This window comes from Diceros bicornis, chromosome 23 (genome assembly GCF_020826845.1).
Source record: "Diceros bicornis minor isolate mBicDic1 chromosome 23, mDicBic1.mat.cur, whole genome shotgun sequence".
Classification (NCBI taxonomy): Eukaryota; Metazoa; Chordata; class Mammalia; order Perissodactyla; family Rhinocerotidae; genus Diceros; species Diceros bicornis.
Window position 1 is genome coordinate 47,151,719 of NC_080762.1, and position 72,089 is coordinate 47,223,807.

At 41.7% G+C, this 72,089-nt stretch overlaps 1 protein-coding gene across 2 annotated transcripts; it reads left to right on the top strand.

Annotated features, from left to right (window-relative positions):
* The first annotated feature begins 19,500 nt into the window (after positions 1-19,500).
* TBX18 (T-box transcription factor 18) lies at positions 19,501-48,670 on the top strand. 2 transcript variants are annotated; one of them, XM_058566686.1, is made up of 8 exons: positions 19,501-20,171; positions 21,373-21,577; positions 23,705-23,806; positions 26,891-27,062; positions 34,576-34,743; positions 38,178-38,242; positions 44,036-44,130; positions 45,689-48,670. In XM_058566686.1, exons 1-8 carry the CDS (start codon positions 19,865-19,867, stop codon positions 46,411-46,413), a joined length of 1,839 nt encoding a protein of 612 aa, XP_058422669.1. In that variant the 5' UTR covers positions 19,501-19,864; the 3' UTR covers positions 46,414-48,670. The 2 variants fall into 2 exon arrangements, with proteins under 2 accessions (XP_058422669.1, XP_058422670.1); XM_058566687.1 differs by lacking the exon at positions 34,576-34,743.
* The last annotated feature ends 23,419 nt before the right edge of the window (positions 48,671-72,089 follow it).

A 72,089-nucleotide genomic window follows, 5' to 3' on the forward strand; every position in this document is an offset into this window, starting at 1 on the left:
TGAGTTCTGCAGGCCATTTCACCCCCAGCATTTGCCTCCACTCCTATCTTATCTTCAACACCATTCTATGACCCTAACTCTCACCCAGCTTTGAAAATCTCCATTGCCTAAATGCCACCATTCCAGTGCTCCCTCTCCTTCAACACACACACACACACACACACACACACGCACACGGGGAAAGCAGTTTAGGCCCAACTCACTTTCATTTGAATCAGTGGTCACCCTTTACTGGTCTGACCAAGTTACTGAATGACAAATTCACTGAGTTTTTATTGAATTTTTTCAAAAGTATAGTTTCAGTGATTGTTCACTACTGGTGATTGTTCACACCAGCAGTTTTCACAGATGATTTGATAGGGCAGCTCAGTTACCAATTTCCCATGTAATTCACATTTCAGATGCTGAAGCAATTCTCCAGGACCCAACATTTAAGATGTGAATGGATGAACTTTCCTTTAAACACACTTTATAGCCTCTTCTACTTCTGCAGGTCTCTGCTCTGCCCCTGCCACTACCTCTGCTGGTGAGAAGGCTCTTACAAACTCTCCTCCACCTGGTGAAAGATAAGTGCCTGATGGTTTCCAGCAATTGGAAAGTTGGCTAACTGATTTTCAGAGAACTGATCTAGAGACACCACCAAGTGCCACATCCTACTGTAGTTAAATTATGTTTCTATTCACATAGTAAATGGTTTTAGCAGCTGGAAGTAAACTTTTAGTGGGGGGGGATGATCTCCACCAAAATTACTCTTTTTACATATACTTATGGTGCCAAATAGCATACCAAAAAATAATCACCTCCGCTCAAAAGTGTTGTTTCCTGTTGGATTCTTTCCTTGTGCTGCAATGAAGAGCCATAGCAGTTCCTGCACGGATGTGGGGTGGGGAGCAGATAGAGAAAGCAGAGAGAAGCGAGTGCAAAATCAAGGCCTCTCTTTGCCTTCACCATTATGTTATGTAGCACTTTACCATTTTAAAGCATTTTCAAATATACTGTCTCATCTGATCCACACAATCAGTTAATGTATTTACCAGGGTCTGCATTACTCTATTTTTCAGTTAAGGAAATGGAGGCTCATAAAAGTTAAAGAACTTCCTCCAAAGTCATACAGGCAGTAAGTGAAAGGATCTGCACCAGAGACAACCTCTCAGCTCTGACTCCCTCGCTTGGCTCTGACTCCTACTTGGACATTTTTTGACATCTCTGCCTAAAAGAATATCAGCCAAATATTTTTAACTATGTTTCCTTTAGGTATTATCATTGGTTTGTCTCTGACCATGCTTTCCCTGCCCTGTTAATACACTTAATTTATTTTTGATTTTTCACACAGTTCATTTGGCTATAAACTCTTGAAGGTGTAGGCCGGGTCTTCTCCGTGGTCGGCATAGTTCACAAGATATGTCTCCTGGCACTTGATGGATCCTCACTTAGTTCCCCTCTTTGGCTAGGGCTCTCCTTGGATGCTCAGAATACGGCCAGAGAACATTAACCAATCAAACAGTTTCTAAGGTTCTGGCAGGACTTCTACTCCCACACAAGTTCAGAAATGAGAATAATATGTCAGGCGATTTTAAACAATAAATTCAACTGTTCTAAGAACAGACAACACAAAGGTTTTTCTAGACTCTTTGAAGTCTAGATACACAGGTCAACGTGCAGAGTCCATCACCTCTCCTAGAAACTGAAGATTTCAAGTTTTCTTCTCTTATCTATACTTCTCATCTGGAAAATTTGAGCGCACTGGTGTTGAACCAACTATCCTGAATGGTATTACAATACACTATCCGTGAGCAGGTAAAATGCAAGAGCATGCTGGGAAAGGAACTTAACAAGAAGGCTGCAACCACTTTAGAAGTGTAAAACTCCTTCCACAGGGGAGCTGGGACACTAAAACTTCCATCAAAGCACATCAAAATGACATCAGGGATCTGTTATCCCCTCATAAATGAACCAGACCTGGGCAAAGATGTTCAAGCAACGTCACCCCTTGTCAAACCCATAACGAAGTTTGAGATCTGTTAAATCATTAAAGACACAAATGAAATGCTAACCAAGACCGAGAAGGAGGGGACAGTGCTGATAGCATGTATCAGAACTGAAAGTAGAAGGCCAGGAAAGACGTGATTAATTCCTGGATTTTGAAATATCACTATAGCTTGTTGGCTAAACCTTCCCAAGTTCCAAGTCACTGGAAACTACTCTGATAATAAAAACACTATGGAAATCGGTAATAGATGGATTTAGGGCTTTTTTTTTTTTTTTGTGAGGAAGATCAGCCCTGAGCTAACATCCGTGCTAATCCTCCTCTTTTTGCTGAGGAAGACCGGCTCTGAGCTAACATCTATTGCCAATCCTCCTCCATTTTTTCCCCAAAGCCCCAGTAGATAGTTGTATGTCATAGTTGCACATCCTTCTAGTTGCTGGATGTGGGACGTGGCCTCAGCATGGCCGGAGAAGCGGTGCGTCGGTGCGCGCCCGGGATCCAAACCCAGGCCGCCAGCAGCGGAGCGCACGCACTTAACCGCTAAGCCCGGATTTAGGGCTTTTAACACTTGCACGGCTGCTTCCACACTAAGTGGACACCCTTTGGCTCTTCACATCCTCATCTTCCCCCGGACACCTCGTTTCAATTCTACGGAATGTAATTCTCCATGAGCTCAAAGAGAACTCTGTCCTTGAACCAGCTCTGTAAGAGCCAAGACTCAATATTGGCCTACAGTACTCACGTTAGTTTTCATATCCAATTAAACGGTGGATTCTATTTTCTCTGTCCTTTGGGTCTGGGGCATACTAGCTTTAGAAGTTCCCTGGTACAGAAAAGAGGAGTTTCTCTTCAAAACTTGTGACAGAAAAAGCTAGGTAATCATCAAATTGTTTTATTTCTACTTTCCTGGGAAAAAAAGGAAATATTACATTTCCCAGATTCCTCTGCAGCTACATGGGGCTTTGGGATTGATTTCTGGTCAACAGAATGTGAGCATCACTTCCAGGCTGAGGTAATTAAGAACGGGTGCACTCTCCCCGTATGTTCTCTCTTCCCTTTCCACAGCAAATGGGGAAGTCAAGTTCCAAATGGCATAGCTGCAAGAAGGGGTCCACCTGGGTGCCCGCATAGCCAACTGGAGGAAAGATGCCACCTGACCCACATGGGGCTCTTAAGTAAGTGAGAAGTAAACTAGTACTGGGTTCCACTGTTGCTCAGGGATTGTTTCATACTGCAGTTAGCGTTAATTTCCACGACTAATGAACAACTTTTGGAATGTTGTAATTTTCTGAAATAAATAAGCCAGAGATTTATGTGATAAATGCACCATAAATGGATGGGGATTAATATGCATCCAATTGAGCTCAAGGAAATCTAACTGGCCTGAAGGGGCACAGAGACCAGCCTTCCTATGTAGGTACACGGGGACTTCCTGCAGCTCTGAGAAGAGGTGGAAAGGAAGTACCACTCCACACCACTGGGCCTGCCAGTCAAGGAGGGGACCTTCAGAAGGGACGGCCAGAGTACATTAGTTACTAAAAGGGACTTCCTGTGCTGTGTGGCGGTGGGGCTGGGGAAGGGAGAAGCAGGAGAACGCACAGCAGGAGGAAGAGGCAAGTAATCTGGACCACCCCAGCCCAACTCCACACAGGCAAGAAGGCAGCACTTCAGCAGGGCCTCCAACGGGCAAGACCCAAGAGAGTATGCAAGTCCGGCCATGGGAAGTGGGGGTGACCATGGAGATAGTATCAGTAACCAAGGCAAGAGGCAAGTTCAGCAACTTGGTGGCAGCAAGTAATAGCAGCTCCAGAAGCATGGGAAATTCCAGAAGCACCAGTCTTCCCGAGAAGGAGTGCAAGAGTGCCACGCCAGCTGGCCCCAGCTGAGGCTCTGGGGGGTCCCAGCACAAAGGGCTGCTTGGAGGAGTTCCAGCTTAAGGTGAGCAGAGAGAATTGAGGGAGGGACAGGGCTGCAGGCCCAATGACCCAACTGGTAGAGGAAGCAAGGAAATGCCTTTTGGTGAGAATTTACCGTGTCTTTCTCCCACAGGGCTATTCTAGGGAACAGTCTACTGGTTCTGCCTGCAGCCTTACTCTGGAACCCATTAAAGCCAGGGGAGGAATTCACATCCTACACTTTAATGGAGTATAGCTGTCTTCTCACTCTTTCTTTCCACCTCCCTTTCCCTGCGAGAGCTCCAGGGAGTTGGCAAACGTGGCCAAGACAACCATGCCACAGGAATAGGCAGGCCTCCGTGAAACCCCTTCCCAGGACCGGGTGGACCCCATTGCTCGCTGCAGCATAGCACACTTCTTGACACCCACTATCTACCCTCATTAGGTGGGGAAAATTCCATCACAAAAAGCCATCATAAAGCCTGCTTCTCTTCTGCCATATTCTGTGCATTTGCTAAGGAAAGGAGCTGGATATTTGTTCTGGATCGTTCGGCCTGTACCCTACAAATAAGAAGCACAAGTGTGTCTGTGTGTGCCCTGGCTGACATGGAGACACAGCAGGACTTGACAGAGAAGGAGGCCTACGTGCACCAGTCCCCCGAAAGTTTAGTGGTCTCTGCCACACAATAGCAGTGTGTTAGCCTCCCTTCTTTTTACACCTAATTAGTGGATGTTATGAATAAAGGGTCAGATTTTATTCACTCAAAAGTATTTGAGCACTGTGTTGCAAAACTCTGGGCTAGCTCTTTTGGGAACACTGTTAGAGATATCGTTCCTGCACTCTTGGGGCTTATGATCTAATAGAGAAGATAAGAAATAGTTTCCAACAATTTTAATGTAAGGTAGGATGTGTTACATGCCTACAAGAGGGAGAAATAAAATGCCACGGGGGCTCATTCAGAGCAGGATGAGATTATTCTCAGCTGGAAAGTGGATTCAGGACCATAAAATGTTGGTGCTACGTGGCATAAATGGGATCATCTCATATAAATCCTTCAGGTAGAAGCTAAAGATGTTAGGTGACTATGCAAGCTCATGGAGCCAGTGAGAGAGCCAACAAAGCCTTGAGCCCCTCTCCCCTGACTCCAAGTCTTTGCCCACCCTGCTTTGTCATGCTGTCTCTTGGCCACTTAGGCATGGGGCTGCCTCAACCTGAAACACATTATCTGCTGTTCTAAATTCAGGCAGTCGATGCATAAACATCACGAAGTTTATGACATTGGGAAGCTTACAATCTAGTAGAACAGGTTAAACATGTACATACACACCTCCATACTTTTCTAAGATACAACTAACCTTGGAAAATATAATATAGAGACTTAGATACACTAGACTGATATTTAACCCATTCTCAACCTGCAAGGTTTAGCAGGAGGAAAAGGGTGAGAGTTTAGTGGGTACTGAGCAGGTGAAAAGAGAAGAAGGAAGAGGGACACAAAGAGAAGATCTCTCGGAGGCCAAGTGCCCGACAGCCTTAGGTGGTGGATCCAGGACAGAGAACTTGTCTCCACAAAACTTAGAGTCACTGCTGGGTTCTCAGCAAGTACTCAGTTTAAATGCTCTGCACAGTAAGAGGCAGGGTGAGGGAGGATGACGGACAGGGGAGTGTCACCTTGTATTTAGCTCCTGCCCCAAACCCAAAATACTTAGGAGAATACCGACTTTCTGTAGTGACCCACAAAACTGTAGTGCTCCTGTCCCCAGCCAGCCACAGGCAAAAGAATGAAGGTACACCATTATCTTACACCATACACAAAATTAATTCAAAATGGATTAAAGACTTGAATCTAAGACCTGAAACCATTGAAATCCTAGAAGAAAATATAGGAGTACACTCTTTGATATCAGTCATAGTAGCATCTTTTCAAACACCATGTCTACTCAGGCAAGGGAAACAAAAGAAAAAATTAACAAATGGGACTACATCAGACTAAAAAGCTTCTGCAAGGCAAAAGAAACCATGAACAAAATGAAAAGACAACCCACCAACTGGGAGAAAATATTTGCAAATCATATATCTGATGAGGGGTTAATGTCCAAAATATATAAAGAACTCATACAACTCAACAACGAAAAAACAAACAACAGGATCAAAAAATGGGCAGAGGATATGAACAGACATTTTTCCAAAGAAGATATACAGATAGCCAACAGGCACATGAAAAGATGTTCAACATCACTAATCATTAGGGAAATGCAAATCAAAACTACAATGAGAAATCACCTTACGCCTGTTAGAATGGCTATAATCACCAAGACAAAAACAAACAAATGTCGGAGAGAATGTGGAGAAAAGGGAACCCTCATACACTGCTGGTAGGAATGCAAACTGGTGCAGCCACTCTGGAAAACAGTATGGATTCCTCAAAAAAATTAAAAATAGAAATACTATATGACCCAGCTATCCCACTACTGGGTATTTATCCAAAGAACATAAAATCAACAATTCAAAGAGACTTATGCACCCCTATGTTCATTGCAGCATTATTCACAATAGCCAAGACATGGAAGCAACCCAAGTGCCCATCAACTGACAAATGGATAAAGAAGATGTGGTATATATATACAACGGAATACTACTCAGCCATAAAAAAGACAAAATCAGAGCCTGCCCTGTGGTGTAGTGGTTAAGTTCACGTGCTCTGCTTTGGCAGGTTCAGATCCTGGGTGCAGACCTACACACTGCTTATCAAGCCATGCTGTGGCGGTGTCCCATATACAAAATAGAGGAAGATGGGCACGGATGCTAGCTCAGGGCTAATCTTCTTCAGCAAAAAGAGGAAGATTGGCAACAGATGTTAACTCACGGCTGAGCTTCCCCACCAAAAAAAAAAAAAAGACAAAATCATCCCATTTGCAACAACATGGATGGATCTTGAGGGTATTATGTTAAGCAATATAAGCCAGAGAAAGAAAGATAAACACTGCATGATTTCACTCATATGTAGAAGATAAACACATGGACAGAGAGAACAGATTAGTGGTTACCAGAGAGGAAGGGGGTTGGGAGGTGGGCATAAGGGATAAAGGGGCACATATACATGGTGACTGACAAATAATAATGTACACTTGAAATTTCACAATGTTGTAAACTATTATGACCTCAATAAAACAAAAAAAAAACTGTAGTGCTCCTGTCCCCTCCAAAATAACACTCAGAGATATATCCACCTCCTCTTGGAACTCATTCATGCTGGACTCATCCCATATCAAAGTGATCCAGACAGCCACCACTCCCACAGGTGACTAGGAGTGGGCTGCTGTACAGAACCCACCTGTGGACCTGCAGCCTCAGGGACTGACCCACTCTTAACCTCGCTGCTTCAAGGCAAGGCCCATCTTACCAATACTCTCTTCTCTCTCCAGAAATTTAACCACTACAGGCAAGTCAGGAGGGTAAGGGAGCTCAGAGACCTCGCTCATCTAACTGTACTGACCGGTCTTCAAGTCAGAACTTTGACCTTCTCATTTGCTCTGAGGCCCAGAAGTGCCCTTGAATGCTGTGTAGCTGCAGAAAAGGAGAAAGGAAACTAATATTTGTGCCATGTTAATGACAAAAAAACCAGCAATAAGAGCCTAACACATAAAAAAGTTGCTTAGTGTCATGGTCTGGAATATCCTCTCTGTAAGCCTATGGCATAGATTGTCTCCATTTTATAAAGAAAACTGGGTCTGAGAGAGAAAGAAAAAGTGCCTTGCCAAGGGTTACAGCAGAATCCTAAGTGCAGAAGCCAGCACTGAATTCAGATCTCTCTGATTCCAAAGTTCTATCCAGACCAAACTGCCTCAATGTAGAGAAGCAGCTTTACTCTAATTGTAACAAAGAAAAATAGCCCAAGAAGAGTATCTGGGTGTGGTCGGGCTTGGGGGAGGGGGGCAGTTGGTTTCCCAAATGGATCAGCATGTAAAACATACCATTGCTGCTGCTGCTGCTAATATCATCATCACCATCAGCATCATCATCACTTTAGGAAATGTGTTACTTACTATAAAGAACTGATCAATTTCTCCTTGTGCTTCATGAGGATCATGTTTTGGTTTTTACCCTTGCTGCTAGGAAGCTCAGAGACAAATTTAAAGCTCCTCTTTAATTACTGTCTAGTACTCTACATGCATATCAGAATTCTTATTTTCTTCTCATCTTGACCCTGGATTGTGATTTCTATTTTACCTGGTTCTAATCTTTTACTCACCATTTACATATTTATTTATTATACGTATTCTCATTAGACTTCTCAAAACTTCAGTGGACTAAGGTATGGTATGCATGACATTAATTAAAAAAATAATTTACCTGCATAGAGCTTTCATCTGTAGCATCACACAGATTTTTTTAGTCTTTTGGATTCTATTGGTAAAAAATCTGAAGAAAAAATCAAGACGCCATCTGGCTGCTTTTGGAAAGAGAGAGGTAATCAAGTCTTTGATCTGCTCTGCACATGGACTGGGAGAGGGAGAAAGAACAAAATCTCCCTGACACAGACCATCATTTGCTTTATTAAACAAGTGTCTTGTATTACACACAGAGAGTAGTGCATTATGTGGACGCACAAGAAAAAAATATGATGAAAAGTAGATACTGGGCATACTGAGTACTTCGAGTTTTGAAACGTTAACATCCCAGCTGTTTCTAATAATTTTTCTCTAACTGCAAGCTTATTTCCACAACATGTACTAATGTAACTATAACTGCCCCAAAATGTTTTTCATTTTTTTAAATGAAGTCTTCTTAGAAATAACTATGCAACTGAGAGGCCACAACCATCTTAGAGCACTGCCCCATATACAGGTTATTTTATATTCTTTTTTTTCTCTGCTATGATTCAAGATGGGGATAGTTTGCAACAGTTGACCAACTTACAAACTTGTGAAATGTGCCTTTCTAAACAACAACAAAACAAAACAAACACCACCACCACAAACCAAAGAAAACCTCACTAATGAGAAAAGTCGAGAAAGTTAATTGGTGAAGTGCCTTGGGATTTTAAATGGAAATGGCAACGGGGGAGAAGCCCATTCCTCGCCCACTATCTGGGGCGATGATAATGGTAACAGGGTGTGGGAAATTGACGGGGATATATCCACTAGTAGGCCCGCGGCTTGGGGAAATTTAAGTCTTTATTTGAGGGTTGGCTGGTTTATACCATTAAAAAACTCTGAGGTTAACCTGTACTCAAGTGCAAAGAAAACGTATATTAACATTCCTTTCAGGTTCCTCCTTCTAATTACCTTTTATTTTCAATTGTTTCCCTCCATCCGTGTGGACGCTTCCGTTCCTAGATGGTTTTACATTATAGTAAAGAGTTGAGAAACTTCCTTTAGAGACCCTCTCTGTGGAGGTTTGACAGTCAGAGACCAGTGCCTTCCCTGGGGCTGGTTCTCCAGCGCTGCTCTCCATCGCGTCCGCACATCAGGACAACCTACAGGGCTTTCCTTTCAGCCTGGGTCCTGTCGGCGCTCAGTCCTGCTCCGGCCGGGGTTCCAGAGTCTCCCGCGGCTGCTGCCCGCCGCAAGGTGGAGAGGTCGACGTGGAGCCAGGGACAGGGCTCCGGGCTGCGCCTGAGCCTGCGGGACGCGCGTGGCGAGGCTGCTCCGCCCCAGGCCCCGCTCCCGGCCGCGCGGCCGACGGTCGGCAAGAGCGCCACGTGCCCCCGCCCGGCGCCCCGGCCGCGCCCACCCGCCGGAAGCGGGGCCGGCTCCGGGGAACCTAAAGGACCATGAGCCCCCTTCTTCCGGCAGGTCGCAGGCCGGAGCCTAAACTAACCCAACCGCCACCCCCAAATCTGGGCGGGCTGCGAACAGCTACGCTGCGGGATGGTTGACGGTCTCTCCGCCGCCCCCCGACTCCCCCACCGGAATATATTATCCCACTGCACGGCCGGCGAGCCCGGCGGCATTATCATCCCCGTGGTAACGCCGAGAGGTTAAGGCCGGGACATGTTTTGGGTCAGGACACAAACAACGCGCGGAACCGCGTGGCGAGCGGAGCTCAGTCCGCCTCCCCGGCCTCCGATTCCTCCGGAGCGGGGCGGGCTGCGGGCCAGGGCGGATTCGCGTTGACGCCCTCAGGGGAGGAAGCGGGGGTCGGCGCGGCGGCCAAGGTCAGGGAGGGCGGGCGACCGCCGAGCCGAGCTGGAGGGGCCTGCGCCGTGGAGCCCCGGAGCCACAGCAGCCCAGGCTCCCGCGGGACGCGGCCGCCCGACCTCTGCAGCGGACGCGGTGGGCGCCCAACTCCCCGGCGCTGCCCGCAGAAAAGCGGGGCCTGCGCCGCCCGGGAACTAGAGCTCCCCGCGGCCCGGGGAGCGGGCGGTTCTCTCACTGGGCTCTTGAACCCATTGTTAAAAGGAAATTCTTAATTCAAGACCATAATAGACTCCTCTCCCCTGCTCCGCGCCCTGCCGCATCTCCAGCGGTAACGGAGATAGGCAGCCTGAGGCGAATCCATGCACGCACGCACACGTGCCGCGCACTCTGTCTGGGGTCAGGGTCGCCTGCAAGGCTTGCCCGCCAGAGTGGTGCGGTCTGATGGGTCTGGGGATGTTTCTGAGGGTCCTGGCGCTCCTTGGTATTAGTTCCGCTCGGAGGAGCCAGGCGCCGCGCCCGGGGAGTGGCGCGCGGTGTCCGGGGCCGCGCGCCCTCCTCGGCCGGCGGGGGAGGCGCAGGCGCGGCGCGGGCGCCCGCACTAATCAATAACGCTCACCCTGCTCCAAACGGCAGGGGGCTGAGAGGCCTTTTCAAGACAGACGCTCGGGGAGATGATGTATTTATTCTTCGCACTTACTGGGCACTTAGCACCGAGAGGGCTGTTCTTTGCACTTATCAACAGAAACCCGCGGCCCCGACACCCTGTGGCCTCTGAGTGCGAGTCCGCCAGTTGCCGCGCGCAGCCCCCGCCGGCGCGGGTTCTCTGGCTTCACCGTTCCAACAGGTGGCGAGTCGCCCTCCGTCCTGCTTGACCCACAAGTCCCGGGGGTGTCGTGCGGCCACCTCGCTCCTAGGGTTGCGGTGCGGACTCGGCGGGAGCCGGGGTTCCGGAATGGGGCGTGTGCACTGGGAAGTGAATATGCAGGCGGGCTCCGGACTCCAAGCGGCTACTGCGCCGCCGCAGAGAGCTTCTCAAGGCGCCTGCCTTGATTTCCCGTAAAAAGGGCTTAATTGTTAATAGCTGAGACGAATCTCCCTCTCAAGTGACTTAAGCAATCAGAGAAACTCCTCTGGGATCCAGAGAGAGTCAGGGGTTGCTACTCCCTGCTCAATTCCACCCCCACGCCCGCCAAATGTGCCTCCCTAGTCCTCTTTCATTTCACTCACACACACCCCACTGGAGAATTCTCAATGATGAATGAGGCGGTCGCTTAGGGGCGGCCATGCCTTTCTCTCCCAACATGCCCCCTTTTCGGATAACTTTGAACCCGGGACGGAGTCCAATCCCCGCTGGGATCTCCGTGGCCAAGCCTCAATCTCTTGGGCCAGGCGAGCCCCGCTGGAGCGGCTGCAGCGGGCGCGCGGCTCCGAGCGCGCAGCTTCCTGAAGCTGCCGCGACCCTGATTTATGCTCCAGCCGCTCGCGAGAGCCCCAACGCTTTTGCTGGGTTAATTTTTGTCAATTGTTCCTCATCACTCTGAGATAGTTTGTAGCTTGGGGCGGGTTTTATTTATCACCCTGCACATTTGAAATACAGTCAAACATAAAAATAACTGACTCTGGGGCTCTGGCGCAATGTTAGAGCCGTCGGGGAATAATTTGGCTAACTGACTTGGAAGTTTCACCTTCTAAACAGAAATGCAACTCTCAGTCAAACTGTAAATCAGATTGTCTTCGGCAATGAAAAAAAAAGGCACCAAACCCAAAAGGGAACGGAAACGAAAGAAAACGCAGATATTGACCAAAGCAAAAAGAGCTTCAGACACCCAAACTGGATTTTAATTTTAGGCGCTGAACCTCATCGAGAATGTGAATTCTTCGATGTTTTACCAGCCAGATCCGCCCCTACGGATTCTACGTTGCCCCCGGAAACTGGACTGATTTTTTATTTCTTTTTACTGTTATTGCTGTTTTTGTTATTAAATAATAATGAATAATAAATGCTATTTTAGGGGTCCCCTTGAAGAGCTCTAATTGTAAATGTTAACGAGGGGGCGCAGAATGGCCTGGGCAGGACAGGGTGGGAGCTCGCGAAGCGACCTGAAACTTGGAAAAGAAGGAAATCCGAAATTTCCCTAGCACTTTTCCTCGTTCCCGAATTTCTGTGAATAGATAGAAAAGAACCCGAGAGTCTGTTCTGCGCCTCAGGGATTCCTCTCCCCTACCTATCTGGAAGCCCCCAATAATGAAAGGTCAACTTCTTACCTGTCCGCGTAGACCGAGTGTCAAAAGCCTGGCCAGAACTAGCCTTCAGTAAGGCAGGAACTAGAAAAGAAGAGAAAGCCCATACAGGCAACCACTCGACAAATGATCACAAAGGGAAACTCAAAACACAACTAAATAAAACTTCTGCCCTGTAAGGGCGCGTCTGCTATTATTGTGCATTACTTGTCCCCTCAAGTAAATTTCATTCTAGCACAACAAAGAGGGGATCAGCCTTGCGCGTTTCCCGACACTTCCACAACGGAGATCTGAGGACGGTTTTCTTGACGTGAACCCACAGCGACCTTACCTGTAAGCACCTGCCCCATTCTTGGGGTATTTAAGCAAGTATATATTTCTTTAAACTTCTTTTGGAACAAGACCATTCACATAACTTGCTTCTACCATTTCTCCAAATAAACTGGAACAAGAGAGCTGTGACTTAAAATCCACAAATTAAATTTAAAGATACCACAGGGGACTTCAGGTAGAAAATTGGGAGGATTACTTTAAAATAACTTTGAAGGTTTAAGGAAAGATACTTAGGTCGTTGATAGTACTTGGTAACCATTGGTAATACTGAATATATAACATTAAACTGTGATTGCAGTAAAAACTTATGGTTTCAAAGGCATTAAATGAAATAAAATTAAATCCAATATTTGGTAGAAAAAAAGGTCACCAAGTAGTTGGAAATTTTTTCAAGAGCAAATCGAATTGATGTTGTTTTGACATTTGCACGATCCAGTTCTTAATCTGGTGGTTTTTATATTGGCCCCAAGCTGGCTTTGCTCAGGTCGACATCTCTGATTCTTCTGAGGGGGAACTCAATAAATGCAGCATGTTCTGCTGACAGGCAACTCCTGTGTTGTGAGGCATCCTTTGCCAATAGATGGTCCGATGTCCTTTTCAGTATAACCAGCTGGGAAATTAAAAGAAAATGTTTGCCTTTTCTACATATTTATTGGTATTTGTTGTTGTTGTTGTTATTTATTTCTAACACATCAAGGGGAGTTTTTTCTCTTAGAATCCCAAACCACAAATATCTCCAAAAAGCGTATATTTCAAAAATTAAATCTACAGATGTAATACATACTGTGAACCCTATAAAATGCGTTTACAATGCTGACTTAAAGAAAGAAATTTATAACTTTCATATGTACCTTCCTTGTGCAATAGGCAACTGCCATATGTTTCCGACTTCCATAATTCAGTTTTTCCTGGACATCTGTAGCAGGTAGTGAGTGCTTCTTAAAGTACATTTTATGTAATTTGAGAAGGAACCCGCACCAAAGACTAAAGGTTAACATAAAAAAGCACAAGGCTTTCTAGAAATGCTAGTTATTCTAAATTTACATCACCTATTATGCATGGCCTGAGATAGCTTTTTTTTCCTCCCCCTTTATTCATGAGACTGAATTTGGAAATGCAGTAATTCAGAAATGCAGTATTGCATATGCTGAGTATTCTCTACTGGCAACATTTCCAAAATATCTAAATGTTTTCGTAGTGTTCATCTTTATTATTTTTTAGCCTTTTGCTTGAAGATTCCCATTTGGCTCTTTCTGAAAATCCAGATCGGAAGTATATTATAGTAAGATTATTTTATCTGAGATGAAGTTTAATATTTTTGAATATTGAAAATATTGAAAAGGGGGAAAAAACCTAAGTTCTATTTTTCATTTAAATTATTCATGATACACTTCTTAAAGGATGGGAAGGTTTACACAATTAAAAGTGAAAACAAAGCAAAACCAAAAGTCATTAGAAAAGTCATAGTTTTTTGTCAATTTTTTTTTGCCCATGTGTTTAAATTCAGGGTTCATTCCCAATGCTAATACTATTTTTCAATAATGCACTTCTTTTTGTGCAGTTCCAGTGCTAGCTTTAAATTAGTCTGTTAAAAGTCCTTTCATTCAGCTGAAACAGAAATGCCTCATCTGTCAGTACAAAAATATGAATAAATTCCAGCCACATTCTTCATTATTTATACTTTCAGCAGATTATATAAATGTGAACAAAATTTGCACAGTTTAAGAACTGCCGGTATCTACAGATGTGAAATATGAGAACAGGGCCCAATTTACAGCCAATTAGCATAATAGTTTTTATAAAAAGCTAAACACCGTACCTAGTGATTCTTAAACGGAGCCTAAACAGGGACCAAGGAGGCTTAGTTCCATTTTCAATTCATTTTATTAAACCAGCAGACTCAAGATAATCTTTGTTTATAAGAGAAAATAGCATTGCTTGTTTAATTAAAATAACATGAAGCTGCATGTTTTACATAGCATAAGCTATTAAAATGCCCATTAACTATTTAAAGAGTATTACTTAATTTCTTCATACATTGTCTCAGTTTGATTCTTGTCTGAATCGACCCGTTGCAATATATTGGTATCAATAATGTCCAACTACCCAGCTTTGGGCGTTCATTTACATCCGGGTGTTAATTTAATTACCTCCTTTAGGCCACCTTGTATTTGGATCAGGTATTTGTGACAGAGACAAATGTGGCCTTCTTGGACATTTCTGTTACTAACCCCTAACTGTAGGGTTGTGGGAGCAGTGAGGGTCATTGGATGAGAAAGCGAAGGCGGCGGTTTTTCACGCACAGAGTGAAAAATCATTGCACTATCATCTGGAGGCAGAGCAGATACCGCTAGAGATTGGACATGAGTGGGGAAGCTCCTTCTCCCAGCCTCGTGAGTTTTCTTCTGGACGCCTCACAGGTTCATTACTTCCTCACTGCTCCCTCGACTTAGTCAGTCAGAGACCCCTTCTCTCCCTTCCTTTCCCGTTTCCCAATCTGGAGAACTTGGAGTTGGGAGGGAGGGAGAAATGAAGACAAGCTTACCCTTAGAGTACACTCTCCTTTGGCTCTTCCAAAACCTCGCACCTCCCCTAAGCCCCAGCGAGAAATGAACATTGAGTGAAAAACCCACACTTAGAAGAGACTCTCTCCGGGCCCCGAACTGAGTTTGGGCGCTCTGGAGCCCCGCAGGGCTCTTCGCTGGGCTGCGCGATGAGTTCTTTTGTTGGGGAACTCGGTCTCAGCTGATCGGAATCGGGAAGACACTGGTTGTTGGAAGAGAAGAATGGTGAACAGTCGCCAACACGTGGGGAGGTGATGTCTGTGTGTGCAAATCTGCGACAGAAGCGAGCAGCGAGGAATTGTGGTTCTCGATCCCTTTTTCCACGGGGCCTGGTTTTGCGGCTGCAGCCCCAGACCCGGAAGGAGGAGGCCCGCTGGAGAGCAGCGGTCCAGTCCCCCGCCGCCTGAATTGACCCCCTCAGCCTTTGTAAACTTACACAGGTTATAACTTATTATTTTTATTAACCCTGATCAGAGCGAAAGGCGAGAAGAAGAGTTTGTGCAAAGAGAAGGAGGAGCGTGGGAAAGGGTAGGGGAAGAAAGGGAGGAGTGAGGGAGCCCCAGTCCGCGTGTGTGGCGCTGCCTTGTGACTTCGGGCGGCTTCTGATGTCCCCTACCCCCAGTTAGGATCTGGCTCCTTCCCAGATGAGGTTACAAATTAAGGCAGCGAAATAAGTAGCCCTCTTGCTGCTTGCATTGGGCCCTTGTCCACCCCACTCTCTCGTCTATTTCTGTATTTCTCGCTAGGTTAATCTTTTAGCTAATAAACATTTTTTTTTTATGCGTGGGAAGGAAGTCCGGATCCTGCCTGTTTGGAAATGCAGGGACCACCTGATGCACCTCGAGTTCAGGGTCCAAGAACAGACTCTCCTGTATGCAGGGCTCCCCTCTCCGTGTCAGGTCTTGAGTCTGGGGATTCAAACGTACGGGTTAGAAATTCTTACCGCGATCGCCAAGTGCAAAGTAGAAAAAGAAAAAATAAGTCTATCTAGCGAATGAAATTCTGACGCACGGGATTTTTAAATTTAGAATTAAAAATAAGCAATTGTTTAGAAATAAAGTACAAGTCGCTTATGTCAGGTAAGATGAAATAGCGAGCACTCTCTAAACATATATAGTTTACTCTATATACAGTGTAAACAGACTCTAGGCTGAGAAAGCACAGCGGGAGCCGACAGAGAGAATGCGCTTAATAAAAAAAGAATCTTTCGGAACTGTCCAATTTTAAACTGCACCAATAAAAATAAGAAAGAGGAACCGGATATGCTTTTTAAAAGCTCCCCACCCCTCGTTAGTTTTGCTGTCTGGCTGGACACAGATTCCACTAGGTACCATTCTCCCAGACCTGGAGACTCAAGGCTCTTCTGCCCTTCCTCCTCCCCTCAAGTCCCTGAGACAGATCCACTCTGAGAACTTTCTTCCGTGGGTGACTTTTATTTGAAATAGAGCCGGGCTATTCCGTTCTAATCGTTTCTTTAACGTAGCTCATACTGGGAAAAGACATTTTCTCTCTTAAAGTGACCGGAGGCAAACACTCCCGATACATACGCCCCCACCGACGTTTACACGCGAGCAGGTGCACACCGCACATCCACTCACACATGCACACAGACACGTGTATACGCGCGCACGCACCCGGATGAGCTTTTCTCCCACCAATTCGCGCCCTGTCCCCCCTTCCTTTGCTCTCTTGACTAGCAAAAAGCAAGGCCCTGGCTCGGTCCTGGCACGCGCGTGCCACGCTTTTAAGAAATACCTTGCTAGGGCGATGCCTTAGCCATCACTCCGAAGGCCCGCGACTCCGCCTGCCTGCCCCCCACCGCCTTCCTTTCCCCTCGTGCCGCGCCCGGGATACGTTTGGCGCCTCCTCTCCCAGAGCGAAGGTCAGGGTGCGCTGAGGTCTGCGACTCTCTGCTGCACGGGGTCAGGGGCAGCTGGTTCTGCTGGGTCCCGGGACCTGAACCGGATTCCACGCGAGCCCAAGGCGGCGAGCGGCGGTGTGGTTCTGTTGCTATGGTTCCCAAGCCCAGCCTAGACCTGGGCTAAGGGGACCAGCATCTTCGTCCTGCCCCCGGCATCCAGCGCACACCTTGATTATTTCTAAGGGCCACGTTCTATCTGATATTATGGGTGTCTGTGAGGCCTGGCTTTCCAGCTTGTCGTCTAAGTGGATACAAGTCCCCAGGCGTCTGCGCGTTGCCGGGTCTGCGCTGCTCGCTGCCCCGGGTCAAGGCGAAAGAAGTGGCAGAGGGTTGTAGGAGGCCTTGGGCTGTGCAATCCTGAGAGAGCCCTGCGGGCCCACGCAGTTCCTTCTAAATCAGTTTGAACTGCGGGGCATATAAATGGACAAGAAGGCGTCTACAAAGCAGGCTTCGCGTCTGGAAAGCCGTCTTCGTCCTTGGCGGCCTCGCGTTTCTGCGGAGGAGCTGCTTCTCCTTCCCCTGATGCGGGGCCCGAGTAGGCCTGAGGGCTCCGGCGACTGCACTCCTGAACCTCAGCGCCTCCAAGTCTCCAGGGCCTCAAGGGCGGCTCAGAGGAGCCCTAGGTCGCTCCGCCTTAGGGTCAACGAGAGCCTGGGCCCGGAGTGGGGCGCTCTGTCCTCGCAGGCTGCTGATGCTGGCTTCAGACGCCCTGATCGTACCGAGCTCCGGGCGCAGCCTCCTCCCACGTCTGCGCTCCCCGCCATCCCACTCCCATTCCCGGCCCAAGCCATCCAGGCGGCCTCTTTGCTCTCCTAGGCCCGCGCCCGCCCTCGGCCAGGCTTCAGAAACGGAGTTTGCGCTTAAGTTTCCTGCTATACTACCCGCCTGGGGCGCCGCGGAGCTTGGAGGCCCTTCGGGGTCCAGACAGCTCCAGACCGTTAGCAAAGACTTCTTTTACAAATGCAAAACCACTCCTCCCTGTTGAATCCGTTTCTCAAACGTTTAAAAAAGGCCTCCTCCGCAAGGGTGTTACCCAGTCGTTTTTGACCCTGAGGCTGCAGGGCCCGCCCGGCTGCGGGTATGTGGACGGCTCGGGCACCGCCCGCTTAGGTTCCCGTTCTTCTGGTCGCCTTGGAGGAACCGCACATTCCCCCAGCTACGGCAAAAAGATCGCAGTGGCGAAGCTACTTTCTGATTCACTCTACTGAAAGCTTCAAGAGAAGTCAGGGATAATAGGGAACGCAACAGTTGTGGAGGTTGAAATGAGCGAGGGAGAGAAAAAAAAAAATCCCTTGTCATGTATTTTATAACAAAGATTTAAGAGTAATATGCATCATGAATTTTATTCTACAAGAGATTTGCTCTACTTACACCAAACCCATTTTTTTGTTAATCCTGACAAAAAGTTAAATTGAAACTACAAAACTGTACAAATACATATTAGTGTTATTCAATTAAACAGCATTGTTTTTTTTTTAATTTGTTTTAAGGAAACAAGTTGTCTCTTTAAAAGCCTGAGGAAAGAAATGGCAAATTGTCAAAAGCAGGGCAAATATGAAGTTATGTTAAATCACAGAGACATTTAAAAAAAAACTGCAATGGAAATTTTATTGCATCTTAAAACTATTTCACTTTGTGAAATTTTTAGAAGTTTTAAAGCTAGTCCGTATTATTAAAAGACAAACAGAATTAAAATCCCACGACCTACGTTTGAAATTAGCCATCATGCTTTGCAAGAAAAGGGAGGCTCTGGAACGGACGTGCTTTTTCTGACTAGTTCATATGAGGGACTGAGCGACAATGTAAAATTTTGCTCTTCTAAATTTAAAGGATTTAAATATACCTTGAATTCTCCCTCCCTCCCCAAGAAAAATCCATGGAGTAAAACAAACAAGTAAATAAATAAGCCTAGTGCCCTGCCAGGTGCAGTAATGCTTAAACGAGAAAAGACGGGCCTGGTGGCTGTGAATTGTCTCCACTTCTCAAAATATTCTGAGTTGCGGCAGTACTAAGTGATAGGGAAGTGGGGTGGGAAGTGAACGTCTCTTGAAAGATTCTTGATATTCTAACTTGATCATCTCGGTTTAAAGCCAGGAGCCTCAGCCTTTCCAGGTCCCGGACTGGGGCTGGACTGGATGTGGGAGGCAGGGAGACCGACCAGCTTCAGCGCCCGGCTGGCACTTCCAAGCCAGACGGCGGCGCTTTTCACTCTTGGTTTTTGGCGACCTTGTAAGGAAGTGGGCGCGGGCCCCGCGGAGTCAGCGCCTCCTAATTGGCCGGCCATCTCGGTGATTGACAGGGCCCCGGTCTCCGCCCCCGCCGCTTTATTGACACTAATGAGCAAGTTCTTCCCACCGCTCTCCTGCCTGGAAGTGCTGACAGATCAAGGCAACAAATTTCAATTACAATCCCTAATTTGTGTCCGCAGAGTGTTTTTTACCCATGTTAGTCCTCTCTGGCGCATCAGTCGAGGCAGGTCTTGGAGCAGCAGGAGGAGGTGGAGGGGGTGGGAGCGAAGGAGTGCATCAGTGAGAGAGCGCGCGCGAGAGACCGAGGGAAGGAAACTTGGCGGGCGCGTCGCTGGTTCCTCGGATCCCAACCCAGGCGAGAAAGAGGAAACGCCAAATTTGTTTTTGCCCGCGGCGGGGAAGGGGGCAGATCTCGGCCTGCAAGAGGCCCCTAGAGTCGTTCAAATTTTAGTAGGGGCAGGAGAGCGAGTGTGTGCGTGTGCCCGCGCGAGTGTATATGAGCAAGGGGCGGGCGGGCGCCGGCGGCGGGGATGGCCGAGAAGCGGAGGGGCTCGCCGTGCAGCATGCTAAGCCTTAAGGCGCACGCCTTCTCCGTGGAGGCGCTGATCGGCGCCGAGAAGCAGCAACAGCTTCAGAAGAAGCGGCGAAAGCTGGGCGCAGAAGAGGCGGCCGGGGCTGTAGATGACGGAGGCTGCAGCCGCGGCGGCGGCGCCGGCGAGAAGGGCTCCTCCGAGGGAGACGAAGGCGCTGCGCTCCCGCCGCCGGCTGGAGCGGCATCCGGGCCCGCCCGGAGCTGCGCAGACCTGGAGCGGAGCTGCGGCTCCCGCGGAGCCGCGGGTGAGTCGGCCCCTTCCAGCCTAACTTCTTCCCGGCGCGGCCCCTGCTGGGTCCCGCCGGCCTGCACGGCCCCCGAGAACCTGAACTTCTGCGAGTTGTGGGTTTGCGCGCGCGCCGCGTCCCTAAGTGCCCGAGGCAACTCTGCCACACGTGCATTGGCCGTGGGTGTCAGGGCGCAAAGCTCGCCACCTCCCTGGCCTCTCTAACCGCGCCACTCGGGTCGCCCTCCAGACGGTTAACACGCCGCTTCCAGCATCGCTTCTCAGGCTGCCGCCGCCCACTCGGCGACCCGCGCCCTCAGCCGCCGCTGTTTGCGGCGCTCGGCGGTGCAGATCTGTACTAGCCGTATCTGCATCCCTTGGGGTTCCAGCCAATGGGTGCTCTTTTTCTTTCCTAACTTTTAAAAGCATGGGGGTGGGGGAGCGGCGGCATAACCCCCCCGAAACCGGAACGAATGCCCTAAACCGTTTGGGTAAACCAGGAAGAGGGCGGCGTATTTGCAAACGTGGTTTCCCGAGGGGTAGCTGAGCGGTTCCCTTCCCTTCCCCTCCCGATTCCCGCTGCCGAGGCCGACGGCGACCGCGGGCTTGCTTTTTGCGCTCTTCTGGCCCCTTTGCTGCTTGGCTAAGAAACTCAGGGCGGCCGGGGAGTTTGGTGGGAGCAGAGTCTGAAGAACTTTCTAGAGGATGCCTCCGGCCGGGCCCAAAGCGAGGCGCCTCGGACGCCTGTGGCGAAGGGAGGCCCAGGCGCTTCAGACCAGGCGCTGGGGCACCAGACGCTTTTACTGCGTGCGCTCCGGGGCACGGGGTGTGTCGGGGTCTGCCCTGGGGATCTGGATTCAGGAACCCATCTCAGGCTCCATTGGGCACGCATCCCAGACCCGGGCGGCGGCTCGAAACTTATTTTGGGGCCTTGACAGAGCGGAGGCGAGGAGGGTGAGGTGGATGCGGCCCGCATGCCTCTCTGGGACTTCGGACTTGGGTGCCGAGGGGGCCCCACTTGAGCATCGAGTGTCCCTTTGGCGGGCAGAGCGGGTGTTGACCTGTGGGCCTTTTTGGTAGAAGGACCTGATGGCACGAAAGCTTCCCCTTTTCTCCTGGTCCTTTTCCTCTCCCCAGCCGCCCTCCTGGGGTCGGTCTCCCCATCAGGCTTCTCCTCTGGAGTCCTCACCGGTTCCCCCTCTCTGCCCTTTGCTGCCCAGGCGGCTGTGAGGACGGCTTCCTGCAGGGCGCTTCCTCGCTGGCGTCCCCGGGAGGCTCCCCGAAGGGGTCCCCGGCGCCCTCCCTGGCCCGGCCCGGGACCCCGCTGCCCTCGCCGCAGGTCCCGCGGGTGGACCTGCAAGGAGCTGAGCTCTGGAAGCGCTTTCACGAGATCGGCACGGAGATGATCATCACCAAGGCGGGCAGGTAAAGGGGGAGCTGGCGCGAACGGCCCCGGCCCTGGGTTAGGAAGAAGGGCCTGCAGCATGGTGGGGTCTCTGGGTAGCATTTTCGTACAGACAGGACCAGGCCCCGAGTAGTGGTTCACTTTTGAGACTGGCTTTGCCTCCCTGCCCAGGAGTCCAGTAGATGAGGGGCAGTGCCCGGTCGCCCCCCTGTTGGATGCGGGGGAGAAAATCACCGTCGCAGCCGATGCGGTACCGTTTCGGTTAATATTCTGCGTGCAGGGTAGTTACAGATTCGTGGTCGTATTTACGTCTGTCCAGGCGTTTATTGAGGCTCTAGTTATCGTTTCTGAAACTATGGAACAGATTACTCCTCCGTTTTAAAAAAACGCAGTTTACTCTTTAGCAAACCATGATTTACTTTTTCAGATTGAAAACTTCCAGATTGATTCTTTATCAACAGATTTCTTGGGACTGTGAGAATGTGCTGTGTTGTGCTATTTTGATATTAGGCTAGGATGAAAAGTTACTGGAATCATTAGTAATACATGCTTAATCCCTGCAAAAATAATTACCCTGATTTTTAAAAACCATTCTGTTTGTAGATCCACAGTTAAATGGTTACAGTTTTTTTCCCAAATGAAATCCAACACATTAGACTAAATTTGCTGAAGAATACGAAAAAAAATTTTGTAAGAAGTTATGTTTGCTTTTGGAAAGTGTGAAATTTGTACATCCGTTAGTAAAATAAATGGATTTGTTGGCCAAATCATATTAATTTGAGGGAGGTACAGAAATATTTGCATTTTAAAGTTTTCGGTTCATTTAGTGCAGTGAAATCAATGAATAATATCTTCCTTAAAAGGAATTTTAAAAAGCACACACAACTCTTTCAGGGAGTACACATGGCAAAAACCTGGACAGCATAAAAGTATCCAAACTTATTAGAAATTACAAAAACATATTTTATTGAATCCATATGCTACCTTCTACATTTTCACAGAGCTTTTATTAATGATCCAAATTCAGTCTTCAACAACACAAAGCAACAGTTGTCTTATAAAGGATGTAGTTAAAGACCTTTACTCTTTATCTTACAGGTGCACTGAAATAGCACTAAAACAGCCAGCGCATTAAACTGTTCTCATGCCTAGTTAGGAATAATGGACTTTCTTTTCTCTGGAAGTGGTTTTTAATGGCATTATTGTTATAGAAAAAAATTGGTAAATAACAGGACTAAAAATTGTGTTATAAGGTTAAATTAGCAAAAATTAGATTAACTGGAAAGGTCCTAGACATAAATCATTAGATGAAAGTTTAAAAAAAAAAAAGAACCGCTCTATTTGTTTTTCGTATATAATAATTTGCTGTAGTATTCCGTACTACTCTGCCCTTTTAAAAAGTTAGGTACATTTACTTTGCATCTCCTTTGATATGCAACTCTGGAAAGCCAAGAGAAATGCAGATTTTCATTTGTTTTAATTAGCAAAGTTTTGAGTAAATATGGTTGAATAAGAAAGTATTTTCAGGGTATGGTGGGGAAAGGAATGATTTGGTAAATATACGTTGTGTTTAGTTTCTGCTTTCAATAAAGAAGTTTTACTATACCTTTCAAATTTAGAGCAACTTTTGCACTTCACCTTTACCACGCTGCAGGCAGGAAGTCCTGTCTCAATAAAGAACATATTGTTTGGTTATAGCATGGCACATTGGCTCCTTGTGGTTTTTTATAACCCTTTTAAAATTTCACATTATAATATGTTTTATCACTTTTAGAAATTCAAGTTTTCTATTCCTACCATTTGGAACATTTTATTATTTGTGTTATTAAAGTAAATATGCTCACTGATTTTTGTTTAAAAAATAAAATGCTTTCTTTAAGTGCCATTATTCCTTCAGTGTACAATTCTTTTGCTGTTAGCTATACTGGCATTTAGGTAAACATGGAACACATGTACTGAGTACAACAAATTACTTTGAAAGCCTTAGTTTTGACATGTCTTGTGTTCTGATTCTTACAAAGTGAATGCTATACATTTATACATGGAAAAATAAAGATTTGAGAGGTTCTTTGCGTATTCATTCTCCATGTGTAATCACAAACGAAAACCAAACCCAAACTCTCTTTCCTCCCTTCCCTTATACATAGGCGCATGTTTCCAGCAATGAGAGTGAAGATCTCTGGATTAGATCCTCACCAGCAATATTACATTGCCATGGATATTGTGCCAGTGGACAACAAAAGATACAGGTACAGTAGATCAGATGAATACAGGAGGATAAGAAAACGCTAGGATTTTACAGGCTGTGCCTATTTGATCTGTGATGACTGTGATGTTTGTTTCCAGAAGCCTGTACAATTCCCAGATCCCTAATCCAATCCCTGTCAGTTCCAGTAGCCCAGACGATGCCTTCTCTTGCAGTAAATGTGGAAACTTAATTTTTGTTTTGCTTTTAATAGATACAGGAATGTCTCTAAGTATTGAGGACTTTAATACGGGCCAGTTCAGTGTTGCTAAACTAAATGTATCTTTTGTATTTATTCACATTTTGTTAGTGTTGAGATGAAATGTTAAGTAAAGTTTGTAGATATACATAATATGAAATGTTTCATTTTCTTCGTGATTTTTTTATCTTTAAATAAATTCTTTTTATCTTGTTACATTCAAAATGGTAACTATTTGAAGGCTTTTTTCCTTTAATATGAGAAAATTATTTAAGATTTTTTACAGTTAAGAAAAATAAAATATAACTCATTATGATATTAAGGCATCTTTAAACTAGCAATGAATTTGGTACCTTACTGCTGTTTTTTGGTTGGTAGTTAGCACGGTAATTTTTTTTAGAAAAAACCTTTGTAATATTTGGAGTTTGAAAGAGAATATATTTATCTAGACATGATGAAGTTGGAAAAGTTATACATTCTTCAGTTTCAAACTAACCTTTGCTTCTTTTCTTCAGCAAGTAAGCAAATCAGCAATTTTCAATGACAATGCTTTTTATTTTCCTGAGGAGTTAAAAATGCTAACATTTAAAACAGGAAATTTTGAGTGGAAGATCAGAAGGTGCTGCTTTAAATTTTGGTCTTCTTTGTTTCTATTTTTTTTAAAACAGCTAGAGCAGTTAGTAACTTCTTAAATGAAATCGGATTTGGTTTTTAGCACTTTTTAAAATGTAGGGAGTTGCTTTTTTGAAATAGGTTTATGGTGTCAAAAGTATACAGGTTTAATTAGTACAGGCACATATGGAATACTAAAAAAAGGTAATAAAAGGGCAGTTTTATTATTTGTGTTTTGTGTGTAAGTTGTATTACTTATTTTAATTAAATAAGTCATTAGGGAGTTTGCTAAAATTATCTACTGTGTGACAGAAGCAAGAAGGCATTGAATTTTATTCTTTAAATATACTTGGCTTAAAATCCATGTTCTAATTTGGGTTTCGTGTTAAGGAAAATAATGTAATTCTTAATGAGCTTAGAAATTATTCCTTTGTCTTCTAGGTTTGTCTCCTATTTCTTTCTCGAAATTTCCTCCATATATTTTGGATGGGTAATTTTACTTAACTGATTCTTATTGTTCTCCCATAAAGCAAGAAAAATTTCAAGTATTGGTATTAAAATGCCAGACTTTAAAAGATCAAATTGTAAAACATAAATTTGCCTTCACTTACATTGCTTTAGAACAAGAAATTTGTCTTGTGCATTTGCATTTAAAATGTTTCACAGAGAATTGTAACACATAGCATTTATTCTCTTAGTGGATGTGGATTTTGAACTATTCAATATGCATACCTTTTCAAGATTTTGATGGAGCATATTACTCTATTTTGGTAATATCGTAATCTATATCCATAGTGCAGCTTTTTTTCTTGCTTTTCTAAGATTTGCATTTTATTTTCCAACCTTTTCAGCAAGAGTAGAAAAAATTTTTTTTGGCTTATGCTCTGCTGTCAAAGAGTGGTATTTGGTTAAGTTAAAAATGATGGTGATTTATTATACTATAAAATTAATATTCTCAGAAGCCTATGCAGTTAGGAACTTATTTATTGAAATTACACTGTACCAATTAAGTTTTTTAAATTATTCTTAATTTTCTGATTATGTATTTTTTCCCAAGAAAAGAAGTTAAACAATAGAAGGTGTACTGAGCTCAAAAGAGAATGAAATATGTGACCGTAGTTGAAACAAAGCGTTTCACCAGAAATGCTATGAAATTGTTTCATGCTATTTTAAAAAGAAATTTACATAGTCTACAGGTAGAATTTTCTGAGACTATTTGCAAATTGTTGCTTTAAATTGCCGTATTTAAAACACAAATGGAAGCAAAACACCTAAGTATATAATATCATTTTATATTCTTTTCTAAGTGATTCATCAATATACTAGTTTCTAGTTTTTGAATTAGTATATTTTAAATTAACATTAATAAGTGATAATTTGAATATAGGATTAAATATTATGATTTTATTACTTGAAACATTGTTATATAAATGTATTATTCTAACAGAATCAATATATTTGGCATATATAAACAAACAGAATGGGATGTTTTGTCTCCTAATTAGAAAAGTAATATTAATTAGATATACCATCATTTTCAAAGGTTGATTTATATTTTGATTAGTGCTATTTGAAAACTATTTAAAGAATTTTTTTTAAGGGTCAACAGAGAAATACAAGAGATAAAAATCTACATTTTATGATTATACAAAATTTTAAAATTAAGCTGAATACTTTATCCTCAATTTGTAGTGTAATAGAATTAGAAAAAAATAATTATAAATGATAATAGATAAAACTTTTTTCCTATGACCATAAACATTACTGGAACTTCTGACAATTTCCCCTTGCCTTCCTACCATCTATCCCATCAGCCTGTATGTAAGCCTAAAATGGGAAGTGATCCTAAGGGAAATGGGACACTTTAGGATAAAACTCTCAAGTATTTTTGAGATTTACTTAAAGGTGAGCTTGACAACTTAATAGTTTCTTTATGTCAATTGAATATCCAGATGAAAATAGAAAATATCAGAATACAGACAGAATGTCTAACATGAATACGTGTGATTCATAAGAATTAAGATACATTTAATGTGGTGATAGTGTGTATATTTCACTAATCCTTAACACACACTTACTCTGAGTGGTCAGTAGGGCACTGCTGCCTCACACAGTTTATGAAAAGTACTTGAAATTTTATTTTATATGCATAGGATGTAAAGAGCAAATCGTTGTACTTTAGACTTTAAAAAAAGGTGCACATTGTGTCTGATTCTACTGAGTTGGAAATTCCAAGAAAGCAACAGTCCACATACTGAGCCTTGTCATTTTCTCTAGGTATGTTTACCACAGCTCTAAGTGGATGGTGGCGGGCAACGCTGACTCCCCTGTGCCACCTCGGGTGTACATTCATCCAGACTCGCCTGCCTCGGGGGAGACTTGGATGAGACAAGTGATCAGCTTCGACAAGCTGAAGCTCACCAACAATGAACTGGATGACCAAGGCCACGTGAGTAGATCACCTCCCTGATGCGCCACCATTGGATGGCGCAGCCATGTCTATAACTGCCCCTAACTGAAGCAAACGAACTTTGTTAAGATCATAATATTCCTCTCCTGGTAGATCAGCATGTGCATAATTTGTGCAAAATCAAGGTTATATCTGCAACAGAGACTATGTCTGGGGCCCAAGTATCCTGTGAAGCATGTAATAGTTTAAAACTAGATACTGCATTTGTGTTGGAATGAAAGGACCTCAGGCAGACTTTTTTAGCCAAAACATTTGTTTGAAACCCCATGAAGTGCTAATTATTATACTCTGAATATGAATACTTGGGAATTGGGTTAACAGGGATAATGATTTATTGTGTACTGCAGATCCAGCTCATTTCCCAGCTGAGGCTCATTGCTTCTCAGTAATGGCCCAGGCTTAAGCTGTTTGTATGTTCTATCTGCAAGCTCCCAATTGTTTTGTAATGACATCTAATGTGTCAAAATATGTTACAATAATAATTCCTTTTAGTCCTAAAACTGCCAAAATATGATATGTAAGTCAAAGTCAGCCATTCCAATAATATAGTCATTTTTAACACCTTACTAATTTTTAAGCAGTATTATTCCCAGGTGAGATTTCTACATTATTATTTTAATAAATAAGCGACTCTGGATACATACTGATTTCCATTCAAAGTTAGCATTTCTATTAGATTCCTATTATTTGAGAGGGTTTTGAATGAGGCAGGATTGAAATGCCTTTTGAAGAATACATCATAAGTAAAAGAAATATCAGCTAGTTAATTTCTCAAATGGGTGACATTAAGGTAGCATATTTATGAACAAATCTTTTAAAACAAAAATGCAAACTGTCACAAACTAGTAATACAGTGACGACAGGATATGATTTACAAATTGTTAGACAATGTCTTATTTGATTGACCTTAATGAAAACATTTAAGTACAAATTTCATTGTGGTACAAATGAGGAATCTGGATTTTTAAAATGTATCTATCTCACATTGCCAGTGCTTTTGTTTATTTGTTGCCTTTTATGAACAGAATCAGAAAAGTAACATAATAGATTTCATTTCTGAATCCAACTACATGCCCTATATTTTAGTGTATTACTTTATTTCCCTTCTTTTTATTCTTTATTTACACAGTCAAGTTGTAGCAACTATTTTTTACTTGACTTTGGTGAAAGAGCAGTAGCTTCTTCTGTCTCATTGAGGGAGCTGACTGTGAAATGTTGTCAGCATGTCCTTTGAGGGGTCTTTTATTTTTTTGGAATAGAAAATTTAAAAATAAATGCCATTAAGTATTATGTGTTCTCAAAAACTTAAATATACTATACTTTTCTGGGTTCTACAGTTTGTGAATATATCTTTTAAAAATATATATAGAAAGAGATAATTGTGTCTAAAAACTCTACACTGTCATATATAAGGTAAAACTCCTTTTAATAATTTAAATCAATATAGTCATTTTATAAGTCTAATTCTTTCAGATCAAATTTCTGGCTTTGTATCTAATATCTAACATATCTATAATATCAGATATAGATCTAGTAATTTATCTATCTATATGATTTTAACTTTTGTAATTTCACTAGACTTTATTTAAAACAGTATTCTCTAGAGAAACAACCAATAGGATGCATATAAATATGTATATAGAGAGATTTATTTTAAGGAACTGGCTCACACAATTATGAGGCCTGAGAAGTTTGAAATCTGCAGGGCAGGTTGGACGGCTGACACCCAGAGAAGGGCTGATGTGCAGCTCGAGTCTGAAGGCAGTCTGGAGGCAGAATTCCCTCTTCCTCCGGCAACCTCAGTCTTTTTCTCTTAAGACCTTCAACTAACTGGATAAAGCCCACCCGTTATGGAGGATGGTAATCTGCTTTACTTAAAGTCTCCTGATTTAAATGTTAATCTCATCTAAAAAAATACCATCACAGCAACATCCAGATTGTTGTTTGACAAAATATCTAGGTACTAGCCTAGCCAAGTTGGCATATAAAATTAATTATCATTCAGCATTGTTTAAAACACAAAAGAATAGATTCAAATTGAAACTCAATTGCTTATACCTAAATAATTATAATATTTCACTATTAAGAAAAACAAAAACATAGCAGAAAACAGGCAAAATCTAGAGAAGTATGTCATCTACCAGTGGAATTTTTCTTTTAAGGTTGTGGCAGGATGTAATATTTTAATGTTGTTGTTTGTACTGTTGAGTCAATTCCAACTCCTAGCACCCCTGTGTACAGCACAGCAGAACCCTGCCTGGTCTTTTCGCGCCATCCTGTCACCTTCCGTTGCTATATCAGACAATGCTCCGCTGCTATTGATAGGGTTTTCATGGCCAGTTTTTTCAGAAGTGGGTGGCCAGGTCCTTCTTCCTAATGTTAGTTTGGAAGCTCTGCTGAAACCTGCCCACCATAGGTGACCCTGCTGGTATTTGAAATCCCAGTGGCATAGCTTTCAGCATCACAGCAACATGCAGCCGCTGCAGTATGACACCAGACAGACAAGTGGTGTGGTTCCCTGACCAGGAAACAAACTCAGGCTGTGGCGGTGAGAGCTCCGAATCTTAACTGCTAGACCACCAGGGCAGGCTAATACTTTAAGAAAGGGAAGTAATTAATATGTGTGGGGAAAAGGGAGAGAAAGATATGTACCTGTGCATTTTAGAAGCAAGGAAATTGCCTTTGCAAATGGTAAAAATGTACGTATCAGTTGATACTAGAGGAGAATGTAGGAGGGAAAATGCTATTTTTCATTATTTACTTAAAAAACTTGTTTTTGAAGACTTTGTAAAATGTAGTAAAAGATAAAAAGCTAGTCTCCGCCTTCAGGGATCTTCCAGCCTAGATGGGGAGAGAAGACATGCACACGAATAACTATCCTGGCAGCTCAGAGAAGTACAGACGCCACATTATTCCAGCCGGGAGAGATTGGGAAGGCTTCATGCAGAAGGTGTCTGCTGTATTTATTTACTCAGTTTGATGACCCCAAATGAGAGTAGTGATTAGGAATTCATTTCTTATTCTATTATTGATATGACAGTGTCTAAGAAGACAGTAAGACCATTGTGGTGGGACTTTCTAATTCACTAGTCCCTTTCCTGATGCAGAGACCTCTTGGGGACTCACCTCTTTGTCCTCATATGGTTGACCCCCCCACCCCAATTCTAAAGGGGGGTGTGTGGCACTAATCCCCAGCTAATCAAGCTCACTAATCAAGCTCTAGACTCAAATGAAATGAGAGGTGATTTTCTAATTTGCTTTCTAAATTGCTTTCTTCCTCTTTTTGCTTGAGGAAGATTGGCCCTGAGCTAACATCTGTTGCCAATCTTCCTCTTTTTGCTTGAGGAAGATTGGCCCTGAGCTAACATCTGTGCCCATCTTCCTCTATTTTGTATATGGGACACTGCCAAGCATGGCCTGATGAGCGGTGTGTAGGTCCGTGCCGGGCATCCAAACCTGCGAGCCCTGGGCCACCGGAGCAGAGTGCACACACTTAAGCACTATGCCACCAGGCCAGCCCCTGCTTTCTTACTTTTTTTGTCCTCTCAGTTCCCAGTTTTACTTTGCTAAAGGTGTACAAACGTTTAACATAGTGACTTGAGAACTCCATGTAGATCCGGGACTTTTATTAAACATCGAGTGATTACAGGAATCAAATCCTCACAGTGCTGTGGCTGGACCTCAGACTGCATGAGACGTGAGATCATGTGCCATTGAGGTTTTCCCCAAAGTGACTTCATCTTTCTGAAGACCAGGGATTGTTTAGAGAGGAGCCTTGGTGAGAATCTAGAGTGGAAATGTCCCACTGCTCCATAGCTAATCTTTGAATGTTGTGAAAACTTTATAATCTTTGCTTGCTCCTTGGGGAATCTGTAGCCAGATTTATGTGGGACTGTATACAAACCAAGGCTGGTCCTTGGGCTACCCAGGAGCAGATGGTTAGCATGCTTGGGTAAGGTATTTCCTTCTCATCATGTGCATGTTTCCCTGTTCACCTTGAATTTTCCATCTGGAGGGAAACATTTAGATGAGCATTTCTCTGAAAAATTAGAAGACATTTAACAGCTCACAGTACGCCTTAAATTTAGGCAGAACTCACTCCCACAGTGCTGTTGTGCTTTGGAAGGGAGCACAGCCAGGCAGCCACAGCCAGGGGACCTGTGGGAGGGCTTGTCCTCCCAGCTGCTGAGGATTCAATGACATAGAGTCGCTCCAGCTCTAGTTTGTCCTCACCCTCTTCCCATTTCTGCTTGAGAATCAGGTGGGGAGAAGAGATATTGCAGGGGAGATTGCTCAGATCTCCCTAATGGAAGGAACTTGCAACAACTTAGTGGTCCAACACATTCGTGTTCGAGGGCAAGTCACTTCCACTCTCTGAGGCTTGGCTTTTTCGTGGGTTATATTGGAAGCAGAGAATTTTGAGTGAATCAAATAAGCTGAGGATCTTGAAAGTACATATTTGAAAGGAGTGCGTTATAAACAGTGTCAACTCCTGAAACAAAACCAGGGCCACCGTGCTGTGGAGCTTGCGACCAGGTGTTACGGCGTTGACCTCTACCATTTAAAGCGAGTCAGTATCTGGTATCGCTGAAATGCAGGGAGCCAGGTTTTTGTTATCTGCTCCTCCTCAGTCCTTTGCTTGACTTGTTCTAACACTGGCATTTAGGTCATCTAGAAAATTTCCAGAGTCAGCAGGTAGTGTTTCCCTGTTGAGCTGTCTTGTAAGACTGGACACAGCTGGCGTGTCTGTCAAACCACAGGCCCTTTTGGCCCATCAGATCAGAAATAAGTAATATCATGCTTCTTTTGATGCAAACCTAGGTCTTTAAAGTGGAAAAAACGTGTATTAACCTGCACATGGGAAAGTACCCTGTGTTTATGGACATAGGTCCATGTGACTATTTGTGCTAATAGATAATGCCAAAAAGAAAAGATATCCTCCATCTAAACAGAACAGAGAGCATGGAGCATGCAGATCAGATACAGTTATTTGAGTCTGGGTTGATGGGCCTTATCATTGTGGTCTCCTTCTTTATAAAGCCAGTGGTTCTCCTGGTTCTATTAAATAAGCAAAATATTATTAACCACTGGTCATTATAAGTTTGATAGTTCATTAAAAACAAAATAATGCTATTTTATAAAGAAGAACTGAGGTTTGTTTAGCATTCCCTAGAAATTTCCAGGGATATACTAAATTCCTATGGATAATATTGAAAATACATTATTTTGCTTGAATAATCTTCAGATTTCTATTGGCAGTTGCCCTTTAATCTGCAAACATAGGCATACATCAGCTATTTCTGTACCCTACCCCAATATGCCCCACTTTAAGTCATTTTGGAAATTCAGTAGGGATATAAACAAGTAAATACAATTAAAATGTGTATAGCTATTGAGAAATCTGCTTGAGGGAACAAAGACTTCATAAAACAAGAACCTACTTTTCACTGACTAGTAAACAGAAACTGAAATCAAATTTTGTTCACTTCATTCCAAGCCAGTTCATTCTAGTCTTCTGAAATTGGCTATGCACTCATTTTTATTTGTTTAATGTAAAGTAGCTTCCTCCAATTTTTCTTCTGCTCTGGGATTTGCTGATCATTAGAATTGTTAGAATTAAATCTTGCTTCTGTGTTTTTAAACTTTTTACCTGACTTACAGCAAGACGTACATTTTATGTTATGACCTAGTGCACACACACAAACATACACACAAAGGTAACAATGTTTTTGCAAAACGGTGCTTATCCTTACTACAAGCAGCACACTCTATTTTTCTACATTGTTTTATAATTTTATTTATTTAAAAAATTTCTGGTTGCAACCTCTTAAGTTGATTTCATGAACCACTGATGGCTTTCTGAAGTTCTTTCCTTTTTCAGACCTGGAAAGAGGCTTTTCCAGAGGTTGCAAATGCGTGTGTGTGTCTCCAGGTGGGGATGAGGGCTATCGTCCCCTCTTATCCTTTCCCTGTACTCATGCTGTGTCCCCATCAAGCATGTCTGGTGGGCATGATCGTTAGATCTGCTATCCAGGCATTTCTCCCACTGATAGAAAGAAAACTTTAGGGTTAAAAAAAAAAAAAAAAAAAAAACCTGACCACAGCACTGGTTACTACTAGAGGGTAAAGACATCCTCTTATGGCAGCAAACACACTCTCCCAGTAGGGCTACTTATGTTTGGGCTAATTAAACTGCCTGCATCCTGAAAAAACATGAGGCAGGTCAATGAGTATGTTTCTCCGAGACTTTTTAAAGCATTTCTCCTCCAAACTCCTACCACCCCAAAACCTGAATTCAAATGTTATAGCTCAGGACAGATATAGGTTTGTTAACTAAATTCATTAATGAATACCTGAATATGGAAGCCCAGCAGCAAATAGAAGAATCCTACTGGATGAGGCTATTTCTTTACTCCACTCCCTCAGCCTCGAAAGGATAGAACATATAGAGAAAAAATTCACCCACAGCCCCATCGTCTAGAGATGATCACTGTTCATATCTTTGTATGGGTCCTTTTTACTGTCTATTTTTTATCGGTTGTGATAAGTTTATAACAACTTGGATCTTTTTTTTATCATTTAAGATTTTAAAAGATGCATTTCATTATGTGGTTAAAAATGTCCTAAACAGTATTAGTAACAGCTGAATAATACTGTATCCTGTTGTGTGAACTTTCATTTACCTAACCAGCCTAATCATGTAAGTGGTTTATAGTTTTTCCACTGTTATAAAGGGTGCGATGCACATCTTGGTATGCGAAATGCTTTTCTGGATTTGGAATATTTCCTTAGGACAAATTCTCAGAAGTGGAATCATCGGGTAGAAGGTAGTTGAACCATATTATCAGATTCCCTTAGCAGAGTCTGAGAGCACCAGCTTTTCTATCCCCAGGCACCTGGGTTTGGGAAGGCTTGTTGTGATCGAGGCATGGACACTGGGCTCTCCAGGCAAACCAGAAACTTTGTGAGCCACATGCAAGGCAGACCCTGGAGTATCCTTAAAATTCCCTTTGTCCTTGAATAGACATGTTCTAGTCACTAAGAGAGGAAAAATGTTCGCTAGAAAACCTTGGTGTGCAAATACTTATTTTTAGGGAACGGGTGTGGTGGAATTTAAATAATCATTTCAATCTCATTTTTAGTTTTATTGGTTTGGACTCTAAGTTCCATTTGGCTTATTATAAATAAAATGCTCATGAATTTAGTCTTGTATTTTCAGCAACAGAAAAATTGATGTTAAGTTCACATGGTTATACACAGGGTTCCACCAAAACAATGGTTTTCTTTTTTCTTTTGTATTTTTTTGCACATTTTACAACAACTTCCTAGCCCTCCCACTCCCATTATGGTATACTTGATTAAAGTGGCACTTCTGCATCTTTGGAAATTTTCACTTCCAACTGGGATTTATTTTGCACATTAAATATTTAGTCATAGTGTTGAGATTGGGCAGAAGTTCTTGATGCATTTGGCCTTTCTTTCCTTGACATAGATTATTCTTCATTCTATGCACAAATACCAACCGCGAGTCCATGTCATCCGTAAAGACTGTGGAGATGATCTTTCTCCCATCAAGCCTGTACCATCTGGGGAGGGAGTGAAGGCATTCTCCTTTCCAGAAACTGTCTTCACGACTGTCACTGCTTATCAGAATCAGCAGGTATTGTTCTCAGAATTGGTATCTTTCTAGACTTTTCATTTCAGGTATAAATAGAAAGATTTTCTCTTACATATATATAGTCCTTTATATATACAATGTATAAACTTTTCTATTATATATTATATATATATAATCCTTTTCACTGTGTCTAAATGTTATGAATTGTCATAAAGCATTTGCCATATATGACGTCCAGGTTATATATATATTATAATCACAATTCTTAAGCCATGATTCCTCAAGTAAGGCTACTCTGGGGAAGATTTCTTTAGACAAGAATGTGTCTCATGGCTGACAGTGTGGGTTTACTTTCCATTTTGAGATGTTGAGTCATGATGCCATAATTAACATTGGGAAAGCTGTGTGTTGCCTAGGAAATAGACATGTAAAATATGAAACGTGAGTTGTAAAGTAGAGCATGAGATTTGGTAACTCACTTTATTTTAAAACTGCAGTTCATGTATTATGAAAAATATTTCAGAAGCATTTATCCTATATAGTCATTTTGGTATATTTACAAAAAGGGTGGTTTCTTTCAAAATATGTTTTCATTGTGCTAGAGGGTGCTGTGCATGCTTATAGTCTGAGAGATCAGCAATTGTGGAGTAATCCTTTCAGAAAATTAGAAATAATTTCAGAAGTGAAATATGTCTTTTCTAAATGGGTAAGCATAGACATTTCTTTAAGGCTGTATCAAATAGGTAGAGAATTGAATGGAGGTAATTGTTTAATCCGTGCAATTCTGGCCAGTTTTCATAAGAAATAGTGATGTAGTTGAGGCTGATGTGGTCTGTGGTAGATTTTTTAAAAAAATGTCAGTGGTCAGCAGAATTATTTTAGGTTTCCACTTATCTTTACATTAATACACACCTCAGTTAAAATTTTAAGGCTTTATAATCCCTCTGTTGTGGTTTCTGTTGTTTTAAAGCTTTGCAGGAGATTTGGATCCCGTCCCGTGTGTCCTCCTTTAGGGCTGAGGGGCTCATCGCTCTTGTCCCTGTGGAGACACAAGTCCCACAGTGGAGGCCGTCTTGTCCTCACACTCACATTGCCACGCTTCCATAGAGGCTTTTAGGAAGGAACATGAAGTTCACCTTTAGAAGGGCTGGAGATAATTAGGAAGATAGTCTTAAAATGGGTTAGGTGCAGAAAATGATTTCCTTTTAAGGAAAAAAATAATGCATGAGGAGAAAAGAGCAGAGGCATTTAGTACTTTTTTAACAACCCCAGTGCATCTTCTTTCTCTGTCTCCTGTCTCTCTCGCACTTACACGTATAAACGGTGTTATATGTGTATTTTCTCCCAGCCTCTTTGATACAATAAACGAGACACAGTGGGCTGTTGGTACATGCTGGAGACTAACACCAATTAGCAAATGTGGATAAGTCAAATAAGAGGGTGGAAAAATTAGAAGGTGGCAAATTGATAATAATAAAATGCAATCATGTTCATTTTTTTAACTTCCCAGCTACTCTTTTGAAGAACTTAAGGAAAATTGGTAAGTAGCCTAGTGTGGTGGTTAACAGCATGGGCTCTCAAGAATGGGGTCCCAGCCTAGTTCTGCTGCCTAGTAGCTTATGATTGTAGGAAACTTAAGCCTCAGTTTCAAAGAAAACATAAAATTGGGATAACAGCTACACATAAGTTGCTACGAGAATTGAATAAAATAATATGCATAAAACTCCTAGTACAGCATGCGTGGTATGCACTCAATAGATGTGATGTTAGTAATAAAAATAATGATAATAGTAATTATGATATATCTCTATTTAGACAAGGCACCATTATATAAATCTGTACTCTTTTTAAAAATACTATTTTAAGTAAACATTTAAATTATGTAATATTATTTAAACATATAAATGAACAGAGAATTGAACTGTAATGATTCATAGAGAATTCCTTCAATGACAGTGTCAGACATGGTGGATCAGTTAGCACAGCCTTATATGATATCATTTACAATGCAGTTTTATCCACGTGCCAAGACAATACCGTATGGAGCGCATGTGTCTTGGGCGTTGCAAAGCTGACTGGAGGATGGCTGAGAGCATGCACAGGACAATATGGGGGCTGCAGATGACAGTCCAAAGATTCCTTCCTTTGCCTTAGTGTCACCCAATAGTACTCATCCTTAGCCAAAATGGTGCAATCAGAAGTATGCTCATTAGCTTTGTAGATTCCACTGAACCGAGGAGTAGAAACAAAGCATGATGTGCCTCATAGAAAATAGGCTGTCAGTTCCTCTGGGCAAAGTGAAGATCTAGTAAGAAATAGTTGGGATGTTTTTATTTTTGTTTGGTGAGGAAGATTGGCCCTGAGCTAACATCTGCTGCCGTTCTTCCTCTTTTTTTTTTTTTTTTGGCTTGAGGAAGATTGTAGCTGAGCTAACATTTGTGCCAATATTCCTCTATTTTTGTATGTGGGACGCCTGCCACAGCATGGTTTGATGAGCAGTGCATAGGTCCGCGCCCAGGAATCAAGCCTGTGAACCCCGGGCCGCCAAAGCGGAGTGTGCAAACTTAACCACTACGCCACCGGGCTGGCTCCATGGGATGTTATTTATTAGTGGATTTCAAGATGGTATAACAAAAAAAAAAAAAAAAATGCTTTTAATGGAGACAGACCATTTGTAAAAATTTCTCCCCTAAATCTTGAGGTCTTAGTGTGCAAAAAGCTGGTTATGAGTCAATAAATTAGAACTATAGTTAAAATTATCTTTTATTTCCAATACATGTATAAGATTTAATCCCATTAGAATCTTCATGTAGCGGGCATCTCTGGTTAGACATTCCCTGTAGTGCTTTGACTAGGTCAGGACTCTGCAGATAAAAAAGGAGAGAATAAAACTTTCAGATGAGAGCCACAAAGATGATTCAAGGAGAGACAAAGAAAAATACAGAGGCAGGAAAGTTAAAGGAGTGTATATTACCTAATTCTAAAGAAGAGAAGGCTTCATAGGAGCCTAGCAACATTCAGGCATATAAATGGCTGTTAAATAGAGGTTGGAGATTAGCTGTTCCCTGTCACCACTATTGCAAGAGAAACAGGATTAAATCATGTCACAGAGTTAAAGGGAAGAACTCTAGTTCAGAGAGATTGTCAAACATAGGGCAATGTATCCACAGACAATTCAGAATCTCCTTCTCTAGGGATATGAAAAGCGAAACAAACTTTGTTCTATTTAGAGCTTGAATAAGAGTAGGAGAGTGTCTTTTTCATACAAGATGAATGTTCCGGATGATTTCTGAAATTTTCTTCTAGCTTTGCTGCTAAGATAATAAAATACCTGGGAAATAGGGGAGAGAAACACAATAGAACCCTCTGACAGTTAATTTTGGAATTACTTGTAGTTCTTCCATCATTTCCATCTTTAATAACCTTACTTGGCATTTAAAATAAGATTTGATGTGATTTTTTTTCCTACTCTGCAGATTACTCGCCTGAAGATAGATAGGAATCCATTTGCCAAAGGCTTCCGAGACTCTGGACGTAACAGGTCAGTCTTAGTGAAGAGCATTCTGGTTGTGATAAACATATTTGATTTTTTTATTGTGAATTTTCCATTACAAAATCAACAGTTAAACTTATTGACATGGTTTTGCAGTCATTTCTGATGAGGATTTAGATTTGCTAATACTACTGGGCCTTGGGTGTCACTTATCATGGAGTGTAGTGTTGTGGCCCGCAGGTTCCTAAGGTGAACTTTGATGTGTGATGCTGGGGTGAAAGTGGAAGCTCTCAGTGTTCAGAGTGTGAGCTGCCACTGAAGGGGCCTTGGGGAGCCTGCCCTTACAGGCCCAGGGGCTTCAATATCCCATCAATATCCTCGCTGCATCTGCTCTTGGTTTGGAATTAGTGATGTCACAACTACCTGTTGATTCTGTCTTCAGAATATGACAATGTCTCTTGTTCCCTCAGATTTCTAACTAGAATATGAAACTACTGCCCATTGCCAGCTAAAGAGCTGATGTTCTTTAGTTTCCAAATTTGTCTTGGCTCGGCTGACAGCTACGCACTTGTTTATTTTTTCTGTGTCGTGTTTTATGGTGTTTGTACTAAGTGGGAGAGCAACAATAATGAATTCCACTCTATTACTTTTATCAAAAAGCAGATCACCTTCGTCTGTGTGCCAAGAGATTTTTCATTTATTGATATGATTCTCTTCCAATACAGTTCGGTGCAACATTTTCTAAAATAACTGTTGATAGTGATAGAGAGCAATAATAGACAAACGTTCTCCAAATGCCTTTTCAGGATAAGGCTTCAACTTAAATGTTTTAAAAGCGTTTTGTTCTTAAAAAGGAAGAATTTAAGTGATTTTTATTACTTTACTCCAGAAATTATCCTAATACTCCTTGAAAACTTGATGTTGATAGGCTGTGTTTACATGCAATCAAATCTCCAATTATCTTATTTTAGGGACAATTGCATTTAAAATTTTAGAGAAAGCAATCAGTAGTAGTCCAGATTTTTAGTTCTTTCGGGTGATTAATTGGGGTAGGTAGGTGTAGATAGAAACCTTTTCTCAGAATATAGTCAAGTGCTTGCAAGACCTTGATTTCATCTTTCTGTGCATTTTTTCAACACCCTGCAATGTCAGGACTAACGTGCAACTGAAATGCGTCGACAGTCGAGCAGCCTTTCCCTTAGTGCAGATAGATTAATAAGACTGGCCAGTAACAGGACTTCCCTTTGAAAAGCTTCACTCTGTAGAGAGATGGGCAGGTGTTCCTAATACATGCTGTCTGCTGTGTTGAAATTATTCTATATCTTTTTAGATGTATGTTTCAATGTGGAGAAAAACTTTGTTGGCTTTTGTTGTGTTACATTAGCTCCTGGTTAACTCTGCTTTTAAGAGGAGTTTCTGAAAATCAAATAATTTAGTCACTGAGATGGTCACTGGTGAGGTGACCTAAGGGATCTTTGGGATGACTCCTTTTCTACAATGACAAAAGGACTATTCTACTTGACAAATACTTTGATGGAACCTTCCTGTGGTTTTGGTTGTAGCAGAATAGTATTTATCCATTTAAAAGTCTTTCATTACTTTCAGTTCATTTTTTTTTAAGCAGAGAATAACTATATTAAAAACTCACTGAAATTCCAGGAGAACAGGACTGAATCTTGGAGAGTATACACCCAGGAACTCTGTCCACGATCTCCTATAGGGCTGCTTACAGCAGACACCCCACTGCTGTTGACACGGGGGATCACACTGCTTGTACCCTGTCAGGTCATTTTTGAAGCAACAAATTAAAAAATATTTTTAAAAGTATATTTTGGGTAGGTAATAATAATGAATAAACTTTCTACAAGTAGAATTGTGATGATAAGATGCATATGACAAGTTTTCAGGAAGAATCCTAGACTTGTCAGTGTAATGAAAAGATATTTGGTTTTCGAAATTTGGTCAGTTAAAAACATGAATAGCATTGGTGAAAATAAATGAAGTCTTTTGTTTGGTACGGTGAGGTCAAAATGCTAGGTTTGATATGAATTTTTTCATTCCTTTTGGCTGTTTTGGGACTACATAAGCATGGCATCCGCGGTGCTTGCTACTATTTTTTCCCTGACTCTAAAACTCTTAATGATTTTAATGGACATACAGAAAACAATGAATTATATATTAACACTTTTAAAATTTTGTTAAAATTTAAAATTTTTATTTTGCTCCAAGTGTTCAAATATCTTAGTACAGGGAAAACATGTTGAGCCTATACATAGCTTTCTTGTTAGTGAAATGAATAATTTCATCTTTTTTTCATTAAAATTACTTCTGCTTATCATAGACTCTTCAGTGCTCACTTTGGAATGCTAAATATATATAAATCAATATGCCCCATTTAAAAAAAATTGATTTTAATATTTTCCATTGATAAATGCATAAGACACTTATATGGAGAAGAGAGAATTTGGTCAGCTTCAAAGATTTCTCACTTACGTATTATTTTCCTTAAAAAAAAAAAAAGAGCCTAAGTTATGTGTAAGACTTGGAAGGTGCCTTGGTGTTGAGGGCTTGGGGAAGGGGTGATATTTTTTCATATATTAGTAGAGAAGAAGGCCCATGAGAAGTTCAATATATTTCTTAATTACCCCTGGTTCTGTTGTGCTGTTATTTATTTTTAGAATAGATTCTATTTTTATTTTTCCTTATGCATGAAATAAACAAATTGAGCAGGACAAGAAATAAACATGGACTTGTGATTTTTTAAACTTTATAAAACAATTTGCTTTAATTAAAAATTATCCCTTCCTGGCTATTTATGGTTCTACAGCCTATTTTATAGGAATCAGTAGCTTCAGCCCTTAAAAGCTCTCCTGAAAGACATTTGCTACGTGAAAGAGAATTTATGTGCTGAGAATAGTTTCATTCTTCAGTTAGGCCTTAGGTTTGACCCTATAAAATTTTTTACTCAGGAAGGTACAAAAATTTCTTCTCTTTAAATACTTCAGGAAAAACATAACCATTTTACTAAATAAACTTGGCCATTTGATAGCATAAATTAGGGTGGTGATAAAATGTGGAAATTGTTCAAAGGCATCTTGTATAAATTATCACCTTGGCTACACTCCTGCAGGAGGTGCCTTTTATCTTTTCTTTAACTAGATGGGAAAAGTCTCCATTACTGGAGAAAATGAAGGCTTTTTTTAAAAAAAGTCCAGATTCAGCCAATAAATATTTTATAACTATTTCCTGCAAAATATCTGAAATCCTTTCTGGAACTTGCAGTGTGAAACAGCAGCCTCAAGAAAAATATCAGTAACTCCAAATCAGATCACTTGTAGATATGTCACCTTAGAGCATCTCTTTAAAGTTTAGGGTTATATGTTTGTGATGATCAATAACTTCTGCCTAAGAATTTGGTCTATGGATTTGTATTTGAAGCATAATAAAGTTTGTATGGCTAAAGCAAATAATGCAGTAATGCTCATGTCTATAGTTAATAAATTTCTAAGTTCAGTGGATGCTCATTAATTACCTCTTAGTAAATTCCCCTTGAGACCACTCCATGACCACTTTGGTATCCTTAATATTTAAAACTATGATTTCTAAAACTCATCTGTGATAATAAAAAAGTAGTTTTATATAAAACTGTGTTCTAACATTCTTTTGCATTTAAAAAAAGCTTGTTTCTAGAAAGTCATAAAAATTTAGTATTAGTACAAGAGCTAAATATACAGTAATCAGCTAAACAGCACCCGGCATTCTTTAGTCAAGTATTACATGCAACCTGCAGGCTATGTGGGGTTTGGAGACTGACTAGGCAACCAAACTGCCCCCAAATCAATATTCGATGTATATAAAATATTACTGAGTGGAGTGATCTTGGATTTGGCTGGTAGTCAGCCACAGATGTGATGTCTGGTTTGGGAAAAGTCACTTAGGGCAAACAACTTTAGAGCTAGGAGAGGATACAGAGCTTTTGTATTCTGATCCTCACTTTGTGGGAAACTGAAGTCCAGGGAGGTTAAAATATTTGCTTAAGGTCACACAGTGGGTTTTAATGAGTTGCAGTCACAGCCCAATTCTCCTGATCCCCAATCCAGTGTCCTTGCCAAGAGGCAGTCCTCTCTCTGTGGCATACTGATTACATCCAAATCCAGATTTTGCCCTTCACACTCAGAGCAGCCCAGGTATGGCACGTGCAGGTCCACTCTGCACCCTGCTCTCCCCTTTGGCATCCCAGTACGAGCACCTGTGTGGGGCTGGTAATGGCTCTGTGAAGTGCTCCCAGAGAAGCACCACCCTGAACCTGTGACTTCAGAGATGAGTCAGGTCCATGTGTGGAGTCACGTGAGGATGGTTCATGCATGCAAGCCTGTGCATGCACACACACACCACCCATCCACACATAGCTGTCTCTTTCTGTCACTAAGATGGGTAGTCATGCTCCTCGTGCAGTCATGTCACAAATCAACAAATTAATGGAGACTCTGAACACTCTAAGGAAGCAAATTTCATGTGTAAAACCTTGGAACAGAAGGGCAAGTGAGATGGTTTTATCTGCACAGATCACTGACCACAGAGCTTTCACTATGTTGTGTAGGTGGTGTGACTCTGTGTGGGAGGGTGTTTGCTCTAGTCTTAGTTCACAGTCCACAACTTGGGGATGCAGGAAATCCAGAGGAGGTAACATGTTGAGTCTAGGCTATTAAAGACAGACCATATTGTTAATATCTGCATTAAATACAGATTGTCTGTATCAAATAAAACTGTATCTAACAATCACAAGCTGAGTTAGGCTCGTCTGAGTATTGTTTGACCCCCAGGAAGCAGGCATGTCCTACAATGGAGCTATCTGCTTCATGAAAAGCACAATGTTCTCTAGATTAACAAATTTCTTAGGGCTGTGGTGGTTGAGGGAAGAGTGGTGAGGTCTTAACAATGGGTTAGCTGAGTGAAGGGCCTCCTTTCCAGAACCTAGAGCATTAGTTATCTGATGTAAAGAGGGAAGACTGAATCACCTGTGGTAGGAGATTTATGTATGTATTTAGAGTAGCTGTCCTTGTTTTAAAATATACATATATCATGTAAATAGTCCATAACCAACATATCCTGTCCCTTTAAGTATCCATTCATGAAGTGTATGTAGGGGCCTTAGAATAATGTTTGATGCTAATACTAGCTGCATATACCAGGCTGCCCTGTGAGATCACCTTCCTGCGACCCTCCGACATGCTGGGCTGTGACGCCAGTGCTGCCCCCGCTGGACCTCCCGTTGCTGGAGGGAAAACCCACCCTGGCTGCCCTGGGCATGGAGGAGATTGTGCCCGGAGACAGAAGTCAGTTTTCTTTGGATGAGTGCTCTTTTAACCTGGCTGCCGAGGCACCGAAAGATGGCAGAAGTGCCTCTCAGAAAAGAAGTGGCTTTACATGGGCATGCTTTTGTGGCAGAGCCTTCCTCATCAGAGGGAGAAGTAATGTAACAGGGAGAGAGGGTGGGTTCCAGATCACAGCAGAGCCATGGACTCACAACAGCTAGGATGGAAGCTCTTCACCTCAGCTCCTTAGCCCAAGGGGACAGCTTTTTATCCTCTGAGGTTGGCTTAGTTTTCTGAGAACGTTAACAGCACATCTTGGGTGGTTTCCATTCTCTTGTGCTCCTGGTGACATAATGGTAACCCATCTCTGAAGCACTTCTTTCTGCCTGTGCCAAGCTCCTAACCTGCAAATGGGGAGGCACTGTCAACACCAGTGGTGTTTTCTGAGCTACTTATTGCTGGCAAAAGCTCTAACTGCTCCTAACTAGGCTCTTTTGTCCATCCCCATCCTGACCCTTCCATGTAGAATGGGTTTGGAAGCCCTTGTGGAGTCATATGCATTCTGGAGACCTTCACTACGGACTCTCACCTTCGAAGACATCCCTGGAATTCCCAAGCAAGGTAAATCACAGAGTGTCCCGGGTCAATCACAGAAGCTCAGGCACTGAAAAATGTTCAAGTCATTATTTACAACTACAATGGTGACCTTGTCACCAACATCCTCCTGTTACAGGATCCATCTCTTTTCTGTGTGGTATGGAGATGGACCAGGAAAAATGGCTGTTGTGGTCACAGGTTAAGTCTTGGATGTTTTAGGCTATTTATATATTTCATGACCTTTACCTCACCCTTAAATCTCTTATTAGAATTAGAGGGGGACTAGTGGGCTCTGGTGCCAGGTACACCTCACAAAAAGTCACCAATGACCGCCCCAGCTCACTCTTTCTTGCCAGCTTTTTTCTTCTCTTCCTCCAGCAGAATTGCCTCTAGGCAGGTTCTTTTGTTGGGTTTACGATGAGAAGGTCAGGCCCACTCGGGCAGACGTCCCTGGGTTCACCTCTGAGTATTTCCCACAAGCCAGGGCTGGTGTTTCCTCAGAGGGAGCTGCCGGAAAGCCATGACACTTCCGTCTCTGCTCGGCAGGTAGGACTCGAAGCCCACTCCTGCACTCAGGCTCTTTACACCTGATCCTGCCCAGCACCCCGATGAGAATTGCGCATGCTGGGTTTTAGATAATCATCATTGGTTGGATTGGGCTTTTAGATTATTTTCAGAAGCTATATAAAACACTGTCTCTAGAGCAATGAAGGTTTTACAACCTGTCCAGCCCTTTGGAATTCTCCTCTGCCGCTATGTCCTGTCAGGTTTACAAACATCAATCTGCCAGTAAATCCAGAGGGGGGAGTCGGCCACCACCACCGTTATTGATTGGAGGAAGGTTAACGGCCCTAAGTTTTGCAGGGCTGTTTATTTACTGAACTTCTGCTCTTGTGTTAGCATGTGATTCACCAACCTGTTTTCTGGTTGGAGATGAAATTTTTGAAGTTCTAGACTATTGCCTGTTGCAACAGCCAAGGCTTGCGTGCTATAGTCATTGACCACTGACGCACACAAGCTTGCAGTGGGCAGCTGCAGGGATGTGTGAGGCAGGATGCGCCTTTGACCAGTTTCAGCTCTTTCCTTTGAGTTCTTTCTTTTTTCTTGCAAGAAAATATATTGATCCAGAGCAGGCTCTGCTAAAACAAAAGGTCCAAGGTGGGTAGAAGAGAGGCAACCGTTACACTTTTGGAACAAGATGCAGAATAAGATGAAATTTTTATTTTGTAAAGTTGCCGGGAAAGTCAGTATTTGTAATGGTTATTACAGTAAATGAGAAAACTTGGAAAAAGCTAATTGAGGGAGGAAATTCTACGTGGTAGTGTCCTAACACTTCTGCAATAAAAAAAATACATACATCATTCCCTGGGGAGATAACTTGCCTGGATAATATTGAGAGGATCTGTGTTTAAAATAGTTCAGTCTGAATTTGATTAAATAATTCCTTGAGAGCCGAGACCAAATCCATTTCATCTTTTTAGCCTCCCTTGTAAACAAGCCGTGCCTAGCTCATGTTTACAAAAGCGAAAAGGAAAAGGTGGCTGTGCAATCGTAGTTCTTTACACTTCACCTTCTTTTGTAGGAAATACGAGTTCCTCCACCTTACTCCAAGGGTCTGGGAATGCCGTTCCTGCCACTCACCCTCATCTTCTGTCCGGCTCCCCTTGCTCCTCTCCCGCCTTCCATCTGGGGCCCAACACGAGCCAGCTGTGCAGTCTGGCCCCGGCTGACTACTCCGCCTGCGCCCGCTCCGGCCTCGCGCTCAACAGATACAGCACGTCCTTGGCCGAGACCTACAACAGGCTCACCAACCAGACCAGCGAGACCTTCGCCCCGCCCAGGACTCCCTCCTACGTGGGCGTGAGCAGCAGCGCCTCCGTGAACATGTCCGTGGGCGGCGCCGATGGGGACACCTTCAGCTGCCCGCAGACCAGCTTGTCCATGCAGATTTCGGGGATGTCCCCCCAGCTGCAGTACATCATGCCTTCACCCTCCAGCAACGCCTTCGCTACTAACCAGACCCATCAGGGTTCCTATAACACTTTCAGGTTACACAGCCCCTGTGCCTTGTATGGATATAACTTCTCCACATCCCCCAAACTGGCTGCCAGTCCTGAGAAAATTGTTTCTTCCCAAGGAAGTTTCTTGGGGTCCTCACCGAGTGGGACCATGACCGATCGGCAGATGTTGCCCCCTGTGGAAGGAGTACACCTGCTTAGCAGTGGGGGTCAGCAGAGTTTCTTTGACTCTAGGACCCTAGGAAGCTTAACTCTGTCATCCTCTCAAGTGTCTGCGCATATGGTCTGATGAAGCCTTTAAGTTAAACTACACTCGAATCCGGCTAATGTATTTTCTTTCACCTTTTCTTTTTCTTTTTTTTGAAAGCAATATGAAAAGAAACTCTCAGTAGCTTGTAAAATGTATATATAATAGAAAATGAAGGCTCACTGACTTTTTTGACTTTCTCATGGTCAGATTGTAATTATCTACGGTATATATGTATACTGTATATAGCATGTGGAGTTGTGCAGCCAAGACCACATCCTCCCTCTACTTTTTCCCCTAGTTCATCCAGTTGCACAGAGTATTGGCATAAATGTAGTATTTTTAACCAGAGTTCTCAGACTCTCTTAAAAACCAAATGGTAAACATAAAACTTGGCAATGATACTAGCCAGACTAAGACTTATAATTTATCAGAAAAATTCTCTACACAGTTTCATTCTTGAGTGTTGATAACCAGCAGTAACCAGCACACAGAGTCTAGTGATTTCTGTTTTTCTTGGGCACAGTGTGGGAACCTAAATTGCAAAAGCCAGTTGAAGTCTTAGTATTAATTCTGAGGTCTTCGTAATCGTGAAGGATTAGCTTTTGTGTTCCTGCTTGTTCTTATTCATCACAGATATTAGATGACCTTGGGTCTGTAAAAATCCATAACCCATAATAATTATTTTCTTAAGGAAGATGGAGGAGAGGCTTGTGATTTTTTTTCACTTTTCATTGGGCCTATAGAGATATTTCGTCATCTGCAGAGAATGAATTTCCAGTATTTTGGATTTTTTGCTTATTTTATGAGTTTATCAAGTAGACCATTAAAGAATGTTCTATAAACATTTTTAAATTCCAATTTTCACCAGGGAAGGAATATATGATATGAGTGGAATGACAAAAAGAAAATAAATCCACCTCAAATTCTTGGATGCCAATGAGAAATGTCTATCTTTTTAAATCAAGAAGAATAATATTGTCAGCTATTCTTTAGGTTTTTATAGTGTGTTTCGGGATTTTTTTTCCATCGTGCTTTGAGATTCCTGACCCATGGTCTATCAGTAAGGAAAAAGGCATTTACGCTACTTATTTATGTCTCGTAACTCCTACAAATTGAAACCTCCCCTTCCTTAACCTTGGCCCTCTGTCTGAGTCTTTCCCAAAACAGATCGATGCTAGGCCTTTATGGTGTTAAATAATGCTGTAAGGAATTTCAGGGGGTTATCTCCAGCAATCTGTCTTTTGGGGGTCATAGTGCAAAGGCTGAAGCGCATTACTATAAAAGCCCTCTTGGAGGACTCAGGAGGAAGATACTAATTATGATAAAGGAGCTATAAAACTTTTAAGCTCAATAGCATTTTTAATCTTGAAACTGGCGAAAAGAAAGCAGCATTAATTTTTTTCAAATCCCTAAAATAATGTATACATGGTTTAAGTTTTCAAAACAAGTAACTTTGATAGCACATTATGAAATGAATAGGAAAGGCTAAGAATGCACGATGAGGAGCATTACCATATGTCTGTTGAGAAACTAATATAATGTGTCTGTCTGTTGACTCATTACATTTCCTATATTTGCCAAGCTAAAACTGTGATTTCCTTTCATAAACAGAATCGCTTTAACTCATCCCTAGTTTAGACAGGGACAGCGTGCAGCTCCTGCTTTGCCTCTTGACTTTGAAACGGTACGGCTGTTAGATATTTAGGACGATTACTATTTGAACAGTATTTGCACAGGATATGACTCTGTTTATGGGTATTGACAAATTTCCTCGTGGACCCTGTGACACTTCATTAAATTAGAATTGATTTTTAAATATAAGGTTAGCATGAAGGGACATGAAATATTTCCGATAGTCAGATCTCTATAAGATGTTTGTGTGTGGTATTAAGACTTGACCAAGATTTGGGAAAAGTCCTCATGAGTACTTCCCAGCCTCAGAGCTTGGTATAATTCAAGGAGAACAAGAGAGTTTTCCATCTTGAGAAAACATGAAAAGTAATGATCTATACCCATGTGTATTAATAAGGAGATCATTTTCCTTTTTGCTGTTGGTGATTTGAGTTGACACCACTATACGAGTAAAATTTTTTATTAATCTTTTATTTTTGGTAAAATTTAGCAATATTGTACAAATGCTATTTCCTTTAGGTTTTACTGGAAATATTAATCACCAGGTCACTTCAAAGACTAGTCTTTTATCATTATATTAAATGACATACATGCATTGATAACTATAATTATATACCTGTATTTTATTAAAAAAGTGCCTAAGAAATTATATATTAAAGTGTGTTACTAAACCCTTTTATGACTTTGGAGGGTAATCATTTAAAATGTCTGTAAATGTTGTTCCAAGAATACGCACACACCCCAAACACAAATTCTGTAGCTTTCAATTACAGGGAGGGCATGGAGAAACGGGCCTGGTGTTCATTTTTCATGTGCTAAATATAATTTCTTGGTGCCTTGACCATGTCATTGAAGGTGAAGCCCTGACAAATGTTGAACACATGAAAATTCAAATGTGAGAAGAGGAGGGCAAAGAGGTATGTTTTGTTTCGGGTCCAGGGGAGAAGGGCAAGGATACAAGAATGAGCTGCTTGTACCACTGACCAGTGATGACAGATCACTTCTAGGCCCCTTGACTAGAAAACATTCCAAGGCACATTGCGATGAGGTGAGGTTGCAGCTATCACAACCAGTCACATTTTGAAAATTAACACTTGCTTCCATACAAGCTCCCTCCCAGGGGTCAACAGCTTTTCACAAGCGGAGCACCCGGTTGCTGACCCTGGATTTTTGGAATGTAGGGGGCCAGGAGACTTTGGTGGCCCCCAGAGGAGGTTGGGGCACAGCGTTGCTGATGTAGTAAAGGATCACACTCACTCTTTACGTTAATTAGTGAAATTTTGAGCAAAAGGAATCTCACTTTTAAAATGTGAATACCTTTTAAGACATCATCCCCCATACTTAAGCCTATCAGCAACTTACACCATAGTATAAAATTGATAAGCAGCATCTTTGGAGATAGCTGGAGATTTGACTAGGAGAAAAAAGTAATTTTTGGAATAGGGCAATTCTCGGAAGATTTAGATGGGGAGGAGAAGGTGCAAGAAGAGGAATCTCTAACCAAAGCTGTTGCAGAGCCACTAAAAACAACCATTTCATGAGCTTCTTTCAGCAGTCGTGATAGGATTGGTGGATGCTACGCCAATGCTCTCTCTCATTGGACGTGTTTGTAAAGAATCTTTTGTTTCAAAGTGTAGCACAATGCTGGGTTTCCTCTTGGAGAATTTATTGACTTATCTAAATGAAGGTTTTCTTAAGCCTTCCATTGGAAATTAGGTAATCTTATTAAGTTATTACCATGTTGTGTTTTAATCTCATTGATCATTGTTCTTAAAAATAGGTCCTCAGGCTTTTCGTCACAGGGCGGGCCCCAATCACTGACCTGATGGGTAGGTAAAACTGAGTCTTTACCAGAAGACACAGTTCAGGGTTTCAGCAGCTGGAACTTGCGGGGGTAAAATCCTAGAATGGAGAGATCCTGACAGGTGGAGCCCTAAATTCTATGTATAAATTCCATCCAAATCTCTGGCCAACCTCTGAACTGTGCACGCACGGGGCAGTCTCCCAACAGCTCAGATAAAACTAAAAGAACTGAGTAGAAATTCAGCTGCTGATTACTTCAGGGGAGAGTGTGTATGGAATCTGAGTAAAGTCAACTTAACTGCCTCCTAAAACAAAAAAACAATACTCTTCTGAGGGATATAATGTCTTACAATGTCCAGGAGACAAATCAAAATGACTGGACATATTAGAAACAGGAAAATGTAACCCATGCTAAAGAAAAAAGACAATCAAAGAAGACTGGTCCCAATATGACCAAGACGTTGGAATTAGCAGAAGAGAGGTTTTTTTTTTTTTTTGTGAGAAAGATCAGCCCTGAGCTAACATCCATGCTAATCCTCCTCTTTGTTTTGCTGAGGAAGACCGGCTCTGCGCTAACATCTATTGCCAATCCTCCTCCTTTTTTTCCCCCAAAGCCCCAGTAGGTAGTTGTATGTCATAGTTGCACGTCCATGTGGGACACAGCCTCAGCATGGCAGGAGAAGCAGTGTGTTGGTGTGCGCCCGGGATCCGAACCCCGGGCTGCCAGTAGCGGAGCGCGCGCACTTAACCGCTAAGCCACCGGGTCGGCCCGGATGGGAGTTTTTAAGCAGCTGCTATAACTATGTCCAAGGACATAGAGGAAAATATGCTCACAATGAATAGTGACAAGTTGCGTTCCATCCAGGTAAACATAACCAGCCTGTAGATATGGGCAACTGATTTAAGATCTAGAAGAGACATGGCAAGCCTGGCCAGGAGCTACAGTACCCACTCACATTGCCCTAGCTCAGATTCTCATTGTTTCTCACGTAGACTATTAAAACAGTCTCATATCAAAAAAAAAAAAAAAAAAAATAGGTCCTCAGATAAGTTGAGAGTGAGGTTGAATACGTGAACAGTTAAGTAGGCATATATGATTGAAGCCTTCTAGGAGCTCAAAGCTTAAAAACATTACCAGTAATAGAAATGAACAAATAATATGTATTAAATTATAGAAAGATCCAACAGATATAATAACTTAGTATCCCTCTACATATTGATAGATTTTCATTTTTGGAATTTTGGTATGGTGAGAACATCATTTCCTTGGGAATTAGGGAACTTGGTTTCAAACAATGAGTTTCCCAGTCATGATTTTGGGCAAAAACTTAACTGCTTTAGGACTCAGTTTTCTTATGTGTAAAAGGCGTAGCTGAGATGAGCATCTTTACTATTCTTTCCAGTTTCAAATTCATATGATCTTAGTGTATAAATAATATTCAGTTTAATATTAGGAAAATACTTTTATAAAACTATTGTATCTTTTGGAATACACATTTATATTTTTGGATATTGTATCTATATCTTTACAAAGAACATAACACCACCAGGATTATTTAAAATCTATTGGATTATTTAGAATTTATCTTTTAAATGGAAATGTGCTTTATTTAGTTATAATATGTAGGACATATTTTAGTAGTTTAATATTTGAAGGAAGCTGTACCTAATGTATTTGCTACTTTAGAGTGAACAGAAAAAGATATTAATAAAATTCCTTTTCATGATGCTCTTAATTGCATGGCATAAAATTATTTCACTTTGGAATAAGTATGGCATCTAGTAAAATATCTAGATATCATTCCAAGTCCATTCAAAATATGTTTAAATCCTCATTGAGAAAACACTTGAACTTGTCTTTTTGAAGGGTTTTATTCATGCTGAGACTCGGATACAATAATATGAAATAGCTGATTACTCTGAAATTCATTGAGTTTATATAAGTCTGGATCAACATACACACCCTATGTCAATGTTTCATATTATATTAAACAGGTCACTAGAATAACTTAACAATAAATCCAAGACAATTATTCTAAATAACAGCTTCATTGAGATATAATTCACAAATATACAGTTCACCTATTTAGAGTGACCAATTCAATCATTTTTAGTATATTCAGAGTTTTGCAACCATCACCACAACCAATTTTAGAACATTTTCATCACCCTGCAAAAAACCCTATGCCCATTAACAGTCACCCCCATTTCCCAACACCCCTTCATAACCCCAAAATCTTAGGCAACCACTAATCTACTTTCTGTCTATAGATTTGCCTATTCTGGACATCTCAAGTAAATGGAATCATACAATATGTGGTTCTTTGTGACTGACTCCTTTCACTTAGCGTAATGTCTTCAAGGTTCATTCATGCTATAGCATGTATCAGTAGTTCATTTCTTTTTATTGCTGAATAATATTCCATTGTAGGTGTATACCACATTTTATTTATCCATTCATCAGTTGACAGACATTTGGGTTGTTTCCATTTTTTGGCTATTATGAATAATGCTGCTAAAAACATTGGTGTACAAGTTTTTGTGTGGACATCAGTTTTCATTTCTCTTGGGTATATGCATAGGACTGGAATGGGCAGGTCCTGTTACAACATTTCGAGGAACTTCTAGACTGTTTTCCAAAGTGGTTGCACCATTCTACATCCTTCCCAGCAATGTGTGAGGGTTCTGATTTCTTTATATCCTTACTAGCAGTTGTTATTATCAAGCTTTTTGATTATAGCCATCCTAGTGGATGTGAAGTGATATCTCATTGTGATTTGGATTTGCATTTGCCTGATGACTGATGATGTTGAGCATCTTTTCCTGTGCTTTATTGGCCATTGTGTAGCTTCTTTAGGGAAATGTCTATTCTTCGCCCATTTTTAATTGGGTTGTCTTTTAATTATTCAGGTGTAAGAGTTCTTTATGTATTCTAGATACAAGTCTCATCAGATATATGATTTGCAAATATTTTCTCTCATTCTGTGGGCTGTCTTTTACCCTCACTAATGATGTCCTTTGCATCACAAAAGTTGTTAATTTTGAAGAAAGCCAATATATCTATTTCTTTCTCTTGTTGCTTGTGGTTTCATTTGAGGGCCAAGACATTTTGATGAACTCTTTTAATATGCATTTTCACATTCTTAGTAGAAGTAGTGGTAATGAAAGAACATTTTTAAAGTGATTTTTAGATGTATAAACTTAATTGTACTTGATAAATTATCCCTTCTCCCAACACACTTGAAATATTGTTTTTGGGGAAATAATTATACATCCTTCGGTATCTTAAAGGGAAGGTAAAAAGATCCCAAAGCGTCATGAAATTTTTATTACCGTAGATAAGGTTGGCACTTTCAATATTTAACCAATCAATAATTATTTATTGACTATCTACTGTTTGCTTGGTATTGTTTTAGACATTTGGGGTACAAAAGTGAAAAAAACTTTTTGTGTCTTTAAATGCCTTGTGAAAGTTGAAATGCTGTTTCCTGGAAAAAAATCTTCATACTGCAATATATCACAGTTGGCGGGAAAAAAATGTTGCCTTTTGGCTTCTCTGTGAGTTGGTGCCCTCACCCTTACTGCAGTGTTCCTGTGACAGATGGTCAATGCAAAGTGCTTGCCCCTGAGCCAAGGTACAACAGGGATGCATTAGCGCCTCAGCTCTGAGTTTGCTTTGTGGTTTTCTTTGGAAACTCTAACATCATTTAATCGCAATTTTTTCAATTTAGCCCTGTTTACAGAACTGTAATAAGATATTTCTCTATTAATAGTAGGAAAGGAAAAAAACCTTGCTTGTTTAGAGTTTCGGAAAACTCCTGCACGTTTTTCTTAAAGGTATTTAGTGAAATGGATTGCAGAGATTTGCAGATTCCTTTTTCTTCATTTGCCTAAGTGAATTTCAAGGGAAAATTAGTTGAACCGTATGTTTTTCAAACAAAATAGAAGCTCTCACTCAGCAACAATAAAGAGAATCTTAAAAGGCATTTCTATCAAGGAATGTTAACAAAGTTCCGGTAGTTCCTTGCCTGAGGGAAGGTTGGCTCAGAATGAGTGAACATCGCGGTGGCTCCCTTGTAGCTTTTGATGTTTTGTTTTTTCTGAATATGATGATCTTAGTGTGTGGGGAAGAGAGGAACTAGAAAGTATATATGTTTCAGTGTCTGCTGTGTACTTAGTTTTACTTTAAGGATACTGAGAGAGTAGAGAGACAAATACAAAAATTTAGAGATGATCCTCAGAGATCAAGTAGGAGAGTTGTGTGTGGGGAAGCAAGTGACCTTCAGAGGTAACAATTTTGACCCATCTACAAACTTCAGACATGATTTTCAGCAAATAGAGTGATAGTCGCTACCAATGACATCAAGCCTTTTCAAGCTTGAGTGTCCTGAGTGTTTCAAGCTTTTCAAGTCCTGAGTGTCCTTCCTACCTACGTTCTCATTTTTTAAGAACTTACTCAAATCTTTCCTCAGTGAAGTCTTTCCCAATTTCCATGCTTCAACCTTCCTTTCCCCAGGAGAAATATACTTTCTCTCTAAAATGTTGTCACAGAACTCTGTGTATATACTTCTCTTAAAAGAATATACCTTAATAAATGCTTTTTCTTGCAGGTCAACCAGCCCAGCTACAATGGGAGATCCACAAGGGAAGGAGGTGTTTCTCATTTATTTTCGTCACAGCATCTGGAAAGATAAAATGAGATTAACGAAGGAGTGGATACATGAATAAATGTGTGAATAAATGAATTTAAAAAATGAATAAATTTTGTAGACCTAGAATGGAAGCTCTAATTTGGTATGTCCGGAGGTTTTCCTTGGTGAGCTGCCAATTTGCCATTATCAGTAGAGACACACAAGGCTGTAGCTTCCTCACCCAAAGACAGGAAAGAAGGAGTTTCTTTCTTTCCTTCCTTCCTTTCTTTCTCTCTCTCTTTCTTTCTCTCCTTCTCTCCTTCCTTCCTTCCTTCTTTCTTTCTCTCTCTCTTTCTTTTCTCTCTCTCTCTCTTCATCTCTGTTTCCTTCTTTCCTTCCTCCCTTCCTTTTTTTTTTTTTTTTTTTTTTGACTTGAGCTGAATCTTAGGAACAGAGGATTGTGGCTGACATCTAAATAAGATGCTCCTCCCAAAACTGTGGGTATTTTATCATCAATATCTTCCAAAGCCATTAGGACATTATGTGAATTCAAAGAAGAAATACTCCTAAGGGAAAAATGTGTTACATGCAACTTGGAGATCATTCAATCTAGGCAACTTTAGCAGGTTAAGCTATAGTTTCAGGAACTGACTGTTTCTGTTGCAGGCAGTCCCTAGAGTCTAGTCTAGGGATAACAGGAGGAAAGTGAGGTTTTCTACATCCTAGGACATCCAGCTAGCCACAGATGTGTTGTTGATTGCAACAAGATAGTTAGGGTGATACAGAAGCCCAGGCTTCACAAGACATGGGCATATTGTACCCTGGTGGTTATTGGCCAGGGCCTCCAAAGGGATTGCTGTATTAGGTTACTAACATGGTTACTTCTAGATTATTAGTTGTACATCTGTGCAAGTGAGTTAATATTGCAGTAGTTATCATTTCATCTAGAAAAAATGCTTATTTTCTAATATAAAAAATAAAATTACACAGGGGCCGGCCCGGTGGCGCAAGCGGTTAAGTGCGCGCGCTCCGCTGCGGCGACCCGGGGTTCGCTGGTTCGGATCCCGGGCGCGCACCGATGCACTGCTTGGTAAGCCATGCTGTGGCGGCGTCCCATATAAAGTGGAGGAAGATAGGCACAGATGTTAGCCCAGGGCCGTCTTCCTCAGCAAAAAAAGAGGAGGATTGGCGGATGTTAGCTCAGGGCTGATCTCCTCACAAAAAAAAAAAATAAAATAAAATAAAATTACACAAGAGTACCTAGAGATCTCTCCCACTTACATAGATTAGAGGTGCTCTGTCAGGAAAAAAATGTTTTCTTTCTTGATGGAGACCCAAGACACCCTGGAGAAAACCCTCTTTCCTGTGAGAAAAACCATGACGATGGCTGCTGACTCAGCAGCTGGTGCAGTCTTAGGGGTGAGCAGCTTAGATGAAACGAGGCACTGCATTTGGGGCACACACGCTCCTTCTGCTGTCTGTCCATTCCTTTTTCTCTGGAATAGAGGAGAGAACTTTGACTTGGTTTTTCCTCAGATTCTAGTGGTAAGATCCACCTGAGAGATTGGGGGTGAAACAGGCATAGGTGAGGGTAAGGGCAGATACAGAGAGCAGGAGGCCCCAGTGAATTCACAGAGTATCTTTTACCACAGCTCTGCTTTGGTGTACTGGGTATCTGCCCAGATTGATAAAACTGTATTTTGTTTCTGTTTTTTCTATTTTCCATGTGTGTGTGATGTATCTGTCAGAACCCCAGGGAGAAGGGTGTGATGACACCCTGAGTTCTTAACATATGCGTTGGCTTATGTACATGAAGTTCAATCATTCATTCATCCCTGCGTATAGCATTTGTTGAGCACTTGCCACGTGCCCATTCTGCTGCTGGAGATGTGGTGATGAACAAGAAGATGTTGTTCATTGGGGGACACTCAGACCTCATCAGAGGGTCACATGTGAAAACACACAGTCATGATATAATGGAGTAAGTGGTAAAATAGAGGTAGTACCAGGAGCTGTGGGGACATTGGAGGATGTGACTAAGGTTATATGAGGGAGAGGAAAGGGATCAAGGAAAGCTGTGAAGATGAGACACTATTTGATAAAGGCCAGCGAGGGGTGGTGGGGTGGGAGATGAGTATTCTAGAACAGAATACTCCAATAGTCCAATAGAACTTTCTGCAACAATGTAAATATTCTCTGTCTGCACTGTCCAATACACTAGCCACATGTGGCTATTGAGCACTTCAAATGAGGCTAGTATGATTAGGGACTGAATTTTTAATTTTATTTAATATTGATTATTTCAAGTTTAAATTTAAATAGCCACATGTGGCTGTGGCTACCATGTTGGACAGTGAAGTTCCGGAAAATTCTGCAAAGCAGAAAGTAATGTGCGTCCTGAGAGAATTATAGATAACGGGCAATGGGGAGAAGAGCTTCCTCAATACCCAGTTCACTCACTGTGTGGATGATGCTTCTAGAGGGTTATTACAAGTAGGCGGTGACTCTATGGTCACTGAAAACTGACTGATGCTCTGTGGCCCTGCCAGGCAACTCATTTATGATGTATAAGTTTATGAGCAGCTATGCGTTTCTCCTTCTGTCCTCCCCACAGGAGGACACACAGTTGGCCTTGTCACACAATCACGCAGCGATGACCCAGGGCTTATATAATTTCCCTTTTATCAGGCAAAGGCCAAAAGATTACCTCTGGGGAGTTTACACATTGTGATTGCCTTTGACTAGGTTTGTTTTGGGAAGAGCAGTTATTAATTCTGAAACGGGAAAGACTGTTTATGGTGTCAGTGGCTACCTTCCTGGCTAAGGAGACTCTGATGCACTGGCCCCTTTCTCCGTGCCCCATTCCTCACTCTTTCTGTGAAGTACCCGCTGTTTAACCACTGGATGAAAGGTTGTCTTGTATCGTCTCACCCTCTTCCTATGTCAAACCAGACTAATGCCCAGATAATCATTTATTGCTGAATGTGATTCTTTCTTTTGCCTTATGCTCATTAAATGAATTCAGAAGACAATTCCTCCAAGGGAAAAATGGGGAAAAATTAATGCAAAATTTTCATCACGTGAAGTATAAAAAAACATGTAGAGTTTGTGCAGCATTTTATAGTACACACTGCACATCCACGTACATTATTTTATTTAGTCTTTACAACAATCTTGGTGCTCATAAAAGTTAAAGACTTGCCTACAATCACCCAGCCATCAAGTGACAAGCTGAAGTTCAGCCTAAGTCTTCTGATGCCTAAATGGTGTCCAACAGCATGGAAGGAAGGAGATTGGGACAATAATATAATGATTGGGGAAAAGTCCTCACTAGGAGGTGTGGGAGAGAGAAGAGAAGGGAAGGGAAGAGAAAAGGGGAGAGAAGGTGCTCCTTGTTGATTTTGTGGAACTAAAACATGAAGCTCCTGTGAGGGAAAGCAACTGGTTGGCAGGAACAATCACCAAAACATATCTTTCAACACAACTTCCCTTTCTCTTCCCACCTGCTTCCTGTGAACAGCACTCTAGCATGAAGAGTGCCCTACCATGAGGAAGTCACAGTGGGGCGAAGCCAGTGGGAAAGCCTTGGTTATATTAAGAGTTTATCGTTAGAGATTGGAAAGAGGGAAAATGAGACAGCTTTCCCTCTTATGATTCCCCTGGAGATATGTGTACAAAATTTCAAAACGCTGTGGGAAATTATTTCTAGTAGTGAGGTCTTCTTTTGAGAAACTTATTTTTTCTACACCTCTTAAAAAAGGGAGCAAATGTGTTGAAATAGTGAAGATCAAGATGAGAAGAATGATATTGACTTGTTTCTGGAAGGAAAAGTCTACCTCATGTCAAAGTTCACTGATCTTGTAGCTGTATTGGCTCAAGGACAATCCTCCCAGCTTGAAATTTAGACTTTACTATTGTTGATGTCAGTGCCTAATATTCTTTTAACATAAGTAAGTTGTGATCCCAAATCTCTTTTACATGTTTTAATTCCCAAAATATAAACTTTGAAAGTATTATTTAGTACAATTTTATAAATACGCAAACTGAAGCAAAATAAGCAAAACTAACCTGCTCAGGTCTACCCGGCTGGAGAGGAGCAAAATCAGGATTTTAACTCAAGTTCCTCTAATCCCAGAAGTGTTTTCACAATAATCGTTGTGTTATAAAACGTAATGCTAGGCAATAATGGAAAAAAATAGATAAATTGGACTTCATCAAAATTAAAATCTTTTGTGCATCAAAGGAGACTATCATCAGAGTGAAAAGGCAACCCATGGAATGGTAGAAAACATTTGCAAATCATATATCTAATAAGGGATTCATATCCAGAATACATAAAGAACTCCTACAACTCAGCAACAACAACAATCTGATTAAAAAATAAGCAAAGGACTTGAATAAACATTTCTCCAAAGAAGATATACAAATGGCCAATAAGCACATGAAAAGATGCTCAGCATCACTAATCATTAGGGAAATGCAAATCAAAATCACAATGAGATACCACTTCACACCCATTAGGACGGATATTATTAAAAAAACAGAAAATAGCAAGTATTGGTGAAGATGTGGAGAAATTGGAACCCTCGTGTGCTGTTGGTAGGAATGTAAAATGGTGCTGCCACTGTGGAAAATGGTATGGCCGTTCCTTAAAAATTAAAAATAAGGGGCTGGCCTGGTGGCTTAGTGATGGGGTTCGCATGCTCTGCTTCCATGGCCTGGGGTTTGCGGATTTGGATCCCGGGCACGGACCAATGCACTGCTTGTCAAGTGACGCTGTGGTGGTGTCCCATATAAAGTAGAGGAAGATGGGCACGGGTGTTAGCCCAGGGCCAATCTTCCTCAGCAAAAAAAAGAGGAGGATTGGTAATGGATGTTAGCTCAGGGCTAATCTTCCTCACAAAAAAAAACCAAACTAAAAATAGAATTACCATATGATCCAGCAATTCCTCTTCTGAATATATATCCAAAAGAATTGAAAGCAGGGACTTGAACAGATATTTGTACACCCATGTTCATAGCAGCATTGAAAACAATAGCCAAAATGTGGAAGCAATTCCAGTGTCCATTGACAAATGAGCAGATAAACAAAATGTGGTCTATATATACAATGGAATATTATTCAACCGTAAGAAGGAATGAAATTCTGATACACGCTACAATATGGATTAACCTCGAAAACATTACGCTAAGTGAAGTAAGCCAGACACAAAAGGACAAATTTTGTATGATTCCACTTATATGGAATCTGACTATATGGAATCCACTTGTATGGAATCCACTTATATGGAATTTGACTACTTAGAGTAGTCAAATTCAAAGAGAAAGAAAGTAGGGTGGTGGTCGCCCGGGGCTGGGGGTGCAGGGAATGAGGAGTAGGTGTTTAATGGGTACACAGTTTCAGTTTGGAAAGATAAAATATTTCTGGAGATGGATAGTGGTGATAGTTGCACAACGATGTGAATATATTTAATCCTACAGAACTGTACTCCTTAAAATGGTTAAAGGGATAAATTTTATGTTATGTATATTTTACCAAAATAAAAAATATTTTAAAAAGCATAATGCTAAGACATTCATAGCACTGTACTAATTCTAGTACAAAAATCTAAGAATAATCCTAATAGCTTTCAGAAGATAAATTGCACAGTCATTTGTCCATTCGTTCTCTCAATACTTAACAAATATTTATTGAACATAAATTATGAATCAGGCATCATTCTAGACATTGAGAATATGGTGGTAAATAAGAGGCAGAACTGCCCTGTGCACATAGAGTGTATGATCTAGCAGAAGAAACAGACAGTAATCAAATAATATCTCAAAAATATAAAATCGCTGCAGTGTAACTTTGGCATGAAATGGGCATTAAAGGTGCTATGAGAGCATATGCTAGGGGGATGTGATTGGAGAAAGGAACACTCTTGGTCTTGATTTTCAAAAGAAAACTTAACCACACACACTTGGGTTCCGCACACACTACACTGCTGCCCCTCACATAACATGAGTTGCACAGGTTTCCCTAGTCTCTCATTTCTGCAAGCCAAGTATATTTGTGGGACAATGGCTTTACTAAGAAAGGGTGGGGAATGTTTCTTGTGTGACTGCCAGAGTACGGCATTGAAAACTTAAGCCTGATACTCAAATGCAACTGGTATGTGTTTGATTCTCATCCCTCATCTAACTAGCAAGTGTTAGATTCTCCTGGCAATCAAAATAGCCTAGCAATATTATTTAGTAAATCTCTAAGGTCAGTTCTATTGGATGCTAAGTAAGAAGAAGGGAAGATAATTTTATTTCATTTACAGGCAAAAGGACACAGGGAAATTTTATCATTTCTGTAATGGAATGTTTCTCATCTGTAAAAGACCAGTGATTCATATTTTAAAACCATCATTTTAAAAAGTAAATAAGGAGATACATAAATTTTATCCAAGCATCCCTATGTTTAAAGGGAGATCAGGGGACAACTTATTATTTACCAAAGTCAAAGACGTCCCTTAGGAGTGTATCACTGGGGCCCAAAGTAAACTGAGGGCACAAGCTCTTTGATACTCTATGTTTATTTATTTATTTACTCATTTATTTATTATGAATTTTTTTGGAATCTAAGATGTGTCGTCATTTTTTGAACCACTAAGAAAGAAAACATGAAGCTAGTTAAACTTGATACAAGGCCTTATCTATAGTCCCGTGCAACATGTGAATCAATCACACCAGTCCCTCATTGCTTTGCAGTTTCTTCTGCCTTCCATTGCATTGTTTGTCGTGCAATAGGCTATCTTTTTTGCACATGTCTCCACAAAACTCTAAGGTGGCTTCTTCTTCTTGTTTGGTCCCAGAAAGCACTGTGTAAGAGAAGGTGGAATTGACATTATTCCTCCAATGATGACTTCACTAATGTCAAATTTATGCTCCATCTTTCTTTCTCTATGTGCGCATAGTCTTTCGTTTCAATGCTGTATCCTTATGTAAGCTTCTTGAAGAAATTTTATTTCGCAGTTAAACTCAACACTTGTTGTACCAACAGTGCAAAGAACTCAAAGAAAGTGGTCAAAATAGGACCAGCATGACTGAATGTGCACACAGCGTACAGACAGCAATGACTGCATTGTAGCTGCTGCCTGGCCCACGGTGACCGTTAAGATGCCATCAACTCTAAGAAGCATTTCTGTTTGGAAGATGTTAAAAATGTAACAAAAAAGTGACATATCCTTAGATCTTTGAAGTATAGTATATTATAAATTACTTAAATTATTTTATAGAATCTGTGTGGAAAGTCATATCTGATTGAAAGTTCAGTGGAAGTGAAATTAAATGTGATATCTGATCTCAATTTACTTGACCCCCACTCTCTGCCTCCACTTTGCCTCTCAATCTCTCCAAGACTTTTCTCTCCTGAGAAAGCAGAGGCTTTGCAGATACCTTTGACGTGTTGTCATGAACTTAAACTGTGGCCTAGAATTTTGTCTAAGTTTAGTGAGAGAGGCACCTCCAGTAAAGGCCGAACAGCTTTTCTTCCTGCTCTGTGAACACTTGGCAGAAGCGTTGATGACAGTTGCAAGAACGTGATGCACAGCAGTATTCTTTACAGCAGTTTAATCTATGTCATCAAATCCCCAGAAACCATGATTAATAGCCGCACTTGAGTTTGTCCTCAAGTTGTATATTTGGCAGTGGCGAACTTTGATCTACAGTTTCACTTTAAAGAATCATTATGACACAAACTTTTCCTGTAATCCTTCCATCTAATTAAGCTTCACACAGATACCACGTAGGGGAACATTTAATGCCATGGCTGCAAGCTGTGTGTTTATTGCACCATTTTAAGCACTTTGATAAGAGGAGGGGGCGTGTCGTGTCCAGGCATTGAGCAGTCAGCATCCACAGAGCAATCTTGTGACCCAGCAGTGGCCAGTGCAGGGTTTGATTAGGAACATGGAATGGAAAATCCACCTTACAGGGAATCAAGAGCCAGTGATTTAGTCTCTGAAAATTATTTTCTTTCATATAGTTACATGGGCTAAATTAGTATGTTCTCATTTTCCCCCCTCTGTCCTTCTCCCCCTCCATTTCGATATAGAAACTACTCTTTCTATTCTATTTATAATCCTTTTCTAGAATTCTTTATAATTCTTTTCTAGAGCATTGCTGCCCAATAGAAATATAAATGAGTCACATACGTAATTTTAATTTTCCAGTGGCCACATTAAAAACAGAAACAAGTGAAATTAATTTTAAAAAAATACTCTATTTAACCCAATATATCATAAATATTATCATTTAAACATGTAATTAATATAAAAATTATTAATGAGAGATATTACATTTTTTCTGGGCTAAGTCTTTGAACTCCAGTGTCTATTTTATACTAACAGCATATCTCAATTTAGATGCTAAATTTTCAGGGTAGCCATTGTTTCCAAAAGAATAAAGTTGTATTTAATGGAAATATTTTACATTGCTTCTGTTTTTTTTTTTTTTTTGGTGAGGAAGATTAGCCCTGAGCTAACATCAGATGCCAATCCCCTTCTTTTTGCTGAGGAAGATTGGCCCTGGGCTAACACCGTGCCCATCTTCCTCTACTTTATATGGGGTGCCACCACAGCATGGCTTGACAAGCGGTGCATTGTTCTGCGCCCGGGATCTGAACCTGTGAACCCTGGGCCATTGAAGCAGAGCACACCAACTTAACTGCTATGCCACCAGGCGGGCCCCCCTTCTGTTTTTAAATTAAAACAAATTAGTTGAGTAAAAATAAAAATCTAGGGGCCAGCCTGGTGGCGGTAGTGTAGTGGTTGGGAGTGTTGGGATCCCTAGGACAGCTGTATGGGACTTGGAGCTAAAAGGGCATCTCTTCTTTAGAAAGTTAGGACTGAAAAGAGAAGCTCAAAGAGGCGGAACACAGGATCACTGTAAGTGCTTAAAAATTGGTAGCCATTACTATGAACTTGTTAGCCTTATATTAATTATTTGAATGTAAGATCCTTGAAGTCACAGAATGGGACTAACATGTAATAGGTCCTTAGTAAGTGTTAACATCCTTTACTTCTTTCCTTATGTTCATTGTAGTAGCCATGTAGTACCCAATCAGTAAGAAGGATAAAAAACAGTCTATTTATCCTTATAGGCGGCTAATGGTTGTGATTCAGGGTGGGTTCTCATAAAGACAAGCATTGGATGATCACTGTAGAAAAGAGGAATTTCTTTCATACTCCATGAAAATGATTATTGGTTTATGATAAGCATTAGGTATACCTGGTGTGCTAGAGTTGTATGTATTTTGGAAAGAAGACATAGTTGAGATTCGGTTTTGGATTTATTTGTTACTATAATAGAAGTGGAGGAGGTCAGGGTGGGGCAAGTGGTGTGGAAGCAAGTGAAACTGCTCAGAAAAATGTGGAAACTTGTGGCCTGGCCAGTGGAGCAGTTCTGAGTGTGGCTGGTCCCCTATTGCTTGGACAGTAAAGCTTTGTTCCTAGCCTGAGTCTTCTCAGGATGGCCCGTCTTTGGCTTCTCTCTCTGCCACATGGTTTTAGATACAATCCAGGCAGTCCGAGAGGGTCCCATTGCCAAGGTTTCTAGGCTGGAGGACAAGATAGCAACTTTTGATGGAAATGTGCCTGGCCTGTGTGATGCAGCTAGTTAATTAATGATGTTCAAAGTACTAAACTACCATCAGCTGTTAATAGTTATAGGCACCGAGTCTCCACGAAGAACTTTGAGGTAATGGAAATCCAATAAAAAGTGAAGTTGAGTTGGCATTAGATAAGTGTAAAACAAAAGCTATTGAAGAGGAAGCTGCTTGGACTTCTTGTCTGTTTAGCTGACCCATCGTAAATTTCAAGAAAAATCTGCTAAGTCCCGACACCATCTTTCCTCCTGAGGTACAAATAGGTTGGATAGGAGAATTATCACTGTGGCTTCTAGACACTGTGATCTCTTTCTGCTGTTACTGAATTTATAAGAAGAGAAGAAAAAATGTGCTGTTCCCAAAGTGACTCATTTATGGGCTCCCGCACTGGGATGATTCTGTCGGTTCTTGAAGCACGTGAACCTGAACTGCTCTACCAGGATGAGTGTCACTTCTAGAGACTGGAACAAATGTAATAGCTCATGAAGACTATGATCTTATTAAAGTTATTTTTTAATTTTCCTGCTCTGTTGGCATATTTGGCTTGTCTTTTTCAGGCACAAAGAACGGCGGTCATTAACCTTTTGGGAAACAATACTTTTTCCTAAATTCTTTGAAATTTGGTCTTCATGTTGGTTCTATTATAGGTAAGTATCTGTTTTCCTGAGTAAACAGCCTGGGGGATCTCCTTAGCCCACCTCTTCTCTATCAAGCAATGAGGAGTAGGCTTTTTCAGGCACTGTTAAGCATCTGTTAAGCATCAGAGAGAGAGGCACCAGGGATGATGGTGCCATTTGAAAACAGGGCAGCCAGTGGTAATAATCACAACTGCTCTTTACTTTGCACTTACTGTGTTTCAGATGCTCCATTAATCCCTTTGCCTACTTTATATCATATAATCCAAGTAACTGTTCTAGGAGGGAGGTCACATTATTATCCCCATTTTACAGATAAGGAAACTAAGACTCAGAGAGATTAAATAATTTACCAAAGTCACACAGCTCGTGAATACGCCAGCCTGGACTTGTACCAGGTCTGCTTCATTCCAAAGCCTGCTTTATCAAGGGTTCCGGAATGTTAGTAGGAATTAGTAAGGGAGAGTCTTAATCCTCAGGTTCCTCTGCCCAGCGCCTTCCTCTGCCTGTTGCTTCCTGGCTCCCATGCTCCCTTTTCCTTTTCTAACTTACCTACATGGATGACATGCCCTTTGGGTTCTGCTCCTGCTTGTGTTTTGAGAGTGGAAAGCTTCCAAACTTTATAATAATGAAAAGTTGGGAAAGGAAGCTTACATTGATTAAAAGACACACACAAAAAGTTAGAAAAATAAGGGAGTCAGGAAGTCCAGGACAGAGTTTGGCCAAGTGAAGGCTGAAAAGAGAAGGATGCAGAAATGAGAGAGGGAAGTTTTGGTTTTCACATTGGATGGCTTCAGTTCTGAAATAAAACCTTTCATTTACATGTGTGTGTAAGGGGTGTGCGTGTGTGCATGCACATGTGTGTTTTAAAGGAGCAAATACTTATATAATGCTTTCTGTGGGCCAAGTAAAATTCTGAGTGCATTATATGTGTTACCACATTTGCTCCTAACAACAAACCTCTGTAATAGGTTATATCGTTACTATTATTATCACCCCCATGTTGTAGATGTGGACATTGAGTACCAAAGAGAGAGTAAATATTGTGCCCAACGTCACACAACCTGTAAGTGGCAAAGTCAGGATTTGTACCCAAGTGTTCTGGCTCCAGACACCATGCTCTTCCTCACCCTGCTGTCCCGCCACCCGCACCAGGTGAGAGAACTTCAGGATTCCCAAAGCACCTTAGAAATGCTTTCCACCACATCTCAGCAACAAGTGAGGCTCAGGGAACTGGGGGGCTGCAAGGCTGTGATTCAGTCTCTGGTCTTCTTTCCATCCAGGACTCTTTCTACTATACGAAACACACACAGAAAGTTCCACAATAATATTTGTTGAATAAATGCATATTCTAGAAAGGGGACAGGGAGAAAGGTGTTTTGAACATTGTGATACTGAAAATAGCTACTGGGATATTGTGATACTGAGAATGGATATTCTTAATTCTCAGTTATAGGACACAATCTCCTCACTCCCTCACTACACACACACACACACACACACACACACACACACATGATACACTGTTTCATTTCCAACTGGCACGCTATCCAAAACCAACTGATAGGTGTCAAGTTCTTGCACAAATGCATCCCTTGAGAGTTTCTTGCTGAGAAAGAATAAGTGTAATTGGTGAGAGGTATTTCTTATTTTTTTATACCCTTTTCAGGGACCACCTGGCCAGACCCTGGCACAAACCCACAGAGCTAGCAGAGTGGACAGAGAATGACTGTCCAACAGCGTCCCTCAGCTTCCCTGGCTGAGTGGGGTCCTCCAGAGTGACCGAGGACAGAACGTGGGAGCCAAAACACATGAGCTCTTGCAAGCAGCCTGTTTCTTCCCCACAGCTCTGTAAAATCAAAGTTTGAGGCACCGCAGGAGCTCTTTTAAAATGTCCTGGCTGGCTTGCTGCAGCCCAGATGTTGTTCCAGTCACCGCGCTGCAAGCTCCAATAATCGCATGACTTGCGCCGCTCGGCTGCAGAGCCGCTCGCCTCCGCTGGCACTGCTCCGTGGATGTTACAGATGCCACAACTCATTTCTTTGAAGTCAGTGTGTTTTTTGAAAAAACACCCCACTAGACAGATTTGGCCCAACTTCTCCTTCTATAAGCTGATCTGCTGGAACATCTGTCACCGTTGCGACTTCGGCCCCCATCCTCCACTGAAGTATAATAACTTGACATTAATAAATAATGAGGCAGTTGTGAGTTTAACGCACATATTATGAGGCACTGGGGCTAAAATGGCAGGCTTTCATCTTTCAGAAAGACCGAAAGCCTAGATTAAGCAAACAAGGGAAACACAGCGAGGGCCCAGATGAAGACTTCCCACTATTGCTTGCTTAAAAAAAATTATAATGTATCTCACATAATTGACTGTCTCTTAACAGTACAGATTGACACCAGGTTACTGGGAAGGGCTGGAGCTTCAGGGCTGGAGACATTTTAACACAGTATAACTTCATTCTACACCCTCCGGGTCACCACTTCTCTGAACAGCCTCTTCTGCCCAGCGCAAGTATTTTCTTAGCACAAATAACCATTATCATTCAGTTTTGTGTTGACCTCTATCATGAAGAGTAACACCCTAATGGTATTCTCCACTAGGTGACACCAACACCTGAGAATCTCATTGATGCTGCCAGTGTTAGGTTGCTCCTTATTCTTCTTTGGGGTCATCTTGTATACCTGCTATGTGAGTACCTTCTGGGCATATGCTAGTGAATGCCCTTTGTGCAAACAGAAAAGGAGGCAGAATTTGGTTATGCTCTAGTGTGAAATCCAATGTTTTTGAAATTCAAATGTATTTCCATTTATTAATGGCCGGAGATAACCTAAAATCAAGGCAAACACATGGAGTCAGAAAGATAGCAAATGAAATGTGGTTCCAGCTTTTGTTCTTCAGCACACACACGCACACACACACACACACAAATCTGCACACTCTTGCCTTGTACTTATGTGCCCAGATTCCACTGGTCTTTTGCATCATGAAAGTTCTCTAAAGCCAGGCACAGCATCTGCCTGGTTTAGCCTGTACGGCTCCAACTTTGTGTCGCACATGTGGATGCTTAATATACATTTAACGACAAAGGAAGCAGTGCCTAAGTGCCGACGGCTGCTATTCCCACTTCAGAGATGAATGAATGGAAGGAGAGAGAGGAATTGCCTGAAGCCCAAATGGCGAGTCAGTTGCAAAGTGCAGCTTGGAAGACTGAGTCCCCGGACCGCGCCTGGGTTTCTTCAGATTTGGGCATGGAACACTTATCTTTGGTGTTGGCTTAGAAGCAGGCTAAAATTAAAACGAAAAACCACAGATCTATGGGAGCTTACATTTTAAAGAGAAGATACTACAGAAGCCAAGAGTACCAAAAGGTGAGACCAGCCCAAATCAGCGTCTACTGGTGGCAAAGTGGAAGAAGGCCTGAAAGTTTCTCTGCTGCTGCCAAGCCCAGGAGAGACTTCTCCTTAGTTCCTCTAATGAACGCTTCCGCATAGTTCAACGTGCTTACGAAAAACCTCCATTTCTTTCTCCTGGCAACGGTTCAGCCTTATCTACCAAAGCTCTGAGAGAGTGTGATGCACTACAGGTTGCAGGCTGGATGACAAAGACAGCTGCTCCTGTCCATTCTTACCCCTAGAGCTGACCTGTCTGAAAGCGATTGAGGGTAATTAAGAAAAATATATCATATTTGCATTTATTTTTCATTTTAATGCAAATTCTCATGTAGAAACTGATTTATTTGACTCTTGATTCTTACTCTTCAGACTGATGCTGTGTAAATATTTATGTAATTTTTTGCTTGACAACACAAAAATATCAGTCACTTTAATGTGCCTAGGCTCAAGCTATGTGCCAAAAGGCTGGATAATTTTGATATTCATTTTTGTCCTTGGAAGGAGTTTCTTTTAATTAGAAAGAATAATTGAGTAGTCAATGTTATGATAACTTTGGTACGTCATCTTCTGTTTCTTAGCAATTCATGATTTCAGAAGTCAGAAAGGAGAGCAAAAAGATTATAAAAAATATTTATATCTGGATGTAGTAATTTGGGATATTTTATATCTCACCTCTCCGGGTTTGACTTGTTATACCAAAATCCTGTATAACTTCATAGGTTGCTATGCAGAGGTTAGCCCTGCACAGTTGATGTATATGTCTAATTTCTTTTACCAAAATGTATTGTAACCTCTTTGTACTCTTGGCTCTGGGCTCTTCGGGAGACACTACAAGTTGCCTACCCAACAACCATTCTTCCTTTCTTCCTCCTATCAGAACCTCAATTTTCTTTTGGAAATTATTTGCTTTCCCATACTCCCCTGCAGCTGTTGGTGACTACGTGACAACTTCAGGCCAATAAGATATAAATTGATGTGCCGTAGGGATTTCTTTAAAAGTTTTTGCTTTCCTGGTACAGAAGCCACCTTTTACATCTTATTCTCTTGCACCTTTCTTCTTCTCACTTAAAATACAGATACAATCCTAGAGGTAGAGGAGTCATTTTGTGAGCAACAAAATCAAGGCGTAGTAAAGATAAGTTTAAAACTGAATATTTGAGCCAAATGCAGAGGGCCTTGTGTATCAGGCCATGAACTCTGGGCATTTTCCAATGGGCCAGGCAGAGCTACTGGCAGAGTTTAAGCATAAGATTAGCAAGAGCAAAGTGGAGTGCGGGGTCAGTTGTAAGCAAGGCAGATTCTCTGCAGAATTGGAGATTGGAGGCAGGAATGAGAGGAGGCTGGGCTTTAATCAAAAGACTAAAATAGGATTCCGAACCACATTACAGTGAACTACTGAATCAGTAACTGAAACTGGGTTGGGGTCCACTTGATGTGAAATTGAATGTTAATAGAATCTGGAACCTGACTTTTGGGTAGAGATTAACGATTTAGCTACATAGTATATATGAATGTCCTGTTTTTTCTTCCTACTTTCCTCTTTCTCTTTCTCTCTCCCCTACCTTCCCTCCCTCTTTGCTTTTCACTTTCCTCATTTTTAGCTTTATTCCAATGCAGGAGTGATCAACTTTGGGGAACATAGAGGTTTCATAGTGTGTGTGTGTAAGCGGGGGGTGTTTGTGTGTGTGTGTATACGTGTGTGTGCACACATGCACACATTTAGCCATTAAACTAGGGTGAAATCAATGGAGAGGGCACATTGAAGAGCTACTATCCAAGGGCAATAGAGGTTTACGTTAAGAGTTCATTACCTTCAACTTGTAGTTTCCAAATCCCCTGTCTTTGGCTACATGATATTAGGAATTCATTGTTGAAAGGAACCATAATCTCACAGTGGCAAAAGCTTGACAAGCTAACTGGTAGGTCTTCTGTTCTAGTTTCTAAAGCTGCTCTTTGGTCTGGAGTAAGGTTTTGGTGGGAAATAGCCTAGATGTGCATAAATTAAACCGAATACTACTTCCTTTCCTTACCCTTCTCCCTCCAGATTAAGGAAAATCACCATTTTTTTTTTTTCAGCCTGCTGCATGTTTGGAAGGCTATCAGCTCCTTCGTGGTGAGCATTCAGTTGATTGCTGTTTGGCGGGGTGGGCTTGGAAAGTGAGAACATTGCTGTTGCCCTTTCTGTAGACAGTCAGAAACAAACAAATGAAGAAAATCTATAGGCTCCTAACAGATGGGTTTTAAAAAGTAGGTCATGTTTTGAGCCCACCAACTTTGATGACATCCCTGTAACAGAAACTGGATTCCTAAGTGTCAGGACAATACAAATGAGGTTCTAAAATGGTCTCTGGATCTGTTACAGCTTCCAAGTACAGCTGGGAAAAAAGTTGTGGAGGGAGGTCTCTAAGGATTCGGGAAAGAAAAACCATGCTGGGAAGCCTTGAATTCATTGCGCTGTCTCCCCCTCCCCACCCCCATAAAAGAAATTGGAATTGACTCAGTCCTGAAGGAATTAAGATGATTCAGATGTTTCAGGAAAAAAAAAAAGTTAGTATATATGTGGGGGGGGGGGCAGAGTGAAGACCATTTTTCTCCTTTTCAGTGAGAAACTTACTCAAACCAAACATATGGAGGCTAAATAACTAGACAAAGAGATTGTTGCTGCTTTGCTTTAAGATGGTCTGTTTCTGGCAACTGAAAAGCTAGAAAGGTAAGTTGTGTGGCCTGTGAGGAAGGAAGAAATCCACCCATCTTCCTCCTGGCCTGGGATGTGTGTACCAGGGAGCCCTTTTTGATAATAGCGTTATGTACAGATCAAGTTTATAAGCCTGAAGCTCAGAGGAAGAGGGTTATAGGCTATGAGAACACACAAGGCTAAGATGAAGTGCCGTTGTGTATTTTTCACTTTACAGCCCTGGAGAGGGGAAATAAAATACTTTCTTAGATCCAAATATCTGTGGTTTCCCAGGCTTCATGCCTCATTGCTGAGTGAGAACAACAATTGGAAACCAGGAGGCACATTTATACATCAACACGGTTTTGCCTCCAGCAGAATGAAGGACGAAATGGCCTCCCCAGATTACCTCTTGTTGACTGTTTGGCTGACCAAATGCTAGTCCATCAGAAATCTGTTTCCTAAGCTCAACTCTCCTAAAATATTGTTGAGTTAGAAATATTTTTCCATTCCTCTTTGTCTTGTCTAAAGAGTACTTGCCCTTTCTCCCTCCCTCATGATTCATCATGTCTGAGATCTATAAATATTTCTTCTTTTTATAGCTTCTTCATCTTGAATATAAATTCTGACCAATACAGAAATTCAGCGTTATAGGCTCTTTACCAAGCATTATTCACACTTGTTGCCTATATGTTGATTTTTGTACTATTATTTTCCAAAATTGATTCCTCAGTAGAATAGGTCCACACTTACAAAGGTGAGTGATTTTGTGTCATCAATCCTATCCTTCCCTTTCCAGTCAACCTGATGGGTGTCAAGCATTTCATGTTCACACTAGGTGAAGAAAGAAGGGGGCAAGACAATTGAACAATAGCAGTAATAATGATTATATTTAGTAGAAACATATTTATATCTATAGCCAGCCTTGGTGGTCTAGTGGTTAAGATTCAGTGCTCTCAGCACGGCAGCCTGGGCTTGTTTCCTAGTCAGGAAACCACACCACCCATCTGTCAGTTGTCATACTGCGGTGGCTGCATGTTGCTGTGACACTGAAAGCTACACCACCAGTATTTCAGATACCATCAGGGTCACCCATGGTGGACAAATTTCAGCAGAGCTTCCAGACTAGACAGACTAGGTAGAAGGACCTAGCCACCCACTTCTGAAAAAATTGGCCATGAAAACCCTATGAATAGCTGTGGAGCATTGTCAGATACAGGGCTGGAAGGTGAGAGGATGGCTCAAAAAGACTGGGCAGGGTTCCACTCTGCTGTATACAGGGTCGCTAGGAGTTGGAATCAGCTCAA

What these genes read in the sequence shown, in the direction of transcription:
- TBX18 (XM_058566686.1), top strand. Translation starts at nt 19,865, where the DNA reads ATGGCCGAGAAGCGGAGGGGCTCGCCGTGCAGCATGCTAAGCCTTAAG. An exon ending in AACTGGATGACCAAGGCCAC is followed by an intron (nt 27,063 to 34,575) that starts GTGAGTAGATCA and finishes TCCTTGACATAG; the next exon opens with ATTATTCTTCATTCTATGCA. An exon ending in CTGCTTATCAGAATCAGCAG is followed by an intron (nt 34,744 to 38,177) that starts GTATTGTTCTCA and finishes CCTACTCTGCAG; the next exon opens with ATTACTCGCCTGAAGATAGA.